We start from the raw sequence: 72,089 nt of genomic DNA on the forward strand, positions 1-72,089 counted from the left end.
TTTAGATCGCCTATATCTACTGACAGATCATGTTAATGGTTTGTTTAGAGCCTCAATCCTTCCTGTAGGTTTTTCGGACCATCATTTGGTGTTTGTTCAGTTGTCTACTGTGTACGGCAGCACAGAGCGGCTTACTGGAAGCTTAATGTGCAACTCTTGCAAGATGCTGCCTTTTGCTCTGCTTTTCAGCGGTTTTGGGAAATGTGGAGGTTAAGGAAAGGGGACTGATTCCCTCAGACAGTGGTGGGATGTGGGGAAAGCTCAAGTCTGACTATTCTGCCAACAGTATACAGCCCTATCCACCATGGAAAGGAGGAGGGTTCTTTCGGACCTTGAAGCGAACATTAAATGCCTTGAACAGTTAGTGGTTTGGAACCCTGACTCTGGATTGCAGGCTGACTTGGCGGTGCTGCGCAGAGACCTGGGAACTTTTCAAAAGGTGCTCTTGAGAGCTCGTTTTCAACTGTTAAATGAAATGGATGCCCCTACGTCCTCCTTTTTTGGGTTGGAGAAACACTGTAGCAGATGCATGGGTTGTACATGTCTGATGGGAGACTAACCTCCCCATGTGGGGGAAATGCAGGAGAGGGCGGTTGAGTTTTATTCTGATCATGTGATACTGCCTGCATGAAATCCTTGCTGTTAGACTGGCCTAAGTTGTCTTTGGATCAGAAGTGTAGCCTGGATCAACCAATCTCAGTACATGAACTTCACACCGCAGCGTTCTAGATGGCGGATGGCCGATCCCCTGGGGTGATCCTCTCTGATAACTTTGTAGTGTACAATATGTTATATTTTCTAGCATCTCTCCAAGAAACTCCCTCTTTGGACATTAAGGGGCATAGAGGATTTTTCTAGTTTATTCATTGCAGGAGTTCATTCTTCAGCAGTGTATCTCTTAGAATTAAGACCCCTCACTGGAAGATGACACCATCAGTATTTTACATATTCTATTCTATCTAGTTAAAAAGTGTATTCTGTTATTCTGGTCAAAATCATATATTACTTCCAGAAGGATGTGGTTGAAGCAGATTGCCAAATGGTTACATATGGAAAAGCAAACCTGTGGGTTGCATCAGAACTCGGAACGCTTTACCAGAATTTGATCCCCTGTACAGTTGTAACTGAAATTCCTTACGGATATTCATTTTTACACCTGGACATCCTGTTATTACATCCCATTTGCCTTGTGTTTGACACTGAGGAAGAGGTGTTCTTATACTTATTACACTGAGAGAGACAAACTTTTCTCTGTTGTCTATATGTGCACAGCTTACGTTGTTTCCCTGGGCTCTGTATGTTTTTGTAAATAATGTAAAACCCAACAAAAAGATGATTTTAAAAAGTTGATTAGATATAGACTTGATATAAATTCTTCTGGCTTTTAGAGAACAACCAGTTCTCGCTTTGAATTTGACGATGACTGCTTTAGGGGGACATACAATCGATTCACAGTGGGCCCCCTGGAAGCTAAGACTTTTTGGATTCATGATAAACTTCTGACCACAATGTCATGTTATGTAGAGCCTTTTGTGGCGGGTTCTACCCACAACCCAAACCTCAGGTTCTGAAGCTAAATGCTCAACAGCTAGTGTTTGCATTAATAACCTTCCAGAAAGGACAGTTTATAGCTGTGCAGCAGACGGTCAAGCCTCAAGTGTGAGTTTTTTTGTTTTGTTTTGTTTTTTAATTTAGCCCAAGAAGAAAAACACAATGAACAGGTGTTTTCCACCTACCAACACCTCTCTTGACTTGGGTTTGAGTTCCTCTATGGTTGGTGCCTGGACAGGTAAAAGCAGGCCAAAACCTCTGGGGTCATCAGGGTGAAGTGATCTTAGTCTGAGACCTTAGGCCTTCCCCTGTCAGTCATAAAGCAGCAGCAGCTGTAAGAATCAAACTATAACATACTGTATACAAAGACGAGGAACATATTCCTCATCTGGGCTGTCGTCACCTTTTCCTTTTCTTCTTGATCTGTTTCTCAATAAAAATTGTCAAATTTGAGATTAGTAAATCATAATCATATTACAAGTACATTTACTTCTCCAGCAGTGCTCAAAACAATGACTTACAGCTTACACACTGTTCCTGAAGTCATTGGTCTCAGGTTTATTCGTGTTCAGGTTTTCATGGTCTTGGACACTCATATTCTGAAGACTATATGATAAAGAATTAAACACTGTCAGCATCGGTGTGCATTGCTACTATTTTTGTCTCATGTTTAGTAATAAGCAATATTTACCTCTTCTCTAGAGCTTCAGAGGCATCCATGGTGCTCTCCAGAGCTTCAATCCCTTCTTCTAGATGTGCTAGATCTTCTCTATACAGATGAAATTTGTGGACTTTGTAGGCCACCAATATTATAATTCTGTGTTGATGAAAGGATGTATAATTCACAATGTGGTTTGAAAACATACTAGACCGGTCTGAAAGTGTTCCACTTGAACACCCAAAACTGGACAAGGTGCTTCATCTTCTGCCTCTAACTAGGGCTGGATGTGCTTGGACATTCAAAGCTAAAAAATAATATACCATAATCGGCTCATTTACACAGAAAAGTCACATCATTTCACTAAAATATCAAATTACAGAAGTGAAATCTGACCATATCCACCGATTCGGTCACAAATCAGAGTAATCTCTACTAAACGTGTAGCTATATGGATTTTATTAGTTACAACGGAGAAACCGCTTACGTTAGTAGCTATGAATGGGCATGAGTAGCGTTACTCGATTTAGACGCCAGAAGTCATTCAACATATCACATAATTATTTGACAAATAAATCAAAAGTTTGACTATTTTGACTCGAATGTTTGTCATGCTCTTTGCTGCTGAGGGAGTTAATTGCTGTGGCCAATCTGCTCCTCTGACGTTAGCCAGCACTAGTCTGGATAGCTTTTCCTAGCACTAGCCATCTCAAATACACGCTGCCTTGATAACCCAGCTGCACTCGAACCACTGAGTATAAATCCAAGCACTCGAATGTTTAAATGACTTAAAATGCTCCTCCCCACTAGTGGTCATTATACATGATCTTGCTGAGGTTAGCTAAGCTTAGCTGAAGATTGGTGCTTACCTGTTCAGGAGAAAATCAGCCAGTTTGGCCATTTTGAAGTCCTTGTCTCCATCGATCAAACACACTGATCCATGACCAGATACGGAGTAAAACGAGAGTAAATATTGGCAAACAAATTTAGATAGAAATTGGATATTAAAATGTAGCTAGCAACGTGATATAATGACCAGACATGTACTCTGAAACCGATCACTTGTAGCTGTGAGCAAGGCGACCATCCCTACTTTCTAGTTTTTCATTTTAGCTTTGTCTACTTTAACACAGGGAGCAGAGAACACAACAGGATTACAACTGATCCTGTCTCACTGACTGTCGTTTCTGTTTGTCTGTGTTTACTCTTTAACATGGTGACAAAAACGAGATTGACCGGCAGATCCAGCTGCTGTTGTAGAGGCAGTCCAAACTCGTGGCTGTCTTACTTCCAGCACTACCTGTGGGGTGGACACAGAGGGTCATGTAACGTACCACAGAGCTTTAGTCAGTTCTGGTCAGTGCCTGATCTTCAAGTGGTGTCTTGAGCATCAGTTGCAGACTCTTAAACCTCCTCTGGAATCTGACAAAACAACTGTTATTTCTTAGCCTACAAAGACTCCCTTTAACATTTTGACTCTAGCTTCATTCTCTCAGGCTTTTGTCCTGTCAACATGTTGACAAAACAGCTGATGAAGCCCCTGTTGCGAATTACTGCAGTGGTCATTACAGCCCATCCAGAATTCTTTAGGCAAGTTGCTCTAAACTAGTACACACCTTTCCCTATCAAATAGGGTTCTCCGATTTTTATCTGCTGTGTTTTGATGTGGTGAGGAAGGTGCCGCGTTCTCATGCTTGTACTCTTCTGAAATTCCCTTGCTGTGAACTGAACAAATGCATTTTACTGTTCAATACTGTTTAATTACAATTAGACTCTTATTTTTCAGGAAGTTCACAGACAGCACCTGAGTAATCCTCAGTAAACGCCAGAGTGGACCACATGACTCCTAACTACTTTAATGGAGGGAAAAGTTTGTGTGCTCACCATCGGTTTATTCGAACTGGAACTGAAGGATGTTTTCTTTCCACAGCTACAGCCCCCCAAAATAAGACCCTCATAGTAAGGATGCACTAATGAGAGCACACCTGAATAAACTGCCAACACTCCACTTGCTCTCAAATTGTACATGGCATTCCACAACATAACTCGCCTGTTTCCATCCCAAACACTGAGCTCTTAACTTTCTCCAGCTTGAGCTTAGCTGCAGGTTTTCTCATGACATGAACGTTTATCTGTTTTGACATGCAGGGTTCTTGGAAAGAGCAATTTCACCCTGGTTGTCTTCAGATATTTTCACAGGTGCATATTGATCACAGACCATGCCATATAGTAGCTGTTCTTGTAACACAGTTTGTGATTAGTTGTAGCCTTTAAGTACCTGGTTACATGCTTGACTGCAGTCCAGTGTTGTTCTTTTGACTCGGACAAGTACTGTGATCATTTACATCCCAGTGAGTGATTCTGAGTCAATTCAGGCGCTCTACTGACCCCGAGACTCTGTACCCGAGGTGACTAAGTTGCTTTAGGAATTTAGAACACACTGGAGGAGACGGGACTCCATATCAAAGGGATCCAGGTTAAAGTAACCCGAAGGTCTTAGAACACTTAATTCTCAAATTTGTTTTTGAGCAGAGTCATTCCATGGTGCGAGCAGCCTTTCCAGTGCCAACAGACTCTGTACACTCCATACAGAGCGACGATTGGATCATGGTGAAGGACTTGAGGAGAAAATTGGTGAGAAATCACCTCGATAGTTGGGGCCTTGGCAGGTTCTGCACATCACACCAACTGCTGTTCGAGTAGCGGAAAGAGATTCCTGGATTCATTGTTCACGCTGCAGGAAAGTTCACACGCCCGATCCGAATGCAGACGGTGTACAGTACTGTCTCACTAACAGTCATTTGTGTTTCACACTGTGTTTACTCTCTAGAAACGCGGCAAGCTCGGAGGAACGAGCTCTCCAGGCACTCTGCAAGGAAGTCGTCAAGCTTGACCGATCGCTGCTGTTGTAGAGGCAATCCAAACTCCACCAACGGAGGAGGAGTTCTCAAACATGTCAGTCTTAATTCCAGCACTACCGGCGTGGCGGACCCAGCGGGTCGTCGTCTCCTCTTTTCCTCTGCTAACTGGTTTGAGGTTATCGGTTCTTTGACTTAACCTGCTCCGGCACTGAGGACAACCCCTCAGTGTTCTCACTGTTGGAGAGTCTTCTGTAAAACACTTCAAAGTATCGGAGCCAAAAGAGTAACTTCATGGTCTCCTTTTTTCCAGGTGCCCGTGTCCTGGATGTTGCCAGGCAGCTTCTGCACCATCGTTCTTCACCATCTTCTCTTCCCGATGCAGCGTGGCCCTGAAGGAGCACTGCTGCACGCTTTTGGACACGGCCAAAGATGATCCTGCCAGCTGTCTTTCTGAGCAATCTGCCCACCTACTGACGAGTGAATGAGCCGTTTACCCAGCTCTTTGCGTGCCACTGGCTGCAGGACAGGTTCGTCAGCACTGAATTCGTAGAGAACTGGGAGAGTCTGGTCCTCTATTGCAGAGATGAGCATCACCCAAGCCGTCTGGGTTCCATCGTTCTCTCCGGGAACATGGAAAAGGTTCTACACCAGGACTGACTGGCCTTTCTCAGTTACCAGTCAGGTTCGTGACTTGGATGGTGGGTAGGTAATTACTTTTTAATACAAGCAAAGAAATTACTGAATAAATGACTATAAAATCATGTAAAATCAGTTACTCATAGTATCCCAGACAAACCCTGCAGTATCGACACGTGGTTTGTAACTGCAATGCCAGAAAACTGCTTTAGGGGGAGTCCCAATTGTTTCCCTTTTCTGTTAATTATCTAACAAATCTAATGGACTTTGTATTCATATCTGCTCCCACCACTAACTCATTAATCTTCATTTGGACAGATCAGGGGTGATCTTTTATACAGTCAGCTGACAGCTAGCTCAGAACTTAAGCAATGTATTACCGCATTGTCTTTGTCTTTGTCGACTGTTGGCAGCATCTTGATCCGAGCACTAAGCAACATTTTGTTTTTTCTCAGCAAGGCACAAATCTTATTCCAGAATATTTTTTTTATTTATTTGTCCAGCACTGTTCTTTCAGGGCTAGAAACGATAAGTATCTGCCCAATGTCTTTCTCAGACCACGATAGTATTTGTTACTGGGATAAAAATTACTACAAATTATGGCTGTGTGCCTTGAACACCTATTTACTACACAATGAGTTCAGCTCTCAATTGAGTAAATGAATCAAATTGTGTTTTATCAGGGTTCAGGGGACGATCCGAGTTGTGTGGGCAGTGGTGAAAGGATTCATTAGGAATAATTCTATTGCATTTGCTTCTTTGTGGCAGAAATGACGTAGACTGCAAGTATCTGCCCTTGAATTTAAACTTGAAACACACACATGTCAACAGTGCCCTTTGTCAGACCCCCTCTTCACTATATTGCTGGAACCCGTAGCTCAAGCAGTAGCACAAATTTTATGCCTAGCTCCCCCATTATAGTAAAGAAATCCCAACAATGTTTTGTTCGTTTTAGATAAATCATCAATTCCACCTCTGCTTAGTTTATTTAATGATTTTGAAATGTCAGGCCACAAGATAAACTGGGATAAATTTTCACTTCTTCCCATACATTTTTTTTAGTTAGACCAAAGCATGCTACCCACTTATATTCCAGTGGTGGACCACTTTAGGTATTTGGCTGTAGACTTGTATCCCTCAGTGAGTATTACTGTCCTCAAAGATTTGGTATACTAAAACAAATTAAAATTCTTACACTCTATTGGCCTATCTTGCAGCACGCCAAAAACGTAGTGGTAAAAATGAATTTGCCTAGACTTAATTTCTATAGTTATTTGATACCTTTGCCCCTCCCTAAAGTATTGGAATACACTCTCTAAGGTACTATCCATGTGTATTTGGAATGGTAAACGACCTCGAATTAAATTATCTACTTTACAGAGGTAAAGTAAGTCAGATGGTGTTCTTGCATTTCTAGATTTTGAAATGTATTCTCAGGCATTTACCTTAAAACCTCGATCAACATGCCTGAATCCAAATGCTCATAATTCATGACCTTCAATGGTGGGGGCTCTGGTAGCCCCATATAAAATACAAGATTTTAGATTTTGTGATGGGCATATATATTTAATAGTGTAAATATCTGATGTGATCAAATAATGTATTGTATAATGAAAATGATGTATTCGATATTAAATGAGCAACACCTGTTCTTTACAAGGAGAAATACAAGTGCTTGAAACCCCTAGATTTTAGTTTCACTGAGACACTACTGGAATATGTGGCTTCAAGCGTATATCTTGCATGAACAATTGTCAGGTGTTTTCTAAAGACTGCAAAACTTTGGAACTGCAGAGAACAACTATCATAAGCACATCAGACCAAATTTCTTTCCTGCATCTGAACCATGCAACAACTTAATATACCAAATGAAGGTGCCAGGTGTATCATGCAGTGATCTGCAAATGTAACATTATTCAACAATATTCAAAGAACTCCGTTCTCTCTTGTGGTGCCTACATCAATACTGTACACTGTTGTCTGGAGAAATTTGTACATGCTGCTGAGTGATTCTTCATAGCTTAGACTGACTACAAAATGAACGTTAATCGAATACTGCCAACGAGGTCCTTCCCTGGCTTGGTATTGGCTTCTTGTCCTTGAAGTTGCTGATGGCCTGCTGGGAGGATCCTAAAGCAAGGAGGTATGGCTGACTTGGTCCATCTGCCTCTGTTCTCATCCAGGCTCCTGCAAGACTACAAATCAAGTCAAGTGAGTTTTATTGTCATTTCAACTACAGAGTACACAGTGAAACGAAACAGCGTTCCTCCAGGACCATGGTGCAACATAGACAGTGCATACAAAACACAAGTGCGGACAGACAACACAGTACAGACAGAGAATAAATACAATATTAGTATTTTAGACCAGATACTGGTTACACCAACTGACCGTAACTTCTACAGCATTATCAGATTGTGACTGCACTGTTTCTTATAGAAATAGTGTTGACATTCTGTTTCTTATAGAAGTATACAGGGGTCACACTTTCTGGTAGTCACGTAATTTACAGTTTAGGTGAAATTAATCTTGAATTTAGATGTTTGAAACATACACAAAGTAAAATAATAAAACTTAAAACATTTACATTTATTTCATGTTATTGTCATTTTCAGTGTAAAATATATATTACATTCATGTAAAATCAATTTAATGTAAAAAAAAAGATTTTGTAAAAGTTTGTAATGTCAGTAACACGTGCAGTTTTTGTTTACTTTATTGCATTGTTCTAGCTTTTTCTAAACACATTTTCAAAGATGCAAAGTATTGTCTAATTATCATTGTCTGCAGAATCCAAGAAAATATTGATCTGCGTTTTTGTCGATTGCACACCCCTACTGTACACTAGCTCTTAATTCCACTAGGTAAAATTATACAATATATTATATAGCATAACCGAACATAAAGTGGCAGAAGCTATTACACCCAGTTAGCCAAGCATGTTCTATACACTTGTCGACAAAAAAGCCTGCCAAACAGCCACTCTGTCCATCATTTACATATTTGCATGTTAATACGTCCTTACTGCATGTCATGTTTTGCAATAATCCAACATATCCAGCTGGGTTTATTTATTTATTTATTTGTTGGTCAAGGAGCGTAAGAAACCTCAAGTTAACCCTGAGTCTACAAACACCTATTGTGAAACAAACTGAAAAAAAAAAATTGAAGGTTTTAGCTATCATTTGTGGTCACTACAGGAACACACAAAATCGAGGCAATCGATGTTTGCCAGGTAAAACTAATCCGGTCCAAATAGGGCTTTAAACCAGCTTAATTAGCAATACAAATGTATATTATTGAGTGTAACTACAGCTGCAAGTTATGTCTTCATAATTTTACTAAAGTCAAGATACAGCAAAAGGGTTTGTCTGTGTGTTTTAGATCCACATCACTGTCAGACACTTCTGTTGGATACGTCTGTAAGTGACCACTCTGACTTTCTTTTTTGTCTTACAGGTTCTCAGGACTCCAGTAGCACCTCCTTCACCGAAGGTGGATCCGGCCATCAAGTGGTCCCGGCCCGGCTCCCTTTGCCTCCCTTTAGCCCCCTGACACTCACCACAGCAGGATTAAAAGGTAAGTACAGGTAACCTGTTTACAATAATACATTTAAGGTGTCTTCCACCCTAGATACTTATTTACACTGGCTGACTGTTGGTGGGCAACTGTGTGTGACTGACTGACTGTTCATAGGCAACTCTGGCTGGTGGTCTCTGTGTGCAACTCTGACTGGCTGTCTGTCTGGCTGTCCATCCAAGACCATCTGCAACGGTGTGTGACAATCCAGACACAGTTGCACGGGTAGAGTCTGACCTGCATTAGAGAGAGTCAACAGCCGCTAAATACACCTGCTGAGAATTTAGGTTTTAAGCCCAGCCCCAGGATAAGCCAGTACGTCCTTAGAGGGATGACGTCAATTATGTTTAAACATGCAAACACCCACAGCGCTATTACCATACACATTCCTCAAGACATAACAGGTAAGTGATCATTCAGTTTTTATACATGTATTGACTTTCTTTTTTGTCTTACAGGTTCTCAGGACCGCCTCCCTGGCTGAAGGTGGATCCGTCCAACAAGGATAAGGTATCCCAGCTCCCTTTGCGTCCCTTTTGCCCCCTGACACTCGCTGCAGCAGGAGTAGAACTACATGTAACCTGTTTACAATAATACATTTGAACATATCTTCCACACTAGATTCTTACTTAAACTTATTTAAAGCTACCTTGCCTCATCACAGCCTGACTATCTGTCTGCAACTGTGGTTGGCTGTCTTCATGCCAGTGTGCAACTCGCTGGCTGGCTGGCTGGCTGGCTGGCTGGCTGTCCATGTGCAATTCTAGATTGATGTCTATCCAACCGTCCATGTGCAACTCTATGGCTGTCTGTCTATACATGTGAAACTGTGTCTTACTATCCTCCTACAACTGTGTGTGGCAGGCTGTCTATCCATGTGGAACTATATGGCAGTCTGTCTGTCTGGCTGTGTATCCATGTGTAGCTGTGTGTGGCTTTATAGTCCTGTCTAACTTTGTCCATCTACAGCTGTGGCTGGCTGGCTGTCTATACATGTGAAACTCTGTCTGACTATCTGTCTACAACTCTGTGGCTGACTGGATGGCTGTCTCTCTGTGGGCAACACTGGCTGTGCATGTGCGACGCTGGTTGTTTGTCTGGGTAGCTGTCTTTTTGTCAGTGTACAAATCTGGCTATCCATCTGTGGCTGTCTATCTGTCCATCTTCAACTCTGGCTGACTAGATACCAGTCTACAACTTCATGGCTGACTGACTTTGACTATACACCTGCAACTCTGTCTGGCAGTTCTCTATGTGAAACAGACTGATTTTAGTTCTCAAAGAAGATTTTTGTTTACGTGTGACCAGTTGCCAAGGGCTGCGAAGTTGCACTAGAATGTTTCGGGTCATGTCTTGTGCAACAAATGATTTATTAATGATGACACACAAAGAGAAGGTGGATCCGTCCAACAAGGATAAGGTATCCTGGCTCCTTTTGCCTCCCCTTTGCCCTCTCACACTCACTGGAGCGAAAAGGACATGTAGCCTGTTTACAATAATACATTTAACATCTTCCAGCCTAGATACTTGTTTAAACTGGGGATGAGCTTCCTTCTCATCACAGTTTGAATATTTGTCTGCAGCTGTGTGACTGTCTGCATGCCCATGTGCAACTCTGGTTTTCTGTGCATCCGTGTGCTACTCTGGCTGGCTGTCTATACATGTAAACTGTGATTATCCATCTACAACGGTGTGTGGCTGGCTGTCTATCCATGTGGAACTCTGACTTTCTGGCTGTCTGTCCATGGGTAAAGCTGGCTAGCAGTGTGGCTGTCTCTTTCTACAGCTTTTTGGATGTTTGTTAGTCTGTCTAACTTTGTCTGTCTACAGCTGTGGCTAGCTGGCTGTCCATCTGCAACTGTGTGTGGCTGTTTGCATGTCCATGTGCAAATCGCTGGCTGGCTGGCTGGCTGGCTGGCTTTCTATCCAAGGGTAAGTCTGTAGCTGTCTGTTCATCTGCAACTGTGTCAGGCAACCACACACACAATTCCAGACAGGTTGTCAGTGTCAGCTGGCGCAAGTATTTTTATCCTCAAGATTGAATTAATGTAATGCCGCTCTGGTAGGGAGATCATGCAAATCATTAAATAAGCTCAGAGTCATTAAATAAGTTCAGAAAGCAGCGTCTAAAATGCTCACTAGAGCTAGAACATGTGACCACTTTGTTCTTATTCTCTCATCCCTGCACTGGATTTCAGTTCAATTCCACATTTACTATAAAATACACCTCCTGACTTAAGTCTCTTGATGGTTTGGTCCCACAGTATCTTGGAGAACTTCTTAAACCCCATGTCTTGTCACGTACATTTGTTTTGCAGGATGCTGGACTACTTTCCACTTCAGAAGAAGCAAAGCTGGGGGAAGAGCTTTCTCTTCTGAAGCCTCCAACTGTAGAATAAACTTCCTGTTGCTGTTTGGGACTCAGACACAGTGTTTAAACAGTGTTTAAATCATGCTGCTGTAGCATGTTTCCATACGAACACTGTTCTGTACTGCTCTGATTACAGGTTCTGATCATTATTGTTGTCTTTCTAATCTGCTTTTTTACTGGCTAGTCTACCAGTCTACTCTTACTCCTAAAGCCCTTTCTTCATTTTCTCCTTTCTCCTATCTCCCCTTGTGCTGAGCTGCTCGCTGCTGACATGAGTCTATTAAAGGTTGGGTGCTGGTGCCTACCGTCTGGGTCAGACTCGTCCCACTGTAAATCCCTGTATGTAAAACACCCTATCCTCCTAATCCCATTGTTTTTGTTTTTCCTTTCCTCTCTTTCTCGCTGCCCACTGATATGCTGTCCTGCTCTGGGTTCTCATATTGAGTCATTCTCTCTTCACTGCATAGCTGTGCATATGACTATTTACCTGCATGCACTTTCACATTACTCACTCTCATTTTTGGCTTGATGTCACCTTTGCAGCAGCTCTTAAAATTCACTGTTTCTTTTGTTGATTTTTATTCTTGTTCTGTCATTTGTTGTGCTATCCGGTGTTGACCAGGGGAGGACTGGTTCCCCTTTTGAGTCTTGGTTCCTCTCAGGGTTTCTTCCTCTTCTACTTTTGAACATATGAGATTTGACTTTATTTTGTGATAAATTACCACAAATGTGTAAAAACTTGCTTTGACTTTGTCATTATGTGGAGTTGTGTAGAACTGTCTATTGTAGAATAAGTGTGTAACAAAATGAAATGTGGAGAAGGTGAAAGGAGTGTGCAGACTCCGGCTTGACTGTATGTAACTCCTTATGTACTTGATCAATGTATTCTGTGTAGTTCTCTTCAAATGACCTGAGTGGCACTTGTTGTTGTTGTTGTTGTTGTTGTTTGGATTTTAAGATGTGTGTGATCAGAAGATGTGACCATCTGAAGAGTCAATGGCAACGGCTGGTAAACAGTCATCCTGACTCCATCCTACGTTGACGACAGTATAAGGTGTGAGCCTAGCGCCGCCTTTGCTGCCTGCGATGACACTGGCACTCCACACTTTGAAACTTTTAGCTCTGAAGGGCAACGACTGTGACAGGACAAGTCTGGACACCGCATCATTTAAACAACGGCATTGGACTGATTGTGTTGCTTGCTTCCCACCATCTGATCAGATCTGATCCAGGACACTTTTTCAGTTGGAACAGAAATGGACTTTTAGGTTGGGGATGTGTCCAGAACAGAAATGAACTCTGGACTATTTTGAACACTTTCTGAGGAATATGGCCCAGAACATTGTGCACCCTTGGCATCCTTTCAGGAACCCAGGACTCTGTGGCCTGAGAACAATTTGTTTGATTGCTACAAGTGTATTTTGGCCACAATTCTGTCTCTGCTGTAATGACCCTGATTATTTCTGACTGTGTCATTTGTACAGTCCCATGCTAAAGGAGGCCTGTGTTTAGAGAAGGACATTTTATTGTATCCAATCCTTTGAGTATAAATGTGTAGTCAGTCCTTGTTTTCTCTAAGATGTTTTAATTTGGCTTGAAACCTTTAGTATTTTCTGCTCACCGTGATCTTGTCCCACTGTTACCCTTCCCCCAACTACCCTCTCCACCCTCATCTAATGTTGCCGCGCTTCTCCTAACTTGTGTTTTCTCTCCTCCTTTCTTTTCTTTTCTTTCCTCCACTACCCTGCTGCCCGCTGTCCTGCTCTGGGGTTTTGCATGGATTCATCCTCATCTCACTGCATGACCATGCATATCTGCCTGGACTTTAACATTTCACTCACCTTCATCTTTTATGGCTTGACCGCAAATTTCCATATTCTCTTAATTCAGTTATTGTGCTATCTGATGTCGACCAGAGGAGGATGGGTTCCCCATTTCAAGTTTTCTTCCAGGTCTCTGTAAAGCTGCTTTGTGACATTTGTTGTGCTGTATAAATAAATTTAAATTGAATTGATCTTTAATGATTCATTTCCTTTTTAACAATATTTTTGCCTTTTATTCAATATAATCACAACACAAATTTACATACGCTTTTATGATAAATTTATCTTTACCCCTTATGTATTTGTTTATTTTTTCTATAATCTTCTCTTGAACTGAATTTAGAGCATATATTAACCTATGATTTTGGCGAGACATCTAAACTAAGCTTTGAAATACTTCGTCACAGAGGAAAGGTTGGGATGAGAAGAACCATATATCAAAATAATAAAAATGAAAAAAACTGGATGTAATTTAGGGGGGGGGGAAGGGGGGGAAAAGACAAACAGAAGAATTGATCAATATGTAGAATTCACTCTCTGTATGTTTAAATGCACTGATAACTAAAGAAAAACGCTCTAGCTCGTCGCTGTTGCCTAGGCTTTGCAAAGGCTCATGGGAGGGTGCAGGCAGATTGCCTCTCCAAAGCTTAGTGAGGAGAGGGTTCCAGACACCAGGTGATGAGACCTAATAAGTTGCCTTTGTCCTTTTTTTATTATTTATTTAGGAGAGTTTGTTTGAATCTGAAATTGTGTCAAACTAAAAGGAACTAAGCATAAAACTAAATAATGAATGGAGGGTCTTACTTAACTCTACTTGACCAACTGTATAAAATGTGAAGAAAAAGAAAAACAAAACATGTCAATCCACCTTTCAAATATCTCTTGCAATACATTAGAAAATTATACAAATATGACATATTTTATAGGTTAAACAATATTTCACTGATACAAGTAAGAATTATCACAAAAAAATAAATGAAAAAGAAATAAATTGTCCAGACTGACGTGTTATCCACCTTTTATGCTTTCTGCCTCAGCTAACTTACCAATCACTTCACTGTAAAGCTAAAAACAATTAAATTATGAGCAAAACTAAGATGATTTCTAAACAAACTTTAGACAACATTGAAGTACAAGTTAGATGTAACCCATTAAGATTACATACAGATAATCTTACTTACATAAATATAATCGTACTTACATACAGATAATCTTACCTACATAAATATAATCTTACTTAGCTAGCTCTGTGTGTAAAATCCTTAACATTACATCTCACTAAAATGGTGGAGGGATATATGCTGCAGGGCGTTGTGCTGCAAAAAATAGTCCTGAAAGAATATTGTACTGTTCTCAGATCAGACACTTTTTCCCCATCATCATCCTCTCTCCATATAAAACTCAAAATGACACGTGTAGCTTCTCTGGTAGGTTTGGATAGGAAATAAAATGGCTATATCTGATTTGTAGTCATGGCGATCTACGTCTGGTTCCATTCAACACCACTGCAAAGAAATCAGAGTGGGTAGGTTTCTCTACAGTGAAGCACAATTTCACTGCAGTGACCCTGTCTGACCTGTCCAGCTCTCTGAATCACTGCTGAATCTGAATGTCCTGAACAGCAGATTCTCTATAATAAAGATCTGATGGGTTTGATCTTCTCTTACTCCTCACTCTGGTCTTCACTCTGTAACCAGGAACCACAAAGGATTCTGTGAGGTTTTAAGCTTTTTTTTTTTTTTTTTCAGAGAGGAGAGTTCTGGCTCCTGTAGGGGGCGCTATTAAACCCACAGAGTAAAGCATCACAGTGCAGAAAGGCACACACACACTCTCTCAATGTGAGATTTTAGCTTTTACGATTCCTTTAAGACTAAATAGACAAATAAATAAATAATTCTCTCAGCTCTTCTGCTCCACTAAACCAGCGGACCCCAGCCTGCACTGGTCTTACTGGGAGGTCTGTACTGGTTTAGAGGCAGAGCTGCTGGTAAGGGAAAGTCCAGTCAGCAGTGAACTCCTGGCACTGATCCAAGTGCCGCTGCATCAGTGGACCTGGGTCGGAACCCTCCTTTATGACATCATCCGTGACGTCACAGCGAGGCTGAGTGCAGGGTGCCATTCTCTCCAGCAGGTCAGGGTCAGTAGGTGTCCTCCTGCTGACCTCCTACAGGACCTTAAACAGTTCTCCGTTCAGAGGAACTTCCAGTCGCTGTTGGAACCAGTATGTTAGAGTGGGAGAACACTGAAGAACGTAGTAGCAAAACTCAACGGAGGCATCAGCTCTGTGAGTCCAAACCTGTTTCCAGTGGAGTTGAACTCTCCCTCACTCATCTCTCCTCTCATTTCTTCTTCTAGATGTTTTTATTAGGTAATCTAACGTACAGTTAGGATCCAGAATCAGGCCTGTCTGTCACTGAAATAGTCTAATAATGTCATTGATCATCAGAACAGAGAGCAGACATTAACATTAGTTCACCCTAATCCAGTTGATCCCATTTAAAAAGGAGAGGTCCTGTTAAAAAAACAAAAAATATTTTTTTTATGATGTGATCTTTCCTTTGAGCTCCACTCCACGTCTGATCCTAATAACATGGGCGGGACTAAAATACTATAGACAGAATAGGCGGAGATAAACTTCTGCAAACTGAAGGGGTTGGGCTGACATAAGATGAATGCTGCTGTAGACATTGTCCTTTATTTCTTTTAGAAATAAAAGAAAGAAGACAAAGATAAAGGACAAAGAAGAAAAAGACAAATAAGACGAGAAGAAATAGAAGATGAAAACAAAGAAGAAGATGAACAAGAACAGTAAGAATAAAAGAAGACAAAGACAAAGAAGAGGAATACAAAGAAAACTAACACAAAGACGAAAAAGATAAAGACAAAAGATAAAAAAGACAAATAAAAATGACAAACAGAAAATGCAAAGAAGAAAAAGAAGAAAATGAAGACCAAGAAAAAGAAGAATAAAAGGAAATGAAGAAGACAACAAAAAGAAAAAGAAGGGGAAAAAGAAAAAGACAAAGAAAAGACAGAATAAAAAGAAGAAAAGGACAAAGATAAAAAAAGACAAAGACAAAGAAGAAAAAAAAAACAAAGGAAAAGAAGACAAAAAACACAAAGAAAATACAAAGAAGAAAAAGACAAACACAAAGAAGAGAAATACAAAGAAAACAAAAACAAAGTAGAAAAACAAAGAAGACAAAGACGACAGACAAAGAACATAAAGAAAAGGAAAAAAAAACAAAAGAAAAGAAGACACAGAAAAGACAAACACAAAAAAGACGACAAAGAAAGGAAAAGAAGGCAAAGAAAATACAAAGAAGAAAAGTACAAACAAGACAAACACAAAGAAGAGAAATAGAAAGAAAACAAAAACAAACTAGAAAGACAAAGAACACAAAGAAAAGAGGAAAAAACAACGAAAAGACAATGAGGACAAAGAAAAAGAAAAGAAAAGGAACAAAAACAAAGGAAAAGAAGAAGACAAAGAAAATACAAAGAAGAAAAAGACAAACAAGACAAAGACTAAGAAGAGAAATACAAAGAAAATGAAGACAAAGAAGAAAAAGACAAACAAAAGGAGATAAAAACAAAGATAAAACAGACAAATAAAAATACAAAATACAAAGAAGAAAAAGATAAAGAAGACAAAAAAGACAAATAAAAGACAAAGATGAAGACCACAAAAGAAAAAAGAATAAAAGGAAACGAAGAGACAAAGACAAAGACTATGAAAAGAAAAAAAGAAAAATAAGAAAAGGACAAAGGAGAAAAAGATAAAGACAAAGATAAAAAAGAAAAAGAAGACAAGAAAAGGAAGATGAAGACAAATAAGAAGACAAAGAAAAAAAGCAAGAATAAAAAGACAAAAAAATCAAATACAAAGAAAAGAAAAAAAAAGAAAACCAAAGGAAAAGAAGATGACAAAAAAAAGAGGGAAAAAAGGTAAGACAATAGAGACAAAGTCAAAACCCCCAAAAAGAAAAAAACAAACAAACAAAAGAAGAAATAATACAAAGAAGAAAAAGAAAAAGAAGGACAAAGAAAAAGATAAAGACAAAAGATAAAAGAAGACAAATAAAATGACAAATAGAAAATACAAAGAAGAAAAGGATAAAGAAGACAAAAAGACAAAGAAGAAAAAAAAGAAAAAGAAAAGACAAGGAAGATGACGAAAAATCAAAGAAAATGAAAACAAAAGAGAAAAAAAAGAAGAAAGACAAAGATGAAAAGGACCAAGAAGACAAAGTTAAAATAAGACAAAAAACACAAATACCAAGAAAAGAAAAAAAATTATATTTAAAGAAAATATGAAGACTAAGAAAACACAAAGAAGAAGAAGACAAATAAGAAGACAAAGACAAAAAAGCAAGAATAAAAAGACAAAGAAATAAAATACAAAGACAAAGAAAACCAAAGAAAAAGAAGACGACAAAGAAAAGAGGGAAAAAAGGAAAGACAATAGAGACAAAGTCAAAACCCCCAAAAAGAAAAAACAAAAACAAAAGAAGACAAGAAAAATACAAAGAAGAAAAAGACAAAGAAGAAGGACAAAGAAAAAGATAAAGACAAAAGATAAAAAAGACAAATAAAATTACAAATAGAAAATACAAAGAAGAAAAGGATAAATAAGACAAAAAGACAAAGAAGAAAAAGAAGAAAAGGAAAAGACAAGGAAGATGACAAAAATTCTAAGGAAATGAAAACAAAAGAGAAAAAAAAGAAGAAAGACAAAGATGTAAAAGACCAAGAAGACAAAGTTAAAATAAGACAAAAAAGACAAATACCAAGAAAAGAAAAAAAAGAAAAAATAAAGAAAATATGAAGACTAAGAAAACACAAAGAAGAAGAAGAAGACAAAAATAAAAAAAAACAAAGAAGAAAAAATAAAGACAGAACAAAAAGAAGAGGACAAAGACGACAGACAAAGAATAAAAACAAATTAAAGTAGACAAAGAACACAAAGAAAAGAAAAAAACTAAAGAAAAGAAGAGAAAGAAAAGACAAACACAAAAAAGACAAAGATGACAAGAAAAAGAAGATGAAGACAAAGAAAAAAAAGCAAGAATAAAAAGACAAAGAAATCAAATACAAACACAAAGAAAAGAAAAAAAAGAAAAACAAAGGAAAAAAAGAAGAAAAAAGAAAAGAGGAAAAAATGAAAGACAATGGAGACAAAGTCAAAACCTCAAAAAAGAAAAAAAAAAGAAGACAACGAAAATACAAAGAAGAAAAAGACAAACAAGACAAAGACGTGAAATACGAAGAAAAAGAAGAAAAAGACAAAGAGGAAGATCAAAGAAATAGATAAAGACAAAAGACAAAAGAAGCCAAATAAAATGACCAATAGAAAATACAAAGAAGAAAAGGATAAAGAACATAAAAAGACTAAGAAGAAAAAGAAGAAAAATATTAAAGAAGACAAAGAAAAGACAAAGAAGATGACTAAAAATCAAAGGAAATGAAAAAAAGAGAAAAAGAAACAAAGAAAGAAGAAAGACAAAGACAAAAAAGACCAAGACGACTAAAAGAAGACATCTATAAACACAGAGGATAAAGAAGACAAAAAAGATACATACTAAGAAAAGAATAAAAGAAAAACAAAAGACAATATAAAGACTAAGAAAACACAAAGAAAAAAAGACAAAGATTAAAAAAAAGAACAAAAAACAAAGATAAAAAAGACAAATAAAAACAAGATAAAGACAAAGATAACAAAGAAAAAGACAAAGAAGCCAAGAAAAAGATGATGAAGACAAATAAGAAGACAAAGAAAAAAAAAGCAAGAAAAAAAAGACAAAGAAATCAAATACAAAGACAAATAATACAATTTTTTTAAAAGGAACAGAAGAAGACAAAGAAAAGAGCAAAAAAGGAAAGACAACAGAGACAAAGCCAAAACCCAAAAAAACAAAAAAAAACAAAAAAAAACAAAAGAAGACAACGGAAATACAAAGAAGAAAAAGACAAAGAAGTGAAATACAAAGAAAACATCGAAAAAGAAGAAAAAGACAAAGAAGAACGACAAAGAAAAAGATAAAGACAAAAGATAAAAGAAGACAAAGTGAAAATACAAAGAAGAAAAGGATAAAGAAGACAAAAAGACAAAGAAGAAAAAGAAGAAAAATATTAAAGAAGACAAAGAAAAGAGAAGGAAGATGACGAAAAATCTAAGGAAATGAAAACAAAAGAGAAAAAGAAAAAAAGAAGAAAGACAAAGACGAAAAAGACAAAGTTAAAAGAAGAAAAATATAAACACAAAGAGGAAAAAGAAGACAAAAAGACAAATACCAAGAAAAGAAAAAAAGAAAAACAAAAGAAAACATGAAGACTAAGAAAACACAAAGAAGAAAAAGACAAAGATAAAAAAAAACAAGGAAGAAAAAAGAAAGACAGAACCAAAAGAAGAGGACAAAGAAGACAAAGACGACAGACAAAGAATAAAAAAATAAAGAAGACAAAGAACACAAAGAAAAGAAAAAAAAAATAAAGAAAAGAAAAAAAAACACAAAAAGAAGACAAAGAAAAGAGGAAAAAACAACAAAAAGACAATGAGGACAAAGAATAAGAAGACAAAGACCAAGAAAAGAAAAGGAACAAAAACAAAGGAAAAGAAAAAGGCAAAGAAAATACAAAAAAGAAAAAGACAAACAAGACAAAGAAGAGAAATACAAAGAAAATAAAGACAAAGAAGAAAGACAAAAAAGAAAAAGACAAAGAAAAAGATAGACAAAAGATAAAAAAAGACAAATAAAATGAAAAATACAAAATACAAAGAAGAAAAAGATAAAGAACACAAAAAACAAAGAAAAGACAAAGATGAAGACCACAAAAGAAAAGAGAAGAATAAAAGGAAACAAGACAAAGAAGAAAAAGACCATGAAAATAAAAAAAAAGAAAAAGAAAAAGAAGACAAAAAAGACAAAAAAAGAAGAAAAAGACAAAGGAGAAAAAGATAAAGACAAAGATAAAAAAGAAAAACACAAAGAAGACAAGAAAAAGATGAAGACAAACAAGAAGACAAAGAAAAAAAGCAAAAAGAAAAAGGAAATCAAATACAAAAACAAAGAAAAGAAAAGAGAAAGTCAAAACCTCAAAAAAAAGAAAAAAAAGAAGACAACAAAAATACAAAGAAGAAAAAGACAAACAAGACAAAGACGTGAAATACAAAGAAAAAGATAAAGATAAAAGATAAAAAAGACAAATAAAATGACAAATAGAAAATACAAAAAAGAAAAGGATAAAGAAGACAAAAAGACAAAGAAGAAAAAGAAGAAAAATATGAAAAGACAAAGAAAAGACAAAGAAGATGACAAAAAAATCAAAGGAAATGAAAACAAAAGAGAAAAAGAAAGAAAGAAAAAAGACAAAGACAAAAAAGACTAAGACGACAAAGATAAAAGAAGACAACTATAAACAAAAAGAGGATAAAGAAGACAAAAAAGACAAATACCAAGAAAAGAATTAAAGGAAAACAAAAGAAAATATGAAGACTAAGAAAACACAAAGAAAAAAAAAGACAAAGATATAAATAAAGAAGAAAAAAGAAAGACAGAACAAAAAGAAGAGAACAAAGAAGACAAAGATAAAAAAAAGACAAATAAAAACAAGACAAAGATAAAATACAAAAAATAAAAAGATAAAGAAGAAAAAGATAAAGATAACAAAAAAGAAGACAAAGACAAAAAAGACAAAGAAGATGAAGACAAAGAAGACAAATGCAAAAAAAAGAAGACAAAGAAAAGACAAACAAGACCAAGACAAAGAAAGGAAAAAACAGAAGAAATACATAGAAGACAAAAAGGAAAAAAGAATAGACAAAGAACAAGAAAACAAAACGAAACACAAAAAACATAAAAAAGATAAAGGAAACAAAAAGACAAAGAGGATGAAGACCAAGAAAATCAAATTTAAAAAGGAAACAAAAGAAAAAGACAAAGAAAGATCAAAAAGAAGACAGACAAAGGAGACAAGGACAAAAAAGAAACACAAAAACCAAGGATGAAAAAGATAACAAAGATAACAGAAGACAAATAAAAACAAATTTAAAATACATAGAAGAAAAAGATAAAGAAGACAAAAAAGACAAATACCAAGAAAAGAATAAAAGAAAAACAAAAGAAAATATGAAGACTAAGAAAACACAAAGAAAAAAAAGACAAAGATAAAAAACAAAACAAAAAACACAACAAAAAAACACAGACACAGATGATGAAGACAAAGAAGACAAATGCTAAGGAAAAGAAGACAGAGAAGACAAACAAGACCAAGACAGACATATAAAGGAAAAAACAGAAGAAATAAATAGAAGACACAAAAAGGAAAAAAGAAAAGACAAAAAGATAAAGAAAACAAAGAAAAGAGAAAGATGATGAAGACCAAGAAAATAACATTTAAAAAGGAAAAAAAGAAAAAGACAAAGAAAAAGACCAAAAAGAAGACAAAGGAGATAAAAAAAGAAGAAGAAAAAAGAAGAAAATGACAAAAATAAATTAAGACAAATAAAAACAAGACAAAGATCAAGAAAAATTAAAAAAAGAAAAAGAAGAAAAACACAAAGGATAAAAAGAAGACAAAGAAGACAAAGATAAAAAATGACAAATAAAAACAAGACAAAAATAAAATACAAAAAAGACAAAGAAAACAAAAAGAAAAGCCAAAGACCAAGAAGACAAAGAAAAGAAGACGGAAAGAAAAGATAAAGAAGAATCAGACAAAGATATATTATATACAAATAAAAAACAATAGAAAGATATAATACAAAAAATAAAAAGATAAAGAAGAAAAAGATAAAGATAACAAAAAAGAAGACAAAGACAAAAAAGACAAAGAAGATGAAGACAAAGAAGACAAAGACAAAAAAGACAAAGAAGATGAAGACAAAGAAGACAAATGCAAAAAAAAGAAGACAAAGAAGACAAAGAAAAGACAAACAAGACCAAGACAAAGAAAGGAAAAAACAGAAGAAATACATAGAAGACAAAAAGGAAAAAAGAATAGACAAAGAACACGAAAACAAAACGAAACACAAAAAACATAAAAAAGATAAAGGAAACAAAGAAAAAACAAAGAAGACAACAAAAAGACAAAGAAGAAAAACACAAAGGATAAAAAGAAGACAAAGATAAAAAATGACAAATAAAAACAAGACAAAAATAAAATACAAAAAAGACAAAGAAAACAAAAAGAAAAGCTTAGAAAGAAAGATATAATACAAAGAGATAAAGAAGACAAAGACAAAGAAAAAACTAAGAAAAAGAAGACAAAGAAGACAAATTCCAAGAAAAGAAAGACAAAGAAAAAATAAATAAAAAAAAGAAGAAAATAAAAACAAGACAAAGATAAAATACCAAGATGAAAAAGAAAACAGAGAAGACAAAGAAGACAGAAAAAGACAAATAAGACAAAGAAAACAAAGACAAAGAAAGGGAAAAAAGAAGAATGACAAAAAAAAGGAAAAAAGAAATATAAGGTAAATATCATCTTATCCATTTCCCCCCTTTTATCATTCCACTCTATAGTAAGACTTGACTAAATAACAAAATGATGAGAGAAATAAATGTTAAAACTATAATAAGAATAAGAATAGATATTCTAAATGGTTACTTCTTCACCAGTTCGTCTCCTATCACTACTTCCTCATCATCGTCAATGTCAGTCCTGAGTCCAGTCCAAAAAGGCAGAAATTGGACCATTTCTACTTATACGCAACAAACCCACTCATATGGTGTCATATGTATTTCACAGAGCTCACTTGAGCTGACACACCATTAACACCAAGACGCTGTTTAATTTCTCATTTTTACCTGAGGATATCCAATCTAGAAGTCCTCACCTGCTCATGACTTCTCTACACAAACACTTGGCAATAGACTGAGCATTCTACCATATAAACATCCTTTGCCAAACATCAGACTTACGACTTCTAGTTTACTTCTCAGTGGTTGGGGCAGCCCCCTCTGTATTTTAGCTTGTAAAATGGACTGTTCCATCTGATTTAAGTCCGGGTCATTTCCTGTGACATTTCTCCACACTTGCTGTGCTCTGGACACATAGGCCCTCGAGTTCCCTTCTTGTCATTGATAGAGAATGTTTGTGGGGTGGTGGTAATCTTAGTAAGACACTAGTTTGAGTTTTTTGCTTCTTTACTGTATGAGTAACATTTAAACTCTTTAAACTCACAACACTTTTTGTTTTCATTGGTTGGAAACTCTGTTATGGGGTAAACACACTGGGACTGCAGATGTTTGGTTTTGTTTTTGCTTGATGTTTAGAGAAAATTGGTGTTAGGTAGGGAAAGGTCCATTGGAAGGTCCGATGAATCGACCAGCAGCAATTTGGACATTTTTTTATTTTATTTATGAGGTTTCAGATGTATTTGCTCAAGTCATATCCCTATACACATTGTTCCTCTATTATAATTTGATCTGGAGTACTGTAGGTGGTCACCTAGGCAGAGGGGCTGTGAGAGAATTTTCTGTCTAGATTGTTTGATGGTTCTGTTAAAGGAAGCATGTGCAGGAGGAGTTGCAATTTGCCACAGTTGTAAACATGTGTTGCTTTCTTCATTTGTTTGAGACTCTGTCTCGTCTCAAAGGGGGGAAATATGTAGTGTATTCCGCTTCCTGGCTAAAATGTGATGCCAACTGCTTTAGAGAAGCTAGGGCTGTTTAGGCTTGGATTTCATAAATACTCTTCTATATTCTGAAAGCAATGTATGAAGTCTTTAATCCCTTATTTTCTACTTATATATGTTAAACATTTGCTGCCGTTGTGTTCTAGTGGTTGGAGTTGGTCTCTTTGTAGTATGCCAGGTCATTTATAGCCATAAAAATATTAAACCTGAACTGGTCCCTAATGCTGACAGAGGTTTCTGACAGGATTTTCACAACAGACATCTTACTCAGACTAAAAGCCAGAGAATGTCACAGTATGGTAATTGACAATTGGTTGCATAACAGTTACGAATTACTTCATACTAATTAATTCACTAAGGGAGTGAATACTACACATTAATTAAGACTAACTTAACTAAACACAAATTTACATACGCTTTTATGGTAAATTTATCTTTACCCCTCATCTATTTGTTTATTTTTTTTCTATAATCTTCTCTTGAACTGAATTTAGAGCATATATTAACCTATGATTTTGGCTAAAATCTAAACTAAGCTTTGAAGTATTTGGAGGTCGACATTGAGGTAAGGTGGGATGAGAAGAACCATATATCAAAATAATAAATAAGAAAAACTGGATGTAATGTTCATGACGGTCCTGAGAAAAGGGGGGAAAGACAAACAATCAATATGTAGAATTCACTCTCTGTATGTTTTAAATGCACTGGAACTAAAGAAAAACGCTCTAGCTCGTCGCTGTTGCCTAGACTTTACAAAGGCTCATGGGAGGGTGCAGGCAGATTGCCTCTCCAAGGCTAATTGAGGAGAGGGTTCCAGACACCAGGTGATGAGACCTAATAAGCTGCCTTTGTCCTGTGTCCTATTTTTATTTAGGAGAGTTTGTTTGAACCTGAAATTGTGTCAAACCAAAAGGAACTAAGCATGAAACTAAATAATGAATGGAGGGTCTTACCTAACTCTACTTGACAAACTGTATAAAATGTGAAGAAAAAGAGAAACAAAGAACATATACCCAAACACAGGGGTTGAGGAAGGATGAGAAGAGCTGACAGTAGATGACAGAAGCTCTTTGTAGGTCTACTGTGAAACTCATCTCCTTCACTAGAATGCCAGGACTGAAGAAAGTTTCGACTGCCAACTAAACAAAATCTTCTACCTTGGCACTCAGGAGCCAAGCATGCAATTCTTGTTTCATTCTCTTTTATTTTTAGCAAAGCCAGCCATTGCAGTGGCTTAAATCATGCTAGATATGACTGCAGGAGGAGCATTTCAATATTTCTACATCAGAGTCTGCACTCTTTTGTTAGATGCAAATGTTGACATTTATTGACAACATATACAGTGGAGGAAATAAGTATTTGACCCCCCACTGACTTTAAAAGTTTTAATACAAAAAAAATAAATGAAATGTCTCATAATTTTATGCCAGCTTTATTTTAACAGTGACACACAGAATATCAAAAGAAAAACTGAGAAAATTACATGAAATGAGAAATAAAAATGAACTTATTTTACTAGGGGCTCAAATACTTCAGTGAAAATCATCATTTAATACTTGGTGACAAAACCCTTGTTGGTCAGACGTTTCTTGTAGTGTTTTATAAGGTTTGCACACACTTCAGGAGTAATTTTGGCCCACTCCTCTCTGCAGATCATCTCCAAATCCTTAAGGTTTTTAGGCGTGCATTTGGAAACGGGAAGCTTCTGCTCTCTCCATAAATTTTCTATGGGATTGAGGTCAGGAGACTGGCTAGACCATTCCATGACCTTGATATGCTTCTTATGGAGCCACTCCTTTGTTTCCTTGGCTGTATGTTTTGGGTCGTTGTCGTGCTGGAAGACCCATCCACGACCCATTTTCAGTGCCCTTGCAGAGGCAAGGAGGTTGTCACCCAGGATTTTACGATACATGGCCCCGTTCATCTTCAATGCGGTGAAGTTAAACTGTGCCCTTAAAAGAAAAACACCCCCAAAACATAATACTTCCACCACCATGCTTGACGGTGGGAATGGTGTTCTTAGGGTCATGTTCTATATTTTTCTTCCTCCAAACACGTTGAGTTGAGGCCAAATAGCTCAATTTTGGTCTCATCTGACCACAGCACCTTCTCCCAGTCTCTCTCAGAGTCATTAATATGTTCATTGGTGAATTTTAGGCGGGCCTGGACATGAGCCTTCTTGAGCAGAGGAACCTTGCGTGCACTGCAGGATTTTAAACCATTACGTCTCATTGTATTACCAATGTTTTTTGGAGACTGTGGTCCCAGCTGCCTTGAGATCATTAGCCAGCTCCTCCTGTGTAGTTCTTGGCTGATTTTTAACCTTTCTCATGATCAATGAGACTCCACGAGGTGATATCTTGCATGGAGCTCCAGGTCTAGGTCGACTGAAATTAATGTTGTACTTCTTCCACTTCCGAATAATTGCACCACAGTTGTCACCTTCTCATCCAGCTTCTTATGGCTTTGTAGCCCATTCCAGCCTTGTGTAGGTCAACAGTTTTGTCCCGGACATCTTTAGACAGCTCTTTAGTCTTGCCCATGATGGAGATGTTGGAGTGTCACTGAGTCTTTTGGCAGGTGGCCTTTTACACAGGTGACAATTTGGGACAGGTGTCTCCCATGCAGGCAATGACTTCACTGAGATTAGGATGTGTCAGTGGTCTGTGGGAGCCAACATTAGTCATGGTTTTTAGGGGATCAAATACTTAGTTCCCTCAATGAAATGCTAATTATTTTTTATTTAAATATTATTTCATTTTCTAGATTTTCTTTTTGATATTCCATCTTTTACTGTTAAAATGAAGCTATCATAAAAATCATAGACTGTTTAATTATTTGTCAGAGTACAAACTTTCAAAATCAGTGATGATCAAATACTTATTTCCTCCACTGTAAGTTACAAGATTTTAGATTTTGTGATGTTCCAACTACATACTGTAAACTATATTTTGGACCCATAATTTCACACATTATATTAATTTGGCATTAACAGTTGTTAGGCAAACAAACTCTCACTGAGAGGTATATCCGTCCAGTCCTGGAGATTTTTCTGGTTTTAATCTAGAAACGGCTACGTACAACTCCTCAGCAGTGACCTTCTGTATTGGTCTTTCATTTTGTTAATCTGTTACTCTGGGCAATTCTAAGTCTAGGAATCAATCTGTAGATCATTTGATGCTAGTGATTAGGAGCATAAATTCTTATAAAATATTTCAAAACTTTCTTTAATTTTCTGCGTTTTAGATTCTAGCTCTTCTAGTCTTTTGGATTTCTAATTTTATCAATAATATTATCCGCTTGATGTTTCCGTGTTTCTTGTATGTTTATAAGCTGAGTTTTGCTATCTTCATCCTACCTTATAATGTCTTTGTTTAAGGTATAAAACTGCCTCCTGTGTTTTTAAACTATATATCTCAATTAATTTCATGATTCAAGATTGGGGCATGATCGGAAAGATCTGTTGTACCAGTATCACTGCCCCCACCTTATCTCAAGCTCTGCTAAAAATAAGAAAAGTCTATTGTTGAGTAGGGCAAATTTGGAGAAGATTAATGTGTATAGTCCTTACCGGATGGGTACATCTCCCTCCAGATGTCTGTTGATTCCAATTCTTTCATCATCCAATTTATTTATTTATTTATTGTTATTATTTTAATAACATACTTTGTTGTCACTCTAGAAGAATCAATTTGGGTTTAAACAAACATTCCAGCCCCCACCACAAATCAGTGTACCCTGTGAGCTAGTCATCATACCAAACCATCTTTTATAGAAATTCAGTTCACTTCCAGAGTAATAACACTATATATATATATAGTGTTATTACTAATCCTTATATTTTCCCTGTGACATCACATATCTCCCATCTTAATCAGAAATATCTGATGTTCAAATAACAGTGTATTCGATATTAAAAGAGCAACACCTGTTCTTTACAAGGAGAAATACAGGTGCTTGAAACCCCTAGATTTTAGTTTCACTGAGACACTACTGGTAGATGTGGCTTCAAACGTATATCTTGCATGAACAATTTTCAGGTGTTTTCTAAAGACTGCAAAACTTTGAACCTGCAGAGAACAACCATCATAAGCACACCAGACCAATTTTTTTTTCCTGCATATGAACCATGCAACAACTTAATATACCGAATAAAGGTGCCAGGTGTATCATGCAGTGATCTGCAAATGTAACATTATTCAACAATATTCAAAGCAAACCTTGAAAAAGTTCATCGAATACTGCCAACAAGGTCCTTCCCTGGCTTGGTATTAGCTTCTTGTCCTTGAAGTTGCTGATGGCCTGCTGGGAGGATCCTAAAGCAAGGGAGGATCCTAAAGCAAGGAGCATCATCTACAATAATACCTTAATTGTTGTTATAACAATCTGTAAGCAGACATTATCGAGTAGGTCACTCACTTCGCAGAAACCCCTCAAAACCACACCCAGGTGTTAACATATTCGCTAGTCGCTAGACATGGATCATCATCATTAGCTTGGAGGTGGTTCAAAAATTGGTTGCAATTGAAGACAGCTTGACATTCATATTTTACCATCTGCAAACTAACCACTGTGCTCAATATGAAGATTATAAAAAAAAAACACTACAGAAAAAAAAAAAGCCAAGGAGCTGTTGGACCATAATCTGTGACAGTCTAATTCTTTGACCTCAGTAAATGGTTTCTGAGATTTCTACTTGTGTGCAAGGGCATTTTATGCAGATTATGTATTGTGTGCAGTCACAGTTGGCCATTATCAGATTATGTGACTGCACTGTTTTTTATAGAAATACATTCTGCCATGTGACACTGCCAGAAAGTGTGACCCCTGTTTATTTATTTATTTATTTATTTAATTATTTGTTGGTCAAGGAGCGTAAGAAACCTCAAGTTAACCCTGAGACTACAAACACCTATTGTGAAACAAACTGAAAATTTTTTTTTTAAAGTTTTAGCTAATATTTGTGGTCACTACAGGAACACACAAAATCAAGGCAATTGATGTTTGCCAGGTAAAACTAATCCGGTCCAAATAGGGCTTTAAACCAGCTTAATTAGCAATACAAATGTATATTATTGAGTGTAACTACAGCTGCAAGTTATGAATGTCTTCATAATTTTACTAAAGTCAAGATACAGCAAAAGGGTTTGTCTGTGTGTTTTAGATCCACATCACTGTCAGACACCACAGTCAGAGACTGTCGGTTACATCTGTAAGTGACTACTGACTTTCTTTTTTGTCTTACAGGTTCTCAGGACTCCAGTAGCACCTCCTTCACCGAAGGTGGATCCGGCCATCAAGTGGTCCCGGCCCGGCTCCCTTTGCTTCCCTTTAGCCCCCTGACGCTCACCACAGCAGGATTAAAAGGTAAGTACATGTAACCTGTTTACAATAATACATTTAAGGTGTCCTCCACCCTAGATACTTATTTACACTGGCTGACTGTTGGTGGGCAACTGTGTGTGACTGACTGTCTATTCATAGGCAACTCTGGCTGGCGGTCTGTCTGGCTGCCCATCCAAGACCATCTGCAACTGTGTGTGACAATCCAGACACAGTTGCACGGGTAGAGTCTGACCTGCATTAGAGAGAGTCAACAGCCGCTAAATACACCTGCTGAGAATTCAGGTTTTAAGCCCAGCCCCAGGATAAGCCAGTACGTCCTTAGAGGGATGACGTCAATTACGTTTAAACATGCAAACACCCACAGCGCTATTACCATACACATTCGTCAAGACATAACAGGTAAGTGATCATTCAGTTTCCATACATGTATTGACTTTCTTTTTTGTCATACAGGTTCTCAGGACCGCCTCCCTGGCTGAAGGTGGATCCATCCAACAAGGATAAGGTATCCCAGCTTCCTTTGCGTCCCTTTTGCCCCCTGACACTCGCTGCAGCAGGAGTAGAACTACATGTAACCTGTTTACAATAATACATTTTAACATATCTTCCACACTAGATTCTTACTTAAACTTCTTTAAAGCTACCTTGACTCATCACAGCCTGACTATCTGTCTGCAACTGTGGTTGGCTGTCTTCATGCCCGTGTGCAACTCTCTTACTGGGTGGTGGGTTCTTGGCTGGCTGGATGTCCATCCATGTGCAATTCTAGATTGATGTCTGTCCAACCGTCCATGTGCAACTCTATGGCTGTCTATGCATGTGAAACTGTGTCTGACTATCCTCCTACAACTGTGTGTGGCAGGCTGTCTATCCATGTGGAACTATATGGCAGTCTGGCTGGCTGGCTGTGTATCCATGTGCAGCTGTGTGTGGCTTTATAGCCCTGTCTAACTTTGTCCATCTACAGCTGTGGCTGTCTGGCTGTCTATACATGTACAACTGTCTGGATGGCTGTGTCTCTGTGGGCAGCGCTGGCTGGCTGTTTGTCTGGGTGGCTGTCTTTTTGTCAGTGTAAAAATCTGGCTGTCCATCCATCTGTGGCTGTCTATATACTTTCTGTCCATCTTCAACTCTGGCTGACTAGATGTCAGTCTACAACTTCATGGCTGGCTGGGTCCCTGTACAACTGTTTATGGCTGTCTGCATGTCCATCTGCAACTCTAGCTGGCTGGATGTCCGAATGCAACTGTGTGGCTGTCTGCATGCCCATGTGCAACTCTGGTTTTCTGTCCATCCGTGTGCTACTCTAGCTGGCTGTCTATACGTGTAAAACTGTGACTATCCATCTACAATAGTGTGCGGCTGGCTGTCTATCCATGTGGAACTCTATGACTATCTGGCTGTCTGTCCGTGCATAAAGCTGGCTGGCAGTCTGACTATGTGCAACTGTGTGGCTGTCTGTTCTACAGCTTTTTGGATGTCTGTTAGTCTGTAACTTTTGGTCTGTTTGCAGCTGTGCTAGCTGGCTGTCAGTGTGCAACTTTGTGCAATTCTGTCTGGTTGGATGGCTGTCTATCCATGGGCAACGCTGGCTGTCTGTGTGCAGTTCTGGCTAGCTGTCTGTCTGTCTGTGCAAGTGTGGCTGGCTGTTTGGCTAGCCGTGTGCAAATCTGGCTGTCTGGCTGTCCATCAGCAATTCATTCTGTTTTACCTGCCTACAGTTCTGTAGCTGGTTGGCTGTCTCTGTGATGTGGTAGTGTGGCTTCAAGCTGACACAGCCAAATACTTTCAGGTAAGTTCCGGTGATACTAAACTGATAGAATTTAATGAAAAAAGCAAAGGGAAAGTTTATACGAAATGAAACCCAAACCAGTCGCATTCTTTACACGATGAGGCCTCAGCGGCCTTTATCTGAGGGCTGCAAAGCCTCACAGATTTCTGCCATGACTTCAGCTTAATCTGCACAACCTGACCTCCTATTGCTTCCTACACAGTCTTTGTAAGACAGGCCCTCCTCCTTTTTTTAGCCTGTAGCGAACCAAGTACCCACTATAGGGGTGGTCGTCACACAACACTAACAATCCAGCCGATAACATTGACAGTAATTAATTGCCATATGCTAAGCTTATTGGTGTGTTTTCCCCCTTCTAGGTTAACCGTGGATTCTGCCTGCAAATAAAAGACCCACTCACCAGTGCCCTCATTCCCATAAGATCACCGGGTAAGTCACATGCTCAGTAATTGTCTCTACTGTGTATGCACTGGTGAAGTCTGCTACCTCATCACACTGTCCATCTGCAACTCTAACTGGCTGATTGGCTGTCTGCTCATCTGCAACTCTAACTGGCTGGTTGGCTGTCTGTCCATCTGCAACTGTGTGTGGCTGTTTGCATGTCCATGTGCAAATCTCTGGCTGGATTTCTATCCAAGGGAAAGTCAGTAGCTGTCTGTCCATCTGCAACTGTGTCAGACAACCACACACACAATTCCAGACAGGTTGTCAGTGTCAGCTGGCGCAGGTATTTTTATCCTCAAGATTGAATTAATGTAATGCCGCTCTGGTAGGGAGATCATGCAAATTATTAAATAAGCTCAGAGTCATTAAATAAGTTCAGAAAGCAGCGTCTAAAATGCTCACTAGAGCTAGAACATGTGACCACTTTGTTCTTATTCTCTCATCCCTGCACTGGATTTCAGTTCAGTTCGACATTTATTATAAAATACACCTCCTGACTTAAGTCTCTTGATGGTTTGGCACCACAGTATCTTGGAGAACTTCTTAAACCCTATGTCCTGTCACGTACATTTGTTTTGCAGGACGCTGGACTACTGTCAGTTTTCCACTTCAGAAGAAGCAAAGCTGGGGGAAGAGCTTTCTCTTCTAAAGCCTCCAACTGTGGAATAAACCTGTTGCTGTTTGGGACTCAGACACCGTGTTTAAACAGTGTTTAAATCATGCTGCTGTAGCATGTTTCCATACGAACACTGTTCTGTACTGCTCTGATTACAGGTTCTGATCATTATTGTCTTTCTAATCTGCTTTTTTACAGGCCGTACACCAGTCTACTCTTACTCCTAAAGCCCTTTCGTCATTTTCTCCTTTCTTCTCTCTCCCCTTGTGCTGAGCCGCTCGCTGCTGACATGAGTCCATTAAAGGTTGGGTGCTGGTGCCTACCGTCTGGGTCTGACTCGTTCCACTGTAAATCCCCCTATGTAAAACACCCTATCCTCCTAATCCCATTGTTTTTGTTTTTGTTTTTTTCTTTTCCCTTTTTCTCGCTGCCCACTGGTATGCTGTCCTGCTCTGGGTTCTCATATTGAGTCATTCTCTCTTCACTGCATAGCTGTGCATATGACTATTTACCTGCATGCACTTTCACATTGCTCACTCTCATTTTTGGCTTGATGTCACCTTTGCAGCAGCTCTTAAAATTCACTATTGTTTCTTTTGTTGATTTTTATTCTTGTTCTGTCATTTGTTGTGCTATCCGGTGTTGACCAGGGGAGGACTGGTTCCCCTTTTGAGTCTTGGTTCCTCTCAGGGTTTCTTCCTCTTCCTTTTGAACATATGAGATTTGATTTTATTTTATGATAAATTACCACAAATGTGTAAAAACCTGCTTTGACTTTGTCATTGTGTAGAGTTGTGTAGAACTGTCTATTGTAGAATAAGTGTGTAACAAAATGAAATGTGGAGAAGGTGAAAGGAGTGTGCAGACTCCGGCTTGACTGTATGTACTTCTTATGTACTTGATCAATATATTCTGTGTAGTTCTCTTTAAATGACCTGAGTGGCACTCGTTGTTGTTGTTTGGATTTTAAGATGTGTGTGATCAGAAGATGTGACCATCTAAAGAGTCAATGGCAACGGCTGGTAAACAGTCATCCTGACTCCATCCTACGCTGACGACAGTATAAGGTGTGAGCCTAGCGCCGCCTTTGCTTCCTGCGATGACTCTGGCACTCCACACTTTGAAACTTTTAGCTCTGAAGGGCAAAGACTGTGACATGACAAGTCTGGACACCACATCATTTGAACAACGGCATTGGACTGATTGTGTTGCTTGCTTCCCACCATCTGATCAGATCTGATCCAGGACGCTTTTTCAGTTGGAACAGAAATGGACTTTTAGGTTGGGGATGTGACCAGAACAGAAATTAACTCTGGACTATTTTGAACACTTTCTGAGGAATATGGCCCAGAACATTGTGCACCCTTGGCATCCTTTCAGGAACCCAGGACTCTGTGGTTCTTTCCAAGTGTATTTTGGCCACAATTCTGTTTCTACTGTAATGACCTTGATTATTTTTGCCTGTGTCATTTGTACAGTCCCATGCTAAAGGAGGCCTGTGTTTAGGAAAGGACATTTTATTGTATTAAATCCTTTGAGTATAAATGTGTAATCAGTCCTTGTTTTCTCTAAGATGTTTTAATTTGGCTTGAAAACTTTAGTGTTTTCTGCTCACCGTGATCTTGTCCCACTGTAACCCTTCCCCCAACTACCCTCTCCACCCTCATCTAATGTTGCCACGCTCCTCCTAACTCATGTTTTCCCTCCTTTCTTTTCTTTTCTCTCTCTCTCTCTCTCTGTATGTCTTTATCTCTCTGTCTCTCTGTTTCTCTCTCTCTCTGTATCTCTCTCTCTCTCTCTCTGTATCTCTTTAACATTTCACTCGCCTTCATCTTCTATGGCTTAACAGCAAATTTCCATATTCTCTTAATTCAATTATCTGGTGTCAACCAGAGAAGGATGGGTTCCCCATCTCAAGTTTTCTTCCAGGTCTCTGTAAAGCTGCTTTGTGACATTTGTTGTAAAGTGCTGTATAAATAAACTTATTGAATTGATTTTTAATGATTCATTTCCTTTTAACAATTGTTCATATTTTTGCCTATTTTTCAATATAATCACACTATTTTCCTATGTGTTTTTTTTCTTATTATTGACACTTCGAACATATATAACCAAGTTATGATGCCAACTATGAAACCTGAACTGGTCACAAATGGGATTTTCACAACAGGCATCTTACTCCGACTAAAAGCCAGAGCGTGTCACAGTATGGTAATTGACAATTGGTTGCATAACAGTTATGAATTACTTCATATTAATCAATTCACTAAAGGGGTGAATACTACATATTAATTAATTCACTGAACACAAATTTACATACGCTTTAATGATAAATTTATCTTTACCCCTTATGCATTTGTTTAGATGTTAGCCAAAATCATAGGTTAATATATGCTCTAAATTCAGTTCAAGAGAAGATTATAGAAAAACTAAAGTAAACTTTGAAATACTTGGAAGTCGTCATTGAGGGAAGGTGGGATGAGAAGAATTATATATCAAAATAATAAATAAGAAAAAAAACGGGATGTAAAGTTCATGACAGTCCTGGAAAAAGGGACAGAAGAAAACAGAAGAATTGATCAATATGTAGAATTTACTCTCTGTATGTTTAAATGCACTGGAACTAAAGAAAAACGCTCTAGCTGGTCGCTGTTGCCTAGACTTTGCAAAGGCTCATGGGAGGGTGCAGGCAGATTGCCTCTCCAAAGCTAATTGAGGAGAGGGTTCCAGACACCAGGTGATGAGACCTAATAAACTGCCTTTGTCCTTTTTTTTTATTTATTTAGGAGAGTTTGTTTGAACTTGAAATTGTGTCGAACCAAAAGGAACTAAGCATGAAAGTAAATAATGAATGGAGGGTATTACCTAACTCTTCTTGACAAACTGTATAAAATGTGAAGAAAAAGAGAAACAAAGAACATATACCCAAACACAGGGGTTGAGGAAGGATGAGAAGAGCTGACAGTAGACGACAGAAGCTCTATGTAGGTCTAACTGTGAAACTCATATCCTTCATGCTCCATGTCCATGAAGTCCTCTTCTTCAATGATCATGCCTTCATGATTTTCATTGCGGTCATGTTCAGCAATAAGCCTGAGCTCGTCAGGGCCTAGTCTCCTCTTCAGTGACTCCATAAGGCATCTCAGAATAATAAAGTGAGAGATTACAATGAATAAAGGTAGTGACAGTGATGTTATTCTAAAAATTAATTACATAAAGGTAGAATTCAATCAAAAATAATGTTTTTTGTCAGAGAAGCTAATGTCCACAGGCTCATGTTTTGAAGTTCACTCAAGTCAAATCAAGTCAAGTGTGTTTTATTGTTATTTCAACTACATACAGAGTACACAGTGAAACGAAACAACGTTCCTCCAGGACCATGGTGCAACATAGACACAGTGCATACTTAAGTCCATTGAACCAATCTGAGTCATGGTTTATACATAAAACAATTATCTAAGAGGAGCAATAATTACAACTTTGTATAATTATTTGTATAATTAAAATTTGATGCTCTGGTTATATTTAAAAATGTTGCAAATAGTCACAGACTGAAATGTTATGCACCTGTATGCTTTCGGACAAAGTTTGATACCATATTTTAGCCCCTTTCAAACAAGACAACCAAATTGACCATTTGCGATGGAATTTGGCTTCTGCTTGTATCCCATCCACTGGGAGGTGGGTTTGGATAGGAAATAAAATGGCTATATCTGAGTTGTAGTCATGGCGCCCGACGTCTGGTTCCATTCAACACCACTGCAAAGAAATCAGAGTGGGTAGGTTTCTCTACCGTGAAGCACAGTTTCACTGCAGTGACCCTGTCTGACCTGTCCAGCTCTCTGAATCACTGCTGAATCTGAACGTCCTGAACAGCAGATTCTCTATATATAAAGATCTGATGAGTTTGATCTTCTCTTACTCCTCACTCTGGTCTTCACTCTGTAACCAGGTTTGTTTCTAAGAGAACCACAAAGGTTTCTGTGAGATTTTAAGCTTTTATTTTTAGAGAGGAGAGTTCTGGCTCCTGTAGGGGGTGCTATTAAACCCACACAGTAAAGCATCACAGTGCAGAATCACACACACACACACACACAGACACACACTCTCAATGTGAGATTTTAGCTTTTACGATTCCTTTAAGACTAAATAGACAAATAAATAAATAATTCTCTCAGCTCTTCTGTTTCTCTAAACCAGCTGACCCCAGCCTGCACTGGTCTGTACTGGTTTAGAGGCAGAGCTGCTGGTCCAGTCAGCAGTGAGCTCCTGGCACTGATCCAAGTGCAGCTGCATCGGTGGACCTGGGTCTGAATCCTCCTTTATGACATCATCCGTGACGTCACAGCGAGGCTGAGTGCAGTGTGCCATTCTCTCCAGCAGGTCAGGGTCAGTGGGTGTCCTCCTGCTGACCTCCTGCAGGACCTTAAACAGTTCTCCGTTCAGAGGAACTTCCAGTCGCTGTTGGAACCAGTATGTTAAGGTGGGAGAACACTGAAGAACGTAGCAGCAAAACCCAAAAGAGGCGTCAGCTCTGTGAGTCCAAACCTGTTTCCAGTGGAGTTGAACTGTCCCTTAATTATCTCTCCTCTCATTTCTTCTACTAGATGATTCTTCTTCTAGGCCTGTCTGTCACTAAAAGAGTCTAATAATGTCATTGATCATCAGAACAGAGAGCAGACCTTAACATTAGTTCACCCTAATCCAGTTGATCCCATTTAAAAAGGAGAGGTCCTGTTAAAAAAACAAAATAACTTTTATTTATGATGTGATCTTTCCTCTAACATCCACTTAGTCTGTGTTTCTAAACCAGAACTCATCAGAATTCTTTTCTACATCAACCTTTCTTCATCCTTTACACTTACTAAACTTACTAAATAAATGGGCTAACATGGGCGGGACTAAAATACTATAGACAGAATAGGCGGAGATAAACTGCTGCAGACCAAATGGGCTTAGGGTTGGGCTGATGTAAGATGAATGCTGCTGTAGACATTGTCCTTCATTTCTTTTAGAAATAAAATAAAACAAAGAAGACAAAAAAGACAAAGACGACAGACAAAGAATAAAAAAAACTTAAACTAGACAAAGATAAAATACAAAGAAGAAAAAGATAAAGATAACAAAAAAGAAGACAAAGACAAAGACCAAAACAAAAAGACAAAGAAAACACAAAGAAGACAGAAAAAGACAAACAAGACCAAGACAAAGGCAAGGAAAAAAAAGAAGAAAAAAAGAGCATGAAGACAAAAAAGAAACACAAAAAACAAGGAAGAAAAAGATAAAGAAAACAAAGATAATAGAAGACAAAAAAACATTTAAAATACATAGAAGAAAATGATAAAGAAGACAAAGAAAAGACAAAGATGATGAAGACCAAAAATATATAATTTAAAAAGGAAGACAAAGAAAAAGACAAAGAAAGACCAAAAAGAAGACAGACAAAGGAGAGAAAGAAAAAGAAGAAAATGAAAAAAATAAAATAAGACAAATAAAAATAAGACAAAGTTAAAAAATAGAAAAAAAGAAGAGAAATACAAAGAACAAAAAGAGGATAAAGAAGACAAAGATAAAAAAGACAAATAAAAACAAGACAAAGATGAAAAATAAAAAAGAAAAAAGAAAAAAGAAAAAAGAAAAATACAAAGAAAACAATAAGAAAAGACAAAGACCAAGAAGACAAAGAACAAAGACATAGAAGGAAAAGATAAAGAAGAATAAGACGAAGTAGACACATATAAAATACAAATAAAAACAAGACAAAGATAAAATACAAAAAGAAAAAAAAGATGAAGACAAAGAAAAAACTAAGACAAAGAAGACAAATTTGAAGAAAAGAAAAAGAAGAAAAACAAATGAAAAAGATGAAGACTAAGAAAACAGAAAGAAGAAAAAGACAAAAAAGAAAGACAAAGAAGAAACAGATAAAGAAAAAAATACAAAGAAGACAAAGATAAAAGAAGACAAATAAAAACAAGACAAAATACCAAGATGGAAAATACAAACAAGACAAAGAAGACAAGGACAAAGAAAGGGGGGGGGAGAAATATAAGTTAAATTTCACTTGTGGTGGAAAAATCATGACAGAAATGAAAAGCTGAGTCTCTGAGTCAGAATCAAAGTGAGGAACAAATTTATTGAAGTAAGACAATGCAATGCATAAAATCTTCCTCAGTGCAGAACAGTTTCTCAGAGTCTTTATACCCTCGGCCAGCATATCTTTGCAGCCGGAGGTGAAAGAGGAAGAGAGAAACAGGATGTGTCAGCACACCGCTATCTGCTACACATAAGTGTGCTGCCTGTACAGAGAGTTCGAAAATTTACTGTTCTAGTTATACAAGCATACATGATCATCACTGATTAAAATAAATTAATAATGCCCTCTGATAATGAATCACTTTAATAAACAAATTCCATCACAACTCCCCCCTTTGATTCTAATCAATCATATTTACAGATTACTTTAATCAAACAAAGGACCCAGCCCCAGTTCTTTGTCACAGCCAACAGTGCCAGTACCAATCAGGTTTCCAAATGGGTTTATCTTTATTGAAAGTGGTTAATCCCCCAAACTCCCATAACAAATTCACGGCGCTGTTGCATTGACTAGGATCTAAACCCCATTGCCAATTACTAATTTGATTACCTGTGAGTCTAATACATTATTCCCCATCCTCCTTCTCCTTACACTCATTAGATGCTTCTGACTCTGGGTTATCACCTGAACTGTCTGAGCGCCTGAAACAAATTTGGAACAACCTAGCACCAATTATTCTGAACTGAACATCAGCATCCAGGTGGCCCCTTTTCCCTTTAAGGAACACGTCAGTCTGATTTACAGTCACTTGGGTGCTATCAAGCCAAGTCCTAAATACCCCACTGTGCAACTGGTTATAGGACGTTCTCACAGACAGACCCCAAACACCTCTGAAACCGTCATCATGAACACTGGTGTTCCCCAGGAGTGTGTCCTGAGTCCTCTGCTGTTCATCCTTCCTAAGACGGATGAGGAGAGCAAACCTCCCACCTCCAATCCTCACAACTTTCTACAGAGGCTTTATTGAGAGCATCCTGTCCAGCAGCCTCCTAGTCTGATATAGCTGCTGCACCACTTCAGACCAGAAAGCTCTAAGCTTCGTTCCACAAGTTATCAGATTACTAATCACCCACTGACACAACACACAACATGATGACCTCAGGACTGTTGATCAGAAACATACATGAACAAACAAGTGAAAGAATAACTGTAAACAAATAAAATAATAACTGTAAACAAATAAAATAAGGACTGTAAATTTGTTCTATGCTATTTATTTATTCTATTCTATTCAGTGTATGCTTTTATGTCTGTCAGTGCTGTCTGATGGGTCTACTTGTCTAGTGTAATCTGGAGAAACGCAGTCTCGTTTAGCTATGCACTCCTGCTGTATAGTCTAAATGACAACAAACAACACTCTGACTTTGACAGCAATGATCCTCCAAAATCAATCAATGGCCTGTCAGCGGGCCAAAAATCAATCACTGTGAATATTTGTATATCTGGAGCATTACAGGTACAATATAGGCAGCAAAGGTATTCTATTAAAGCCTAGAATCTCTTTTCAGTGCTTTTGCCATTTTATCTTTATCTATGTTTTGGTTATTTAGAGTAAGTTTTCTTTATTATTCCCAGAATATAAAGGCGAGTTTCGTAGGTTGTTGGGTTGCATTCATAAATGTATGTAGTCTATGTATGTATGATGTATGCATGTATGTGTAGTTTATTTGTTTATAAAATGAACATTGTGCTGCTATAAATTAAAATCTTACTAGCATGTGTGAATAACAAAACTTTAGAACAGCAAACCTTTGCGACGCCTGGAGGCAGAAAAGAGAATCACAGCCTTGAAATACAGGAGCTCTCCTTGCTAACAGCGGGCCAGCCGGTAATTTCAGGACATCAGTTTAAACAAGAAAATATAAAAAAAAATGTAAGGATCCTAAAATAATTATTAGAAAACAGATCCTGGGAAACGTAATGAAAGGTAGGTTATATATATGGTATATATATGTGGTTGGTGTGGTGCAACAGATAACACCAGATAACACCTGCCACTGAGCTACCACACCATGTGGGAGACTGGGGTTCGATTCCCGGTCTGGGTTACTATGCTGCGCTACACCAATAAGAGTCCTTGGGCAAGACTCCTAACACTACACTGACCCACCTCTGTAATATGAGTAACCTTGTAAGTCTGGATAAGAGCGTCTGCTAAATGCCATAAATGTAAATGTAATGGTCACTGAAATAACCGAATAGTGTTAATAGTCATTAATCATCACCCCAGTATAAAACATAAAAAAAAAAATATCAAAAACACGTGTAATCTGATGTTTATCTGCTGATTCACCACAGTTCTTAACTGCAGAAGTGCTGTCACAAAGTGTTTAAAAAACTCTGGACTCTGAATGGATCCTTGCAGATAATCTGGCATTATCTTTTCACGTCTCTAAAACAGTTCATTCAGTTCAAACACAGTAAGCTAGAAGTCTACTACTTTCTGCTGGACTTCAAAAGCACCTGAATGATTAATAGAGGCGGTTAACATATCAAGTAGGTTATGTTTTCCACTTTACAATGCCATGAAGATATTTTACAAATCAAAATAACACTGAAGAGACAATTATCAGTCTTTTAAAAGACTACAAAACCCCAAACTCTTTATGGGGGAAAATAGCTACTGATGTACTGATGAAAACAAGTTATTCATTAGAAAATGGCTCCATCACATTTGGCACATTTCTCCTTTTGTGATACATATGTATTCTGATGCTCAACTCCATCTCCTGAGAGAAAATCATGCATATTTTATCTGGATTCCACAGGGGGCATATCAAAGCCTGGGTACTGCCAGCATGCCAGTTTGTATTATGCTGTGTGCATATGAACACAGTCTACAACCAGAACCACTCTTCCTGTTGCAGAGATGCTTAGCTCTGACCAGAGTTCACCAACAATTCAGAACTGGTCAGCTTGTCTATGCAGAGATTGACTGAATGAATTTAGGATTCAGCTGCAACCATAAAAGGTTGAAAGCGATTTCAGATGGACCATGATCCATGCCACCACTCAGGTGTTTAACAAATGCATCATCCAAGAGTCCTTAAGAAGATGCTTCTTAGTTTTCCAGCAGAAAGTAACTTCACAGTAGTTCACATCAGGACAGGCAACATTTCAAATCAAGAGCAAAGGAATTTCTATCTTCATTTAAAACGTAGATTAGGAAGGAAGTTTTCCGAGCAATGCTGACCAACCTGTTAAAGGGGAGCAGGTTTTCTGTGTCTGCAAAACAGTTAATGACCCTAATGAGCCATACACACAGTGTGAGGCATGCACAGACTGATTTCACCCTTTATGTGTTGGCTACAAAAGCAAAGAGGGATCCATGTGATTTCTTCATGGTACTGTCCAGAATGTTTAGATACTCTAAAGCGGAAGGGAAAAAACCAACCACAGGTACAAGAAAAGCAAGAAAGCGATGATTTCAGTTCAGTGAAGAAGAGGAAGCTGACGTTGTTGAGAGTACTGTTGATGAGGATGATGAAGACGAGAAGAAAATTGCAGTAAACCATCAAATACTGCAAAGAACACACCAAGCTGTCCCTTACATTTTAGCATCAGTTTTCTAGCTCAGAGTGAGAAAAGCACACTCTCGAAATAATTATCGTCCACACTGGCAAGGAAGAGCAGTGTGCAAACTCAGTGGATGCACCACCTGCAAGCTTTCAATAAGTCAAAGTCCATGTAAGACCACTTCTGTCTTAGTAAAGGCAATGCCATCACACTGCAAAATCAGGACAAGCAAACTTCAAATCACAACTCGGTGACTTTACACCCATGCATGTGCACACCAAAAAATGCATATGCTGACAAATCCTATGGTCACATGACAGAAATCCCACCACTTTCTATTCTTCAAACCTTTCCAGTGAAAAATCTTGTAAATCGTAGTCATCTTAATGAAGACCTGGAGTGTTTTCAAATACAGAACTTCCTGCAAAACCTCCTTCAATCACCAAACACAATTTACAGTATGTCAGGTTTTCTCCTTTTGTGATACATATGTATGCTAATACTCAACTCCAGTCTTGAGAGACCTCCAAAGTAACAAAAAAAAAAAAAAAAAATCAGCGGGTCAGTAAATATTACTTAATTAGTGTATGTTTTACTTAATATATTCCCTTCATTCTACAAGTGTTTTGTAGCTTTAGAATTAAGAAGTATTTTTTGTGCATGAGCAAATGAACGGATGAGGAGTTGAACAGAACAGCAAGTTTGAGTTTTCTGAAGCAGACTGTATGTGTTTAACTTTTGATCAGATCTGCCAACACCTCCCATGTGTTTACTGTAGTCCTTTACTGCAGCTGGTTGATAGACTACTTTTCTGTCCTGTGTGGCACCATTCTTTACCATCCTAAAAACCTCTGATGGATCATTAGCATTGTGGAGAGGCATGTAACTGCTTGCATGTTCTTCTGCTGAACAACTAAGATGTTGCCATCAATTCTACACCACGTTAAGCTTATCGCTCCTATTTTTTTACATCTTTGAAATCCACTGGGAATTTCTTACGATTAATCCTTCATGTCCCACATGCACCGATTCCCCACTGCTTGAGTCGGACTATAACAGTTGGTAATGTATAGAAGTTTTCAAACCAAACTGTGTGACCTTCAATTTTAAATGGCTGCACAAGGTCTTCAATTACTTAGTCAAATCAGTTATGCACCATCAAGACTGCCTGTGTTTACATCATAGTCTAAGCTATAAACCGAATCTGAAGTTGCAATGACCCACAATTTAAAACCACAGTGAGTGGGTTTGCCCTTCATATACTGCTTTAATCCTGAGCGACCTTTTGATTTTACCATTCTCTCGTCTATGCTCAGATTTTCATCAGCCTGGAAAAGCTACTGACACTTGGTTTTGAGGTGGTCCATCAGGTAACTTCCTAAGATGATCATAGTTCTGTGGCAGGATCTACAACATGAAGGGCTGCCATCAATTCCTTGAAACAGTCACAGGAAATGAATAACTTGGCCTATGAATCCTGAAAAGATCTGGTTCCCCAATATGTAAATGAAGAAACAACAGTAGAATTCATCTGGGGTCCCTTCTTCCCCATGCCCCATGATGGTTTGCATAAAACTGCCTATTCCATAATTTATTTATTTAATGATACTACCCCTTTTTGGGGGGCATCATTTTATAGTGCATGTAACAGATGGTGAATGTCTTAACTCAATACAAGATTGGTGATTGGTGAGACTGTGGCAAGGCTTGAACTTCCAACCCTGGTAATGGGAACCCAGTGCATTTCCACTAAACCACCACAGCTGTGAGAAGTGGCTGTATAAAAACTTTAAAAGCTATACAGAAAACAAACAAAGGAAACAGCAGGAGTGGTGTGAACTCAAACAAGACAATCTAACCTTTTTCAACTCAAACTATTTTATTATCTACTTTTTCTAGTTTTCCTTTTCGCCACTAATTACAACAAACTCCTTCATTTCTAACTTCAGCTTTTCTTCACTGTTCACAACTTAAACTCTTTTTAGCTCTTGCTTTTCTTCACTATTTGCAGCATGAACTCTTTTCTTTTTTAGCTCGCATTTCTTCTCTGACTGTTCACAAATTAGAGCCACTGTGTTTGGCTGGGTGTATTTATACCATGCCACACAGGTGGGTCAAGTCAGCACTGATTACCGCTTGGGATTCTGGGGCTTGGAGTTCTTTGCTCCAGCTCCACCAACTTTCCTAGTGTGCTGGCCAGGCCCCCTGCTGGTGGCTGACGGTACACGCTGCCTGCTTACATGTATTTACCTATAACAGGAAGTTGGTTGATCCCTCTGCTCATCTTGCTCTTCATCATCCTCTTTTTCCTCTTCATCCAGGAGCTCCATGTCCATAAAATCCTCTTTTTCAATGGTCATGCCTTCATGCCTAAACTCGTCAGGGCCTAGTCACCGTCTCCTCTCCCTAAGACATGCATTTTTGAGCCTTGTCTCCATTCATCTCAGAATAATAAAAATAAAGAGATTACAATAAACATCAAAATAATTACATATATGTAGAATTCAATCAAAAATACTTTGTTTTGTCAGAGAAGCTAATGTCCATATATATATATAAATAGCCCAGAATGACATGTTGTCCACCTATATGGTAGCATAGCATACTTTAGTCTCTTTTAAATAAATGTAGCACGAGCAATATTTTAGAAAATGATGCAAATTTGATAAATATTTTATTGATAAAATCAAAATAAAATAATATTATTTCTCCATTATAAGTATAAATTTACACAGATAAAATATACTATAAAAATAAGTTATAAATGACCCAGACTGACATGATGTCCTCTATGCTTTCTGCCTCAGCTATCTAACTTACTTCAGCCAGTCACTTCACTGTAAAGCTAAAAACAATGATATTATGATATAACTGATTTCAATATTAAATACAGATAATCTTACTCACATAAATATAATCTTACATAAATATAATCTTTTTAAAAGTTTGCTGAGCAGCTTGTTTTAACCCCAGAGCTGCAGACTGCAACAGCTCCGGTAGAGCTAGATTAGCTTAGCTTAGTTTAGCTTCACTACTATTCACTTATTTGTGTAAAACTGCTGCAAACTTTACAAACTACTAAACAAACGAGACTAAAGGGAATGTGATAAACTCTCCACACGTGTTTATTTCCATCTAGATGAAGATAAATCATTCTAATGGACTCAGAGAGGAGAGCTGTGCTCCTGACTGACTGAACCTAGAGCCCGTCTCTCTAAATCAGCTCAGCTCTGCCAGAGCGGCAGCACTGATAATATCACACCTTCACCATTAAAGACCAGTTTTCTGAGCAGAAATGAGAAGTAATAAAACTAATGAACAGTTTTAACCCGATCTCACCTCCTCTGACTAACAGGCTTTCTCTCTGTGTGTGGTGATGGAGCTCCACTCTCTCCGCTGCTCTCCGTGAGCGGGAGACTCAAACCGCCTGACCAACAACATCAGCTTTTAGCCTGGAGTTCAGCTCCTGGAGCAGTTCTCACATTTACACTCAGAGACTGGAGATACGAGGCTTTACACCATCGACATTATTGTTTGGAGATGTGATCGGGCAAAGCTGCTTCCCACCCTTCAGTGCTGGTCTGCAGGCTGTATAAAGCACTGAGAGCAGGTCTGTGTGTGAGGGAGCTCTGCTCTACAGACCGCCTGAAATAAAGCTCTGAACACTTTGAGAACAACTGACTTAATGTAGCATCTTACTGCTGTGTGGCATTTTGACCCTTTTTATCTAAAAGCAGCTTAATAAATCCTAAAAGGCTTGAAGTGCCACAGCCCTTCTTTATTGAACAGCAGCTGATCAGAGTATTGATCCTCTATCAGATTCAAATAGAGGTGAAACCCTCAGTTCTGTCAGAGAGATGTTCAGCTTGATCTTTAGGCTTTGCAGTGTTTAAACTGGGCTTTTCTAATATATATGTTTTCTAGTTCTTCACTGTCTAACTCGCTCTTTCATGCTATTTTAAACAGACTATTGGTAGAAAACCTGAGGATTTGCAGTTACGACTGCATGTGAAGGTACGTAAATCATTAGAATGAATTTCCCAGTTTTTACAGTAAATGTTTTTAAAATTTCATTTTAAAAGAGCAAACTGTCCCTAATTAAATAGACTAAATCTTCTGCTCACAGATTTGTACTGTTTTCTAGGTCACCTTAAATGAGCTGCTCATGTAAAATCTGTAGCTTTAATAATCCTGAAGACTAGAACTGCTGAGACACTACAGACTGAAGTCTGGACATGGGGGTCAGCGCCTGTCAGGACCATGTTTATACAGTGATGCCCCGTTCTTTCAGGACATGGACCCCCCTTACGTCTTAAAAACGTAGGAGCTGAAGTAAAACGTCACTCAGAGTAGAAATACTTGAGTAAAGAAACTGTACTGAAGTAATTGTTTATTTAATGAATTACATTTACTGAGTTACTGTCCAGCACTGCATGGGATATAACATTATGCTTATCTGCTGTTTTGTTGATGAATCTGCAGGACGTGAATAAAGAGGAGCTGAGCGACAGCGACAGCTACGTTACTCCTGTCCTGAAGAGAACTGTGTGCAGCAGAGAGTCCTAAACTTCTAGATGGAGGAAGTTGTTTCTTCACTCTAAAAAGCAGCTTTTCTGAGCTGCTGTCCTGCTGCTCACTGTGTCTGAGGCTTTTGCTGAAATCTGGTGAAAACTCGAGTTCATGTTTCTAGAAATCTGCCAAGAAGAAAAATGCTTTTTTATGTTCACATATTTATGTAATAAATAATGAGTTTTTACTTTGTTATTTTACTATAAATTAAAAAGCGTTAAGATATGACTTGTTCTTCAAAACCTTTGTAAATATGACTGTTCAAAGAAACCTTTGATGATGTGAGTGCTGCAGTGTTCACCTTCAGCTACACCAATAACCGCTCATGTTCACATTAAAAAATAAGGAATATAAATCAGTATTGTTTATTGCAGCTTAGTCCAAAGACTTTCATGTTCTTGAGAGAAAATAAAAATAAAACACACACACACACACACACACACACACACACACACACACACACAGTACAGTTTGTCAGAGACGTGTTTTCAGATTGAGTGATGTGGATTTTCATAATGAACACATTTTCCTAAAGTCTTTAGGAAAGTCACGTAATTCTTTGGTTTTCAGTTTTTCAGACTCAGCACATATTTTCATAAATTCTTGTCATGTAACTTTCTTTCAGTGAAGAACTGTAAACATGCACTTTTATTTTTAATACTTAATGCACTGTTGGTCTCTAAAAAAAATGACATGCCGTCCATGTGTTGAGTCAGTAAGACTTGTTCTGTTTACTAAAGAAATCTTTGAGATTAATGTAAATATTTGAATGTTTTTGATCTAAGAATATTTACATTTCACCAGAATTAGATTAGATTATGTATCAAATTATTTTAGCAAAAATACGTGACTGGACTGATTTTAGTAATATTGTATGTGTGTCATGCTGGGTCAGGGTCAGTGAACACAGGGAAACACTTGCAGGGTTGCAGGACTTTAATGATAAAACAGACACACAAAGCTAAATCAGAGGTTCAGCAATCTAGTGAACTACACTGGAAAGTAAGGAGCAGAAACACAAACCGGGTAAAGCAGCACACCTGAGACTGGGAGGAAGCTGAGCGGTATACGAGAGAACGGGACCCTAAACTAAACTAACACACTGTGAGGGGTTTGGAGGGGATACAAAAGGAATCGAGACTTATGAAGGAAAAACTGTGAAGCAGAGCTTCAGAAATAACCACCAAACAAAACGGCTTCAGATAAAAACTATAAACAGAAACCAAGAACCTGAAACTACGAAGCAAGACTTCCAAAACCAGAGAGCTGGAAACGGTGACAGAAACAAACAGGAAGTACCAGAGCAGACAGAGTAACGAGGACAGCAGATGACAGCAGCCCGCAGAGCGCAGTGCTGCAGAGGCTGCAGCAGCTCTGCTTCACCACAGCGACTGAGTGAAACGCTGCGGCTGAAGAAGCTCCAGTCTCAGCTGCTCAGAGCTGCACCAGCGAGGAGAGCCGGCCACAGAGCGCCTGACCTGCCCACTCCCACAATCCCCCGCTCCTTATTTGGACTTGGGGGCGGAGTCTGGGGATCGCCCTGGGGGAGAGCCAGACAACACAAAATACAACAATACAACACAACAGCACAACACAACACAATACAACACCAAAACACAACACAACACCACAACAACACAACACCACAACACAACACCAAAACACCACACAACACAATACAACACCAAAACACAACAACACAACACCACAACACAACAACACAACAACACAATACAACACCAAAACACAACACAACAACAACAACACTACAACAACACAACAACACAATACAACACCAAAACACAACACAACAACAACAACACTACAACAACACAACACCACAACACCAAAACACCACAACACAACACCACAACATTACAACACAACACAACACCATGACACAAAAAACACAACAACACAACAAAACAACAACACAACCACAACAACACAACACCATGACACAACAACACAACATAACACCACAACACAACACAAAACACAACACAAAATCACAAGAAAACAACACAAAACACAACACCACAACACAACACCACACCAAAACAACACAACAACACAACCCCAAAACACCATGACACAACAACACAACGCAACACAACATGACAACACCACAACACAAAAATACAACACAAAATCACAAAACAGCAACACAACACAATACCACAACAAGACAACACAAATACACAAAACAACACTACACAACACAACACAGCAACACCACAACACAATACCACAACATAACACCACAACACCAAAACAACAAAACACCACAAAACAAAACAACACAAAAACAACAAACCACAACAACACAACAACAACACAAAACCACAACACATCACAACACAACAACACTACACCACAACAACAACACAAAACCACAACACAACATCACAACACCACAACACCAAGACTGAAGACAGTTTCGACTGCCAACTAAACAAAATCTTCTACCTTGGCACTCAGGAGCCGAGCATGCAATCTTTGTGGAAGTGGTTGGAGCTACTGAAGGCTGAAATGGCAAAATTGCATCGACGGCAATGTCTGCAAACTTCCTCCATTGGAATGATGCCAGTCCTGAAACAAAATGAAACTATTAACAAAGACTATGTCCACAAAATGGAAGAAAAGTGTTCTCCACCACTTTTGAGTTTTCTGAAGCAGACTGTATGTGTTTAACATTTGATCAGATCTGCCAACACCTCCCATGTGTTTACTGTAGTCCTTTACTGCAGCTGGTTGATAGACTACTTTTCTGTCCTGTGTGGCACCATTTTTTACCATCCTAAAAACCTCTGATGGATCATTAGCATTGTGGAGAGGGATGTAACTGCTTGCATGTTCTTCTGCTGAACAACTAAGATGTTGCCATCAATTCTACACCACCTCAAATCACCACGTTAAGCTTGTCGCTCCTATTTTTTTACATCTTTGAAATCCACTGGGAATTTCTTACGATTAATCCTTCATGTCCCACATGCACCGATTCCCCACTGCTTGAGTCGGACTATAACAGTTGGTAATGTATAGAAGTTGTCAAACCAAACTGTGTGACCTTCAATTTTAAATGGCTGCACAATGTCTTCAATTACTCAAATCAGTTATGCACCCATCAAGACTGCCTGTGTTTACATCATAGTCTAAGGTATAAACCGAATCTGAAGTTGCAATGACCCACAATTTAAAACCACAGTGAGGAGGTTTGCCCTTCATATACTGCTTTAATCCTGAGCGACCTTTTGATTTTACCATTCTCTCGTCTATGCTCAGATTTTCATCAGCCTGGAAAAGCTACTGACACTTGGTTTTGAGGTGGTCCATCAGGTAACTTCCTAAGATGATCATAGTTCTGTGGCAGGATCTACAACATGAAGGGCTGCCATCAATTCCTTGAAACAGTCACAGGAAATGAATAACTTGGCCTATGAACCCTGAAAAGATCTGGTTCCCCAATATGTAAATGAAGAGCCCAAACAACGGTAGAATTCATCTGGGGTCCCTTCTTCCCCATGCCCCATGATGGTTTGCATAAAACTGCCTATTCCATAATTTATTGATTTAATGATACTACCCCTTTTTGGGGGGCATCATTTTATAGTGCATGTAACAGATGGTGAATGTCTTAACTCAATATAAGATTGGTGATTGGTGAGACTGTGGCAGGGCTTGAACTTCCAACCCTGGTAATGGGAACCCAGTGCATTTCCACTGAACCACCACAGCTGTGAGAAGTGGCCGTATAAAAACTTTAAAAGCTATATAGAAAACAAACAAAGGAAACAGCAGGAGTGGTGTGAACTCAAACAAGACAATCTAACCTTTTCCAACTCAAACTATTTTCTTTTTCTAGTTTTCCTTTTCGCCACTAATTACAACAAACTCTTTCATTTCTTCAGCTTTTCTTCACTGTTCACAATTTAAACTCCTTTTAGCTCTTGCTTTTCTTCACTATTTGCAGCATGAACTCTTTTCTTTTTTAGCTCTCACATTTCTTCTCTGACTGTTCACAAATTAGAATCACTGTGTTTAGCTGGGTGTATTAATACCACGCCACACAGGTGGGTCAAGTCAGCACTGATTACCGCTTGGGATTCTGGGGCTTGGAGTTCTTTGCTCCAGCTCCACCAGCTTTCCTAGTGTGCTAGCCAGGCCCTCTGCTGGTGGCTGACGGTACACGCTGCCTGCTTACATGTATTTACCTATAACAGGAAGTTGGTTGATCCCTCTGCTCATCTTGCTCTTCATCATCCTCTTTTTCCTCTTCATCCAGGAGCTCCATGTTCATAAAGTCCTCTTTTTCAATGGTCATGCCTTCATGCCTAAACTCGTCAAGGCCTAATCACTGTCTCCTCTCCATAAGACGTGCATATTGAGCCATGTCTCCATTCATCTCAGAATAATAAAAATAAAGAGATTACAATAAACATCAAAATAATTACATATATGTAGAATTCAATCAAAAATACTTTGTTTAGAAGTAGATAGAAGTTAATGTCCATATATATATATAAATAGCCCAGAATGACATGTTGTCCACCTATATGGTAGCATAGCGTACTTTAGTCTCTTTCAAATAAATGTAGCACGAGCAATATTTTAGAAAATGATGCAAATCTGACAAATATTCTATTGATAAAATAAAAATAAAAATATTATTTCTCCATTATAAATACAAATTTCCACAGATAAAATCTACTATGAAAATAAAAGTTATAAATGACCCAGACTGACATGATGTCCTCTATGCTTTCTGCCTCAGCTAACTTACTTCAGCCAGTCACTTCACTGTAAAGCTAAAACAATGATATTATGATAGAACTGATTTCAATATTAAATACAGATAATCTTACTCACATAAATATAATCTTACATGAATATAATCTTTTTTAAAGTTTGCTGAGCAGCTTGTTTTAACCCCAGAGCTGCAGACTGCAACAGCTCCGGTAGAGCTATATTAGCTTAGTTTAGCTGATCTTAGCTTGGTTCACTACTATTCACTTATTTGTGTAAAACTGCTGCAAACTTTACAAACTACTAAACAAACGAGACTAAAGGGAATGTGATAAACTCTCCACACGTGTTTATTTCCATCTAGATGAAGATAAATCATTCTAATGGACTCAGAGAGGAGAGCTGTGCTCCTGACTGACTGAACCTAGAGCCCGTCTCTCTAAATCAGCTCAGCTCTGCCAGAGCGGCAGCGCTGATAATATCACACCTTCACCATTAAAGACCAGTTTTCTGAGCAGAAATGAGAAGTAATAAAACTAATGAACAGTTTTAACCCGATCTCACCTCCTCTGACTAACAGGCTTTCTCTCTGTGTGTGGTGATGGAGCTCCACTCTCTCCGCTGCTCTCCGTGAGCGGGAGACTCAAACCGCCTGACCAACAACATCAGCTTTCAGCCTGGATTTCAGCTGCTGGAGCAGTTCTCACATTTACACTCAGAGACTGGAGATACGAGGCTTTACACCATCGACATTACTGTTTGGAGATGTGATCGGGCAAAGCTGCTTCCCAGTCCTTCAGTGCTGGTCTGCAGGCTGTATAAAGCACTGAGAGCAGGTCTGTGTGTGAGGGAGCTCTGCTCTACAGACCGCCTGAAATAAAGCTCTGAACACTTTGAGAACAACTGACTTAATGTAGCCTCTTACTGCTGTGTGGCATTTTGACCCTTTTTATCTAAAAGCAGCTTAATAAATCCTAAAAGGTCTGAAGTGCCACAGCCCTTCTTTATTGAACAGCAGCTGGTCAGAGTATTGATCCTCTATCAGGTTCAAATAGAGGTGAAACCCTCAGTTCTGTCAGAGAGAAGTTCAGCTTGATCTTCAGGCTTTGCAGTGTTTAAACTGGGCTTTTCTAATATATATGTTTTCTAGTTCTTCACTGTCTAACTCGCTCTTTCATGCTATTTTAAACAGACTATTGGTAGAAAACCTGAGGATTTGCAGTTACGACTGCATGTGAAGGTACGTAAATCATTAGAATGAATTTCCCAGTTTTTACAGTAAATGTTGTCTATTTCATTTTAAAAGAGCAAACTGTCCCTAATTAAATAGACTAAATCTTCTGCTCACAGATTTGTACTGTTTTCTAGGTCACCTTAAATGAGCTGCTCATGTAAAATCTGTAGCTTTAATAATCCTGAAGACTAGAACTGCTGAGACACTACAGACTGAAGTCTGGACATGGGGGTCAGCGCCTGTCAGGACCATGTTTATACAGTGATGCCCCGTTCTTTCAGGACATGGACCCCCCTTACGTCTTACAAACGTAGGAGCTGAAGTAAAACGTCACTCAGAATAGAAATACTTGAGTAAAGAAACTGTACTGAAGTAATTGTTTATTTAATGAATTACATTTACTGAGTTACTGTCCAGCACTGCATGGGATATAACATTATGCTTATCTGCTGTTTTGTTGATGAATCTGCAGGACGTGAATAAAGAGGAGCTGAGCGACAGCGACAGCTACGTTACTCCTGTCCTGAAGAGAACTGTGTGCAGCAGAGAGTCCTAAACTTCTAGATGGAGGAAGTTGTTTCTTCACTCTAAAAAGCAGCTTTTCTGAGCTGCTGTCCTGCTGCTCACTGTGTCTGAGGCTTTTGCTGAAATCTGGTGAAAACTCGAGTTCATGTTTCTAGAAATCTGCCAAGAAGAAAAATGCTTTTTAATGTTCACATATTTATGTAATAAATAATGAGTTTTTACTTTGATATTTTACTATAAATTAAAAAGCGTTAAGATATGACTTGTTCTTCAAAACCTTTGTAAATATGACTGTTCAAAGAAACCTTTGATGATGTGAGCGCTGCAGTGTTCACCTTCAGCTACACCAATAACCGCTCATGTTCACATTAAAAAATAAGGAATATAAATCAGTATTGTTTATTGCAGCTTAGTCCAAAGACTTTCATGTTCTTGAGAGAAAATAAAAATAAAACACACACACACACACACACACACACACACACACACAGTTCAGTTTGTCAGAGACGGGTTTTCAGATTTAGTGATGTGGATTTTCATGATGAACACATTTTCCTAAAGTCTTTAGGAAAGTCACGTAATTCTTTGGTTTTCAGTTTTTCAGACTCAGCACATATTTTCATAAATTCTTGTCATGTAACTTTCTTTCAGTGAAGAACTGTAAACATGCATTTTTATTTTTAATACTTAATGCACTGTTGGTCTCTAAACAAAATGACATGCCGTCCATGTGTTGAGTCAGTAAGACTTGTTCTGTTTACTAAAGAAATCTTTGAGATTAATGTAAATATTTGAATGTTTTTGATCTAAGAATATTTACATTTCACCAGAATTAGATTAGATTATGTATCAAATTATTTTAGTAAAAATACGTGACTGGACTGATTTTAGTAATATTGTATGTGTGTCATGCTGGGTCAGGGTCAGTGAACACAGGGAAACACTTGCAGTGTTGCAGGACTTTAATGATAAAACAGACACACAAAGCTAAATCAGAGGTTCAGCAATCTAGTGAACTACACTGGAAAGTAAGGAGCAGAAACACAAACCGGGTAAAGCAGCACACCTGAGACTGGGAGGAAGCTGAGCGGTATACGAGAGAACGGGACCCTAAACTAAACTAACACACTGTGAGGGGTTTGGAGGGGATACAAAAGGAATCGAGACTTATGAAGGAAACACTGTGAAGCAGAGCTTCAGAAATAACCACCAAACAAAACGGCTTCAGATAAAAACCATAAACAGAAACCAAGAACCTGAAACTACGAAGCAAGACTTCCAAAACCAGAGAGCTGGAAACGGTGACAGAAACAAACAGGAAGTACCAGAGCAGACAGAGTAACGAGGACAGCAGATGACAGCAGCCCGCAGAGCGCAGTGCTGCAGAGGCTGCAGCAGCTCTGATTCACCACAGCGACTGAGTGAAACGCTGCGGCTGAAGAAGCTCCAGTCTCAGCTGCTCAGAGCTGCACCAGCGAGGAGAGCCGGCCACAGAGCGCCTGACCTGCCCACTCCCACAATCCCCCGCTCCTTATTTGGACATGGGGGCGGAGTCTGGGGATCGCCCTGGGGGAGAGCCAGACAACACAAAATACAACAATACAACACAACAGCACAACACAACACAATACAACACCAAAACACAACACAACACCACAACAACACAACACCACAACACAACACCAAAACACCACACAACACAATACAACACCAAAACACAACAACACAACACCACAACACAACAACACAACAACACAATACAACACCAAAACACAACACAACAACAACAACACTACAACAACACAACACCACAACACCAAAACACCACAACACAACACCACAACATTACAACACAACACAACACCATGACACAAAAAACACAACAACACAACAAAACAACAACACAACCACAACAACACAACACCATGACACAACAACACCACAACACAACAAAACAACAACACAACACCATGACACAACAACACAACATAACACCACAACACAACACAAAACACAACACAAAATCACAAGAAAACAACACAAAACACAACACCACAACACAACACCACACCAAAACAACACAACAACACAACCCCAAAACACCATGACACAACAACACAACGCAACACAACATGACAACACCACAACACAAAAATACAACACAAAATCACAAAACAGCAACACAACACAATACCACAACAAGACAACACAAATACACAAAACAACACTACACAACACAACACAGCAACACCACAACACAATACCACAACATAACACCACAACACCAAAACAACAAAACACCACAAAACAAAACAACACAAAAACAACAAACCACAACAACACAACAACAACACAAAACCACAACACATCACAACACAACAACACTACACCACAACAACAACACAAAACCACAACACAACATCACAACACCACAACACCAAGACTGAAGACAGTTTCGACTGCCAACTAAACAAAATCTTCTACCTTGGCACTCAGGAGCCGAGCATGCAATCTTTGTGGAAGTGGTTGGAGCTACTGAAGGCTGAAATGGCAAAATTGCATCGACGGCAATGTCTGCAAACTTCCTCCATTGGAATGATGCCAGTCCTGAAACAAAATGAAACTATTAACAAAGACTATGTCCACAAAATGGAAGAAAAGTGTTCTCCACCACTTTTGAGTTTTCTGAAGCAGACTGTATGTGTTTAACATTTGATCAGATCTGCCAACACCTCCCATGTGTTTACTGTAGTCCTTTACTGCAGCTGGTTGATAGACTACTTTTCTGTCCTGTGTGGCACCATTTTTTACCATCCTAAAAACCTCTGATGGATCATTAGCATTGTGGAGAGGGATGTAACTGCTTGCATGTTCTTCTGCTGAACAACTAAGATGTTGCCATCAATTCTACACCACCTCAAATCACCACGTTAAGCTTGTCGCTCCTATTTTTTTACATCTTTGAAATCCACTGGGAATTTCTTACGATTAATCCTTCATGTCCCACATGCACCGATTCCCCACTGCTTGAGTCGGACTATAACAGTTGGTAATGTATAGAAGTTGTCAAACCAAACTGTGTGACCTTCAATTTTAAATGGCTGCACAAGGTCTTCAATTACTCAAATCAGTTATGCACCCATCAAGACTGCCTGTGTTTACATCATAGTCTAAGGTATAAACCGAATCTGAAGTTGCAATGACCCACAATTTAAAACCACAGTGAGGAGGTTTGCCCTTCATATACTGCTTTAATCCTGAGCGACCTTTTGATTTTACCATTCTCTCGTCTATGCTCAGATTTTCATCAGCCTGGAAAAGCTACTGACACTTGGTTTTGAGGTGGTCCATCAGGTAACTTCCTAAGATGATCATAGTTCTGTGGCAGGATCTACAACATGAAGGGCTGCCATCAATTCCTTGAAACAGTCACAGGAAATGAATAACTTGGCCTATGAACCCTGAAAAGATCTGGTTCCCCAATATGTAAATGAAGAGCCCAAACAACGGTAGAATTCATCTGGGGTCCCTTCTTCCCCATGCCCCATGATGGTTTGCATAAAACTGCCTATTCCATAATTTATTGATTTAATGATACTACCCCTTTTTGGGGGGCATCATTTTATAGTGCATGTAACAGATGGTGAATGTCTTAACTCAATATAAGATTGGTGATTGGTGAGACTGTGGCAGGGCTTGAACTTCCAACCCTGGTAATGGGAACCCAGTGCATTTCCACTGAACCACCACAGCTGTGAGAAGTGGCCGTATAAAAACTTTAAAAGCTATATAGAAAACAAACAAAGGAAACAGCAGGAGTGGTGTGAACTCAAACAAGACAATCTAACCTTTTCCAACTCAAACTATTTTCTTTTTCTAGTTTTCCTTTTCGCCACTAATTACAACAAACTCTTTCATTTCTTCAGCTTTTCTTCACTGTTCACAATTTAAACTCCTTTTAGCTCTTGCTTTTCTTCACTATTTGCAGCATGAACTCTTTTCTTTTTTAGCTCTCACATTTCTTCTCTGACTGTTCACAAATTAGAATCACTGTGTTTGGCTGGGTGTATTAATACCATGCCACACAGGTGGGTCAAGTCAGCACTGATTACCGCTTGGGATTCTGGGGCTTGGAGTTCTTTGCTCCAGCTCCACCAGCTTTCCTAGTGTGCTAGCCAGGCCCTCTGCTGGTGGCTGACGGTACACGCTGCCTGCTTACATGTATTTACCTATAACAGGAAGTTGGTTGATCCCTCTGCTCATCTTGCTCTTCATCATCCTCTTTTTCCTCTTCATCCAGGAGCTCCATGTTCATAAAGTCCTCTTTTTCAATGGTCATGCCTTCATGCCTAAACTCGTCAAGGCCTAATCACCGTCTCCTCTCCATAAGACGTGCATATTGAGCCTTGTCTCCATTCATCTCAGAATAATAAAAATAAAGAGATTACAATAAACATCAAAATAATTACATATATGTAGAATTCAATCAAAAATATTTTGTTTAGAAGTAGATAGAAGTTATTGTCCATATATATATATATATATATATATATATATATATATATATATATATATGTATATATATATATAAATAGCCCAGAATGACATGTTGTCCACCTATATGGTAGCATAGCATACTTTAGTCTCTTTCAAATAAATGTAGCACGAGCAATATTTTAGAAAATGATGCAAATCTGACAAATATTCTATTGATAAAATAAATATAAAAATATTATTTCTCCATTATAAATACAAATTTCCACAGATAAAATCTACTATGAAAATAAAAGTTATAAATGACCCAGACTGACATGATGTCCTCTATGCTTTCTGCCTCAGCTAACTTACTTCAGCCAGTCACTTCACTGTAAAGCTAAAACAATGATATTATGATAGAACTGATTTTAATATTAAATACAGATAATCTTACTCACATAAATATAATCTTACATGAATATAATCTTTTTTAAAGTTTGCTGAGCAGCTTGTTTTAACCCCAGAGCTGCAGACTGCAACAGCTCCGGTAGAGCTAGATTAGCTTAGTTTAGATTAGTTTAGCTTGGTTCACTACTATTCACTTATTTGTGTAAAACTGCTGCAAACTTTACAATCTACTAAACAAACGAGACTAAAGGGAATGTGATAAACTCTCCACACGTGTTTATTTCCATCTAGATGAAGATAAATCATTCTAATGGACTCAGAGAGGAGAGCTGTGCTCCTGACTGACTGAACCTAGAGCCCGTCTCTCTAAATCAGCTCAGCTCTGCCAGAGCGGCAGCACTGATAATATCACACCTTCACCATTAAAGACCAGTTTTCTGAGCAGAAATGAGAAGTAATAAAACTAATGAACAGTTTTAACCCGATCTCACCTCCTCTGACTAACAGGCTTTCTCTCTGTGTGTGGTGATGGAGCTCCACTCTCTCCGCTGCTCTCCGTGAGCGGGAGACTCAAACCGCCTGACCAACAACATCAGCTTTCAGCCTGGAGTTCAGCTCCTGGAGCAGTTCTCACATTTACACTCAGAGACTGGAGATACGAGGCTTTACACCATCGACATTACTGTTTGGAGATGTGATCGGGCAAAGCTGCTTCCCACCCTTCAGTGCTGGTCTGCAGGCTGTATAAAGCACTGAGAGCAGGTCTGTGTGTGAGGGAGCTCTGCTCTACAGACCGCCTGAAATAAAGCTCTGAACACTTTGAGAACAACTGACTTAATGTAGCCTCTTACTGCTGTGTGGCATTTTGACCCTTTTTATCTAAAAGCAGCTTAATAAATCCTAAAAGGCTTGAAGTGCCACAGCCCTTCTTTATTGAACAGCAGCTGATCAGAGTATTGATCCTCTATCAGATTCAAATAGAGGTGAAACCCTCAGTTCTGTCAGAGAGATGTTCAGCTTGATCTTCAGGCTTTGCAGTGTTTAAACTGGGCTTTTCTAATATATATGTTTTCTAGTTCTTCACTGTCTAACTCGCTCTTTCATGCTATTTTAAACAGACTATTGGTAGAAAACCTGAGGATTTGCAGTTACGACTGCATGTGAAGGTACGTAAATCATTAGAATGAATTTTCCAGTTTTTACAGTAAATGTTGTCTATTTCATTTTAAAAGAGCAAACTGTCCCTAATTAAATAGACTAAATCTTCTGCTCACAGATTTGTACTGTTTTCTAGGTCACCTTAAATGAGCTGCTCATGTAAAATCTGTAGCTTTAATAATCCTGAAGACTAGAACTGCTGAGACACTACAGACTGAAGCCTGGACATGGGGGTCAGCGCCTGTCAGGACCATGTTTATACAGTGATGCCCCGTTCTTTCAGGACATGGACCCCCCTTACGTCTTAAAAACGTAGGAGCTGAAGTAAAACGTCACTCAGAATAGAAATACTTGAGTAAAGAAACTGTACTGAAGTAATTGTTTATTTAATGAATTACATTTACTGAGTTACTGTCCAGCACTGCATGGGATATAACATTATGCTTATCTGCTGTTTTGTTGATGAATCTGCAGGACGTGAATAAAGAGGAGCTGAGCGACAGCGACAGCTACGTTACTCCTGTCCTGAAGAGAACTGTGTGCAGCAGAGAGTCCTAAACTTCTAGATGGAGGAAGTTGTTTCTTCACTCTAAAAAGCAGCTTTTCTGAGCTGCTGTCCTGCTGCTCACTGTGTCTGAGGCTTTTGCTGAAATCTGGTGAAAACTCGAGTTCATGTTTCTAGAAATCTGCCAAGAAGAAAAATGCTTTTTAATGTTCACATATTTATGTAATAAATAATGAGTTTTTACTTTGATATTTTACTATAAATTAAAAAGCGTTAAGATATGACTTGTTCTTCAAAACCTTTGTAAATATGACTGTTCAAAGAAACCTTTGATGATGTGAGCGCTGCAGTGTTCACCTTCAGCTACACCAATAACCGCTCATGTTCACATTAAAAAATAAGGAATATAAATCAGTGTTGTTTATTGCAGCTTAGTCCAAAGACTTTCATGTTCTTGAGAGAAAATAAAAATAAAACACACACACACACACACAGTACAGTTAGTCAGAGACGTGTTTTCAGATTGAGTGATGTGGATTTTCATAATGAACACATTTTCCTAAAGTCTTTAGGAAAGTCACGTGATTCTTTGGTTTTCAGTTTTTCAGACTCAGCACATATTTTCATAAATTCTTGTCATGTAACTTTCTTTCAGTGAAGAACTGTAAACATGCATTTTTATTTTTAATACTTAATGCACTGTTGGTCTCTAAACAAAATGACATGTCGTCCATGTGTTGAGTCAGTAAGACTTGTTCTGTTTACTAAAGAAATCTTTGAGATTAATGTAAATATTTGAATGTTTTTGATCTAAGAATATTTACATTTCACCAGAATTAGATTAGATTATGTATCAAATTATTTTAGTAAAAATACGTGACTGGACTGATTTTAGAAATATTGTATGTGTGTCATGCTGGGTCAGGGTCAGTGAACACAGGGAAACACTTGCAGGGTTGCAGGACTTTAATGATAAAACAGACACACAAAGCTAAATCAGAGGTTCAGCAATCTAGTGAACTACACTGGAAAGTAAGGAGCAGAAACACAAACCGGGTAAAGCAGCACACCTGAGACTGGGAGGAAGCTGAGCGGTATACGAGAGAACGGGACCCTAAACTAAACTAACACACTGTGAGGGGTTTGGAGGGGATACAAAAGGAATCGAGACTTATGAAGGAAAAACTGTGAAGCAGAGCTTCAGAAATAACCACCAAACAAAACGGCTTCAGATAAAAACCATAAACAGAAACCAAGAACCTGAAACTACGAAGCAAGACTTCCAAAACCAGAGAGCTGGAAACGGTGACAGAAACAAACAGGAAGTACCAGAGCAGACAGAGTAACGAGGACAGCAGATGACAGCAGCCCGCAGAGCGCAGTGCTGCAGAGGCTGCAGCAGCTCTGCTTCACCACAGCGACTGAGTGAAACGCTGCGGCTGAAGAAGCTCCAGTCTCAGCTGCTCAGAGCTGCACCAGCGAGGAGAGCCGGCCACAGAGCGCCTGACCTGCCCACTCCCACAATCCCCCGCTCCTTATTTGGACTTGGGGGCGGAGTCCGGGGATCGCCCTGGTGGAGAGCCAGACAACACAAAATACAACAATACAACACAACAGCACAACACAACACAACACAATACAACACCACAACACAATACAACACCAAAACACAACAACACAACACAACACCACAACAACACAATACAACACCAAAACACAACATCACAACAACACAACACAATACCAAAACACAACAACACAACACAACAACACCACTACAACCATACCATGACACAACAACACAACGCAACACAACATGACAACACCACAACACAAAAATACAACACAAAATCACAAAACAGCAACACAACACAATACCACAACAACACAACACCACAACAAGACAACACAAATACACAAAACACTACACAACACAACACAGCAACACCACAACACAATACCACAACATAACACCACAACACCAAAACAACAAAACACCACAAAACAAAACAACACAAAAACAACAAACCACAACAACACAACAACAACACAAAACCACAACACATCACAACACAACAACACTACACCACAACAACAACACAAAACCACAACACAACAACAACACAAAACCATGACACAACAACACAACATAACACCACAACACCACAACAACAACACAAAACCACAACACAACATCACAACACCACAGCAACACAACACCACAACACAACACTACAACACATCAACACAACATCACAACAACACAAAAAAACACAACACCAAAACAAAATAAAAACACAACACAACACCATGACACAAAAAACACAACACAACAAAACAACAACACAACCACAACAACACAACACCATGACACAACACCACAACACAACAAAACAACAACACAACACCATGACACAACAACACAACATAACACCACAACACAACACAACACAACACAAAATCACAAGAAAACAACACAAAACACAACACCACAACACAACACCACACCAAAACAACACAACAACACAACCCCACAACACCATGACACAACAACACAACGCAACACAACATGACAACACCACAACACAAAAATACAACACAAAATCACAAAACAGCAACACAACACAATACCACAACAACACAACACCACAACAAGACAACACAAATACACAAAACAACACTACACAACACAACACAGCAACACCACAACACAATACCACAACATAACACCACAACACCAAAACAATAAAACACCACAAAACAAAACAACACAAAAACAACAAACCACAACAACACAACAACACAAAACCACAACACATCACAACACAACAACACTACACCACAACACCACAACAACAACACAAAACCACAACACAACATCACAACACCACAGCAACACAACACCACAACACAACACTACAACACATCAACACAACATCACAACAACACAAAACAACACAACACCAAAACAAAATAACAACACAACACAACACCATGACACAAAAAACACAACACAACAAAACAACAACACAACACCATGACACAACAACACAACATAACACCACAACACAACACAACACAACAACACAACACAAAATCACAAGAAAACAACACAAAACACAACACCACAACACAACACCACATCAAAACAACACAACAACACAACCCCACAACACCATGACACAACACAATGCAACACAACATCACAACAACACAAAACAACACAACACCAAAACAAAATAACAACACAACACTACCACAAAACAACAGCACAACAACACAACAACACAAAAACTACACAACACAAAACCACAACACAACAACACAACACCATAACACAAGAACAACACAACACAACAACACAACACAAAAACGCAACTCAAAATCACAACACAACACCACGACACAACACCACAACACAATACAACAACACAATGCAACACATCAACACAACACAAAACCAAAACACACCACGACAACACAGCACTACACCACAAAATTACACAACACAAAATATAACACAACAACACAACACGACAACACAACACCACAAAACACAGCATAACAACACAGAAACACAACACGACAACACAACAAGGTAATGCAACACGACAACACAACACCACAACACAACACCACAACACCACACAACAACAGAACACCACAATAACACAACACAACACCACAACACAACATGACAACACAACACCACAACAACACAACATAACACAAAAACACAACAAGACAACACAACAAGGGAATGCAACACGACAACACAACACCACAACACAACACCACAACACCACACAACAACAGAACACCACAATAACACAACACAACACCACAACACAACAACAACACAACAACACAACACAATGCAACACAACACCAAAACACACCGCAAAATAACACCACAACACAACAACACAACACAAGAACACAACACCAAAACACAAGAACACAACACAATGCAACACATCAACACAACACAAAACCAAGACACAACACAATGCAACACAAAAACACAACACCACAACACAACACAACACAACACCAAAACACACCACAACAAGACAACACAACACAACAATACAACACCACAACAACACAATACAAAATCACAACAACACAACCACACAACAACACAACACAAAAACACAACACAAAATCACAACACAACACAATGCAACACATCAACACAACAACACAAAACCAAAACACACCACAACACCACAACACCACAACACAACACCACAACACAACACCACAAAACATAACATAACATAAAAACACAACACAACAACACAACAAGACAATGCAACACAACAACACAACACCACAACACAACAGAACACCACAATAACACAACACCACAACACAACACCACAACATGACAACACAACATGACAACACAAAAACACAACACAACACCACAAAAGAACACAACACACAACAAGACAACAAGACAACACAGCACCACAACACAACACCATAACACAAGAACAACACAACACAACAATAACACAACAACACACCACAAAAACGCAACTCAAAATCACAACACAACACCATGACACAACACCACAACACAATACAACAACACAATGCAACACATCAACACAACACAAAACCAAAACACACCACGACAACACAACACTACACCACAAAACAACACAACACAAAATATAACACAACAACACAACACCACAAAACAACACAGCATAACAACACAAAAACACAACACCACAACACAACAAGAGAATGCAATACGACAACACAAAACCACAACACAACACCACACAACAACAGAACACCACAATAACACAACACAACAACACAACATGACAACACAACATGACAACACAACACCACAACACAACACCACAACAACACAACACAAAATCAAAACAACAACACAACACCACAACACAATGCAACACAACACCAAAACACACCACAAAATAACAACACAACACAACACAACACGAGAACACAACACCAAAACACAAGAACACAACACAATGCAACAAATCAACACAACAACACAAAACCAAAACACACCACAACACCACAACACAACACAACAACACAACACAACAACACAAAACAACACAACATAACATAACACAACAACACAACACAACACGACAACACACAACACCACAAAACAACACAACACGACAACACAACACAACACCACAAAACAACAAGACAATGCAACACAACAACACAACACCACAACACAACAGAACACCACAATAACACAACACAACACCACAACACAAAATCACAACACAACACCACAACACAACAACACAATGCAACACATCAACACAACAACACAAAACCAAAACACACCACAAAACCACAACACAACACCACAACATGACAACAGAGCTCCACTACACAACACAAAAAAACAACACAACACACTACACCACAACACAACAACGCAACAAAATAACAACACCACGTCACAACACAACATAACAACACAACACAAAATAACACCACACCACAACAACACAACAACACAATACCACCAAAAAAGAACACAACACAAAAACACAACACAACACACCACAACACAACAACACACCACAACACCACAACACATCAACACTACATCACAACACCACAACACAAACCATAACAACACAACAACACAACACAAACCATAACAACACAACATCACAACACAGCACCACAACAACACAACACAACACAATGCAACACATCAACACAACAACACAACACAAAAACACAACTCAAAATCACAACACAACACCACGAAACAACACCACAACACAACACCACAACATGACAACACAACACCACAAAACAACACAACACAAAAACACAACACAACACAAAAACACCACAACACAATACAACACAACAACACCACAACACATCACAATAACACAACACCACAACACAACATGACAACACAACACAACAACACAAAAACACAAAACAGCACAACACAACAACACCACAACACAAAAACACAACACAACAACACAACACAACACCACAACACAACAACACAACAAAACAATACAACAACACCACAACACAACACAACACCATAACACAACAACAATATAAAACAACACAACACCATAACACAACAACAATACAAAACAACATAATGCAACACATCAACACAACAACACAAAACCAAAACACATCACAACACAACACCACAAAACAACACAACATAACAACACAAAAACACAACACCACAACACAACAAGACAATGCAACACAACACCACAACAACACAACACAATGCAACACAACACAACACCACAACAACTCAATACAAAATTACAACACCACAACACAACAACACAACACAATGCAACACATCAACACAACAACACAAAACCAAAACACACCACAACACCACAACACAACATGACAACACAACACAACACCACAAAACAACACAACATAACATAAAAACACAACACAACAACACAACATCACAACACAACACCACAACACAACACCACAATAACACAACAAAACACCACAACACAACACAAAAACACAACACAAGACTAAAACACAAACACCACAAAAGAACACAACACAACACAAAATCACAACACAACACCACAACACAACAACACAATGCAACACATCAACACAACAACACAAAACCAAAACACACCACAACACCACAACACAGCACATCACGACAACACCACAACACAACACAACACAAAACCACAACACAACACCATAACAACACGACAACACAACACGACAACACAAACCATAACAATACAACACAACAACACAACACAATACAACACCACAACAAAATAACACAACACAACAACACACCACCACACAACACAACAAAATCACAACACAACACCACCACACCACATCACAACAACACAACACAAAAACACAACACAACAACAAAAAAACACAACACAACATAAGAACACAACAACACAACAGCACAATGCAACACAACACAACACCACAACACAACAACAGAACATCACAACAACACAACACCACAACACACCACCACTACACAACAACACAACACAACAACACAACAACACAACACAACACAACAACACAACACAACATGACACAACAAAACACCACAACACAACACAACACCATCAAACAAGAACACAACACAAAAACACAACACAACAACACAACACAATACAAAAACACAACACCACAACACAACACAAAACCACAACACAACACCATAACAACACGACAACACAAACCATAACAACACAACACAACAACACAACACAATACAACACCACAACAAAATAACACAACACAACAACACCACCACACAACACAACAAAATCACAACACAACACCACCACACCACATCACAACAACACAACACAACAAAATAACACCACAACACAGCACACCACCACAACACAACACCACAACACAACCTAAGTTAAGTGTTTGATCTTGTGTTAAACTGGTTACAGGATTTACACCTTAAGCTCTTTTACATGCTTCTCCTTTCCCAGCTTCACCTGATGAGCTCAAAAGCTGCTGAACTTCTGGACAGGGAGGGAGGTTCTAGCTAGAGAGCTCGCCCATGCTCATTACCAAGATTCTCAATCTTTCAGAAATGATTAGCTGTCCTGCACTGATTCACATCACACAGCGTTTGAGCTCGTTTAGACTCATTGTGGTGATGAACCCCCAAGTTCAAGATTCCTTCAAGATCTGTTTCATCAAGTTTTGTATGACTGAAACGCTTAGTTTGGCTGAAACAACACCACAACACAATGCAACACAACACCACAACAACACAACACAAAAACACAACTCAAAATCACAACACAACAACACCACGACACAACACAACAACACAATACCACAACAACACAACACAACAACACAAAACAACACACCACAACACCACAACAAAAAACACAACTCAAAATCACAACACAACACCTCGACACAACACAAAAACACAACTCAAAATCACAACACAACACAACACCAAAACAACACAACAACACAAAACCACTTCACAACACAGCACCACAACACAACACCACAACACAACAACATAACACAACAACATGATACAACAACATCACAACACAACACAAACACCACCAAACAAGAACACAACACAACACAACACCACAACACAACACCATAACAACAACACAACACAAACCATAACAACACAACACCACAACAACACAGCACAGCACCACAACACAAACCATAACAACACAACACCACAACGACACCACACAACAACACAACACAAGAACACAACACAACACCACAACATAACACAACAACATGACACAACAACAACACAACACAACACCACCAAACAAGAACACAACACAACAAAACAACAAAACACAACATAACAACACAACACAACACAAAACAAAACACAACACAACACAAACATAACAACACAACACCACAACACAGCACCACAACAAAACAACAGAACAACACAACACAATGCAACACAACACCACAACACCATAACACAACAACAATCCAACACAACACAATACCGCAACACGACAACATAACACAATACAACACAACACAAAAACACAACACAACACATCACCACAACACAACACAACAACATATCCAAACAACACAATGCAACACATTAACACAACAACACAAAACCAAAACACACCACAACACAACACGAAAACACAACACAATACCATAAAAAAACACAACACAGCACCACAACAACACAACTCAAAATAAAAAACACCATGACACAACACCACAACACAATACAGGACAACAACACAATGCAACACATCAACACAACAACACAAAACCAAAACACACCACAACACGACAACACAACACAACACCACAAAACAACACAATACAGCACCACAACACAACAACACAACACAAAACACAACACAACACAACACAACCCATAACAACACAACACCACAACACAGCACCACAACAACACAACAGAACAACACAATACAACACAACACCACAACACCACAGCACCACAACACACCACAATACAACACAACAACACACCACAACACAACAACACAAAAACACAACACAACAACACAACGCAACACAAAAACACAACAACACAACACCACAACACAACACGAAAACACAACAACACCACAACATTACAACAACACAACACAAAAACACAACTCAAAATCACAACACAACAACACAGCACAACAACACAACACAAAACACAACACAACACAACACAAACCATAACAACACAACACCACAACACAGCACCACAACAACACAACAGAACAACACAATACAACACAACACCACAACACCACAGCACCACAACACACCACAATACAACACAACAACACACCACAACACAACAACACAACAACACAAAAACACAACACAACAACACAATGCAACACAAAAACACAACAACACAACACCACAACACAACACGAAAACACAACAACACCACAACACCACAACACCACAACACCACAGCACCACAACACACCACAATACAACACAACAACACACCACAACACAACAACACAACAACACAAAAACACAACACAACAACACAATGCAACACAAAAACACAACAACACAACACCACAACACAACACGAAAACACAACAACACCACAACACCACAACACATCACAACATTACAACAACACAACACAAAAACACAACTCAAAATCACAACACAACAACACAGCACAACAACACAATGCAACACATCAAAACAACACAAAACCAAACCAACACCACAAAACGTCACAACACAACATAATACCACAACAACACAAAAACACAACACAGCACCACAACAACACCATAACACAACAACAATACAAAACAACACAATGCAACACATCAACACAAAACCAAAACACACCACAACACCAAAACACAACACCACAAAACAAAACAACAACACCACAACACAACTGCACAACACCACAACACAACAACACAACAACAATACAACACAACAACACAACACAACACAAACCATAACAACACAATACAACACAACACAACAAAACAAGAACACAACACAACACAAAAACACAAACAACAACACAATGCAACACAACACAGCACCACAACAACACAACAGAACAACACAACACAACAACACATTGCAACACAATACCACAACACCATAACACAACAACAATCCAACACAACACAATACCGCAACACGACAACATAACACAACACAACACAAAAACACAACACATCAACACAACACCACAACACAATGCAACACATCAACACAACAACATAAAACCAAAACACACCACAACAACACAACAACACAACACAACACAACACCAAAAAACAACACAACACAGCACCACAACAACACAACTCAAAATCACAACAACACAACACAACACAATGCAACACATCAACACAACAACACAAAACCAAAACCCACCACAACACAACAGGACAACACAAAAACACAACACCACAACACAACACAAAAAACACAACACAAAAACACAAAAACACAACACAACAACACAACACAAAATAACAACACAACAACACAATGCAACACAACACAACAACAGAACACCACAACAACACAACACAAAACACATCATGACAACAACACAACACCTCAACAACACAACACAACACCATAACACAACAACAACACAACACAACAAGAACACAACACAACAACACAACACCAAAACACCCCACAAAATAACACCACAACACCACAACACAACAATACAACTCAACAACACAATACAATAACACAACAACACAACACAACACAACACCATAACACAACAACACAACACAACATAACACAACTCCACAAAACAAACACACAACACAACATAACACCACAACACAAAATCACAACACAACACAGCACCACAACACAACAATACAACTCAACAACACAATACAATAACACAACAACACAACACAACACCATAACACAACAACACAACACAGCATAACACAACTCCACAAAACAAACACACAACACAACACAACATAACAACACCACAACACAAAATCACAACACAGCACCACAACACAACACAACCCCAATCAGTATAAACAGGACATAACTTTAATGTGAAAATAAATTTGCAGCAGAACATTTAGAATGATTTAAAACATGAATGAAACAATTCTGAAAGGCACACTGTTAGTGAGGAGAGGCTGAAGGTGGACGTAAACGCAGGCGTTTATCTAAACAAGGAGATCAAGACCCAAACAAAGATACAAACTAGAAATAAAGCAACACTGAAAGCAACAAAGACAACAAGCAGAAACACAACAACACAAGACAGGAAGGTTGAAACAAAGGGGTACTTGTACAGAGAGACAACCAGGAACACCTGGGATTAACAAGGGGGCGTGGCTTGTGCTCAAATGCTCCCAAGTCATATGCACAACACCACGACACAACAAAACACCACAGCACAACACCACAACACCACAACACAACACAACACCACAACAACACAACACAAAAACACAACTCAAAATCACAACACAACACCATAACACAACACCACAACACAACACAACAACACAATGCAACACATCAACACAACAACACAAAACCAAAACACACCACACCACAACACGACAACACAACAAAATAACAACACAACACAACAACACAATGCAACACAACAACACAACACCATAACACAACAACAAAATAAAACAACAGAACAGTCAGAGTCAGAGTCATGCAGGGAGGTGAGGATGAGTCAATGTGAGGCTCCAGAGCAGGACAGCGGGCAGGAGGGCAGTGGAGAGCCAGGTCAGGTCAGGCGGTACCAGGATGGAGCAGTTGGCCCCGGGCTTCTCAGTACATGTGAAAGAGACAGAAAACAGAAAGGAGGGAAAACACAGAGGGTTAGGAGGAGCACAGGAAAAGGTTACAGGAGAGGTCAGATCAGACTGATGTCCGGCCTGTAAAGGAAGTAGATTAGTGTGCTAGTGAGCTCTCGAGCAGCTGCATTCTGAACTAGTTGGAGCTTTTTTTTTAATGGTTTACATGAACTTCCAACCAGAAGAGCTTTACAGTCATCCAATCTAGAAGTTATGAATGCTGCACCAGCTTCTCTGCGTGATGTAAGGAGAGTACATTACCCAGTTTAGCAATATTACGTAGGTGGAAGAAGGCAGTTTTAACCATGTAACAGATGTGTGCATCAAACGAGAGGACAGAGTCAGAAACAGCTCCTAGGCTTTTTACAGTGCTACTGGGTAAGACTGAGAATCCGTCTAAATCTACAGCAATATTTGCATGTTTGGATCAATAAGTAAGATCTCTCTCTGTCTTTCAGACAGGCTGTTATTTTATTAAGGTGGATAAGTAGAGCTGGGTGTCAATGAAAGTCAAGTCAATGCCATGTTTACAGATTATGTTGCCCAGCTGCAGCAAATAAAGAGTAAATACGAGTTCTCTGTTTTAGAGGACGCAGACGGTCATCATACCAAGACACTGACCTTTTC

This window comes from Salminus brasiliensis, chromosome 16 (genome assembly GCF_030463535.1).
Source record: "Salminus brasiliensis chromosome 16, fSalBra1.hap2, whole genome shotgun sequence".
Lineage (NCBI taxonomy): Eukaryota > Metazoa > Chordata > Actinopteri > Characiformes > Bryconidae > Salminus > Salminus brasiliensis.